This window comes from Oncorhynchus mykiss, chromosome 17, assembly GCF_057628025.1.
Source record: "Oncorhynchus mykiss isolate SJ-2025 chromosome 17, ASM5762802v1, whole genome shotgun sequence".
Classification (NCBI taxonomy): Eukaryota; Metazoa; Chordata; class Actinopteri; order Salmoniformes; family Salmonidae; genus Oncorhynchus; species Oncorhynchus mykiss.
Genome location: NC_143038.1, coordinates 41,027,963 through 41,088,910, shown reverse-complemented (window position 1 = coordinate 41,088,910; position 60,948 = coordinate 41,027,963). Strand labels below are relative to the sequence as shown.

Genomic DNA, 60,948 nt, shown 5'->3' with positions numbered 1-60,948 from the left:
CGTGTTCAGTCTCATTTGTCCCCCATTGATTCGCTAAATTAGGTTGATGAGAGGCCGTCCTATCAGGTGACATATTAATTGGGTCATGCTAGATCCCGTACGAAATCTAAACAATGGCCTCCCAACACTAAACCTTTATCTTCGGGCCTGTTTCTCTCCTCTCTCTCTTCCACCAATTAGCCTCAGAATTAATGTCAGAGTTTCCTGTTACCCTCACCCATCCCAAGAGTCAGGATGCCACCAGGCAGTACCTGACCTTTTAAATGCATTTTGTGTGACCCATGACAGGTATGTTTATAAGTTAGGAGCTGGAAATTCCACAAGTAAAGTGTGGCAGTGGGCTAGGGTAGGGGTAGCCAGAGAAACACAGGGAATGGTCAATCAATCAGCCGTGAATTTCGTAAGCTAAATAAATGATTTATTGTACAAAATAAGACAGAAAACAAATAACAAAAAAAGAAAAAACAATGGAACAATTATTAATATGCACAACCATTAAACTACAATGTTGGGGTGAATTTTATCTATACAACATGATGAACAAATGAAAGCAAAAGAAAGTTGGCAAAAACAGAAGCGGAGAACCTGTCCAAAACATAAAATGTAACATTTGGGTATTTATTTACATAGAGATTTTTTCCTCTCATATTTTTATATATATGAAAACACTTTCTTACACATACCAGTATACAGACACAAAAATGAAAAATGCAACTTTATCCACAGCATTAACCAGAGTTCAGCCATGGTCCTGGGCACAGCCATTTTCTTCTTCTTTTGGCAGTATACATTACCTTCAGCTATTTGCTTCAGTCACTCTTTTCAACTCAGCTGTCAATTACTCAATCTTGACTTGAGACCAAGGTGACCCTGTGGCTTTAGTCTACTTTTTTGGGTTTACTATCCAGGTTACAAGTTTGCACAGATTAACTCATAACAAAACTTAACTGTCAAATTTATAACAGAATGCTGAAGTGAGGTAGACATACTTTGAAATTCATTGATTTGATCTTAATAAATACAGAGACACTTGACCAGTTGAATTGTTTCCAACCGCTGCCCATAACCACATTTTTTTTCTTCCTTTGAAATTGTTTAGCATATATATTCCTGCAGTTACAAAAGTTACAGCACACATATCATCCTCTACTTTGGCTAACGATCCCTGGATACTTTTTCCCATTCTAATATGGGCACTTTCACTCAAAACACACAAAGGCAAAACATGTCTGTGGTTAGACTGTCAACACAAGTCGCTCAAATTCAAAAGGACAAAAGTCTCTCAGAGTTGATGACAGATTGATTGAAGTTGACGGAGGGGCATTTCCAGTTTAAAGCGTTCTATGTTCATCGGTCCAGACACTTGTAACACACGACTTATCACCCCGGGAGGCCGAGGAGGCCTTTTGGCCGCTGGTCAGTCCAGGTTTCTGAGATGAGTGTAAGAGGAGCGTGAGAATATGGACAGGCCTCCGCTTCAGACGAAAAGGAAGTCAGGAAAGTGTGATGGTAACAAAAGAAGTGAAAGGCTCACTAGTCTATCCACATGGTGTATCGCCAGACGCTTGGACCGTTCTTTTTTCAATTGTAAAAGCTCTTAAGGTAAAATACAAACAACACGACTCCTCACGCCATGAACGTCCCATAGTGCAAAATTTATTGTTGGTAAGGTAGTGCCCAGAAAGTATTTTTTGTACCCCTTTTTATTATATACATATATTATTTATATATAATGTTAGAAGGCTCTTCCTTTATCCAACAGCATAGTGCTTTCGTTTTTAACAAAGGGATATCTTCGCTTTGACATCCAGGAGACAAGACAGACTTTCTAATCTACACTCTGTTCAAGCACTTCCAATATTTACTGCATGTTACAGATGCAGTTGAGGTGGGGGGTGGGGGCATTGAGATATTCAATCAAAATATATGTTCTCTCTAAACTAGAAATGGCATTTCAGCTGTATTCTTGTCCGTATCAATGTTCCTTATTTTCTATATGACTCTTCTTCCCTTTACTTACTAGTATGAAGGCCTATGTCAATCAAGCATTTGATTTTCTTTCCAACACAAGGTTGTCTTATTTGCCACAACCATCTTAACATTCCCACCATAGCAACTTGTCAGAATAAACATTAGGTTTGTTTGTGTAAATGGGAATGGTAAATGCACAGTGTGCAGAGTGAAAACGACAGAAGTATATAAGGCTGCGTTTACACAGGTAGCCCAAGTCTGATCTTTTTTTCACTAATCTCTCTTCTGATCAATCAGGTCCACTCTGAAAAAGATCTGGGAGTGGTTAAAAGACCAATTAGTGGGAAAAAGATCAGAATTTGCTTGCCTGTGTAAACACCGCCTAAGTAGGCTATAGTCATGTGGACCAGGTTAGTCAATGTACTTGTGGGGTTCCCTTTCACTGTGAATTTACTCCATACAAAATAATCTGACAATTACAGTAGTGTAAACTGGCACCCTTGCATGATTCCCATATTCTTGATTTTTAATTCTTGATTTAGTTGATATGTAATAGATATCCAAAGATGGGCTATACAAAAATCTAACAAGCCAAATCTTGAATTCTAAAATTGCGTGCCCTAGACCAACCAGAAGGTTTTATGAGTGTAGCTTTGACATGTTTGTCTTAGTTCATCTAAACATTGTGTGCAGGTTGATATTGAGGTCACCTGAGCTGTTATGAGCTTCTGCAGTAAAACAGAATGTGTGTTACAACCCTTTCCTGTTCACTTTTAAAGGTCCATTGCAGGTGTTTTTATCTCAATTTCAAATATTTTCTTGGTATCAATTAAGTACCTTACTGTGATTGTTTTCAATTCAAATATTCAAAATAAACAAAAATAGCTATTTCTCAAGAAGGAATTTGAGTGGTCTGAGTGAGGAGCCTAATTGGAGGAGGCTAATGGGAAGGACATGTAACCTGAAAACTGTTATTGGGCAAGTTCGTTTGGCCTGGCCCGGTGCCCCGGGTGGCTGGAGATTTCACTTAAGGACCAATGGAATGGTCTAAAATGTACAAACTCCACCTACACGGGGCACCGGGCCATGCAAAATGAACTTGCCCATTGTCAGAGAGGAGGGCAAACTCTCTGTTATTGGTTTATTAACTCATACTTTTCAAACAGCTCTTACACTAAAAGGGTATTATCATAGTTTTCACAATATTATTCCACCCTCAGTGTGGTAATAATATAAAACATAGGGAAATCACGTTTTTGACTACACTGCCCCTTTAAAGGTAGTGAAATAACTCATTTATTTTCTTATTTTTCTCAAAATAACTGTGAACGGGTTCAGAGGGCACAGAGTTTGGCTTTGGATCTCAACACTTTAAACCTTTAGAACATTATTTTCATAAAATGTTGGATTAATTTCATAAACTTTTAAGTCTAAAAGTAGACAAATAAGGGAGATTTGTTTTGTAATGACATAAAGATGCTAAAAATGAAGCATTGCACAATAGCACTGGTAATTAGTAGACAAAGTCCCCCTCTATTGGCACTGTCTATAAATGTATTGGTTGTGAAACAAATCCCATTGATAGGAGTATAATATGTGAATAAAGCATTTTTTACACAGATAAAACAGTTTGGCCCCTCACCTCAGAACTGAATTTGCTTGGAAGTAAAGATGTGGGAAAATGATAATATACTGTAACTGCTTAGGAATGTCTCCCTCCATCAGCCTGGATCCACTATCCAGGACATTTCAACAAAGACACCATCTTTTCAAAAAACCTGATAGACATTTTCTTTCAAACTTTTTTTTGAAGAAAACCAACCACAAAACGAACAAACACCTAAAACATAGTTTTGTCTTATTTACCATAAGTTTCTCAAGCTGCTCCACAGACACATCCCCTTTATAATATTCAATATATATTTCTACCACTCAGCCTCAGTCCTATCTTCATTTCATATTTCATTTTTACGTTTGACTAAAATGAATAACTAAGAGAATGGAGGTCCCATGGGATTTTTTTGTGGCGGAGTGAGAAGGGGGATAAAGTCTGGTGCCAGAGGAGCGCTTAGTCAGGGTTTTGGGTGGAAATGATGTGGAGTTAGGCGTGCACGATTATGCATGACTTCTGTTGGATCTAAGAGCAGCCACACCTGTCCACCACCATGCCAGGGATCTTGCCGTGGATGATCTGCTGCTTGTCGTTAAAGTAGAGCATGTTGATGGGCGACATCTTAGTGGGGGTACAGCAGGGCCCTGCTGAGCCTCTGGGGTTGGCGTGTTGTACCAGGTGGGTGTGTGGATACTTCTGCATGAACATGTATTCGCACTGGCCCGAACAGTAGTTGGCCTTGTAGCGCTTGGGAGCGATGATCCAGTCCCAGCCGAAAGCCTCAAAGTCCACCGTTAGCGGGTAGCGGCAGCAGCGGGATTCAGTGGAGTGCTCGTCGCAATCCAGTCCCAGGTTACGTCGGGAACGTTTGGTCGTCTCGAGAACCTTAACCTCCAGGAACGGCTGCTGGAGTCAGGGGAGGGGGAGGGGAAAGGAGCGGGGACAGGAGGAGAAAGGAGGTGATTAAGATAGAACTCAACAGTGAGGCGAGTAATGTTTCTAGGAAAAAACCTGGAGTACTGGGACGATTAACATCACTGGAGAAAAAATAAAACCGATGCACTTCTCTTACTACCTATGGTTTTAACAGGGTTGGAGAGTAACCAATTACATGTAATCAGTTACATGTAATCTGATTACCAAAAAACTGTTACTAATCAGTTACGTTACCAGCAAAAAATATTGTAATCAGATTACAGATACTTTTTGAAAAACTTGGTTACTTATTGGATTACTTTTAAATTCAGAAAGGATGTTTGTGAAAAAAATGCATTTACACCTTTCTGTTTTCTCAATGACATTCAATCAGCATTGAAAATAGGCACAAATTGAAGTTTGTTCCACCAGAGACCATTGTGATGATACATCAAATACATTTGATGGATATTTTTTGCGTTCTTCTAATGCCTCTTAAAGGGGAAAGAAATACAAAAGTAACAGAGTAATCCCAAAAAATCTAATCAAATTGTATTGGTCGCATTCACATACTTTGCAGACGTTATCGCGGGTGTAGTGAAAATCTTATGTTCCTAGCTCCAACAGTGTAGTAATACCTAACAATACACACAAATTCAAAAAATATGAAGAAAGGAATTAAGAAATATATAAATATTAGAACGAGCAATGTCAGAGTCCGGAATATAAATATACTGATGGTGTGGAGACATTATGGACAGTATATGAATAGAAAAGGTGTTTACAGCAGTAGTTATATAGGATGAGCCTGGACTAGAATACAGTATATACTGTACATTATGAAGTGGTTAAAGCAGTATGTAAACATTATTCAAGTGACCAGTGTTCAATGACTATGTACATGGGGCAGCAATCTCTAAGGTGCAGGGTTGAGTACCGGGTGGTAGCTGACTAGTAACAGTCACAGGCAGGGTACAAGTCGGGGCCGGCTAGTTGTGACTATTTAACAGGCTGATGGCCTGGAGATAGAAGCTGTTTTTCAGCCTCTCGGTCCCAGCTTTGATGCACCTGTACTGTCTCCGACCTCTAGATGGTAGCGGGATGAACAGGCCTTGGCTCGGGTGGCTGAGGTCCTTGATGATCTTCTTGGCCTTCCTGTGACCCTGGGTGTGCTGTATATGTCCTGGAGGGCAGGCAGTGTGTCCCCGGTGATGCGCTGGGCAGACCGCACCACCCTCTGGAGAGCCCCGCTGTTGCCAGGCGGTTATACAGCCTAACAGGATGCTCTCAATGGCGCATCTCTAGAAGTTCACTAGGGTCTTAGGGGCTAAGCCAAATGTTTTCAGCCTCCTGATGTTGAAGAGGCACTGTTGCGCTGCCTTCACCACACTATCTGTGTGGATGGACCATTTCAGGTTGTCAGTGATGTGCATGCAGAGGAACTTGAAGCTTTTCACCCTCTCCACTTTGGTTCTGTCGATATGGATGGGGGCGTTCCCCCTCTGCTGTCTCCTGAAGTTCATGATCAGCTCCTTGGTTTTGTTGTCTTTGAGGGATAGGTTATTTTCCTGGCACCACTCCACCAGGGCCCTCACCTCCTACCTGTAGGCTGTCTCGTCATTATTGGTAATCAGGCATACCACTGTTGTGTCATCTGCAGACTTGATGATTGAGTTGGAGATGTGAGTGGCCACGTAGTCATGGGTGAACAGGGAGTACAGGAGGGCGCTGAGCACGCACCCTTGTGGGGCCCCCATGTTGGGGATCAGCGTAGCAGAGATGTTGTTGCTTACCCTCACCTGAGGTCGGCCCGTCCAGAAGTCCAGGACTCAGTTGCACAGTGCGGGGTTCAGACCCAGGGCCCCGAGCTTAGTGTTGATTTTGAAGGGCAATGTGGTGTTGAAGTTTGAGCTGTAGTCGATGAACAGCATTCTGAAATACATATTCCTCTTGTCCAGATGGGATAGGGCAGTGTGCAGTGCGATGGCGATTTTCATCCATGAATCTGTTGGGGCGGTATGCAAATTGTAGTGGGTGGCGGTTAAGGTGAAGGTGATATGATGGGGGCAGGTAGATAAATCCCTGAGCCAACTAGGGGAAAAATCTGTCTATGTGCCCTTGAGCAAAGCACTTAACCCTAATTGCTCCTGTAAGTCGCTCTGGATAAAAGCGTCTGCTAAATGACAAAACATTTTATGTAACTAGCCTCTCAAAGCACTTCATGATGACAGAAGTGAGGGCTATGGGGAGATAGTAATTTAGTTCAGTTACAGTCGTCATTGTAAATAAGAATTTGTTCTTAACTGACTTTCCTAGTTAAATAAAGGCTAAATAAAAAATAAAAACAGTGCCTTCAGAATGTATTCAGACTCGTTGACTTTTACATCATTTTGTTGCATTACAACCTTATTCTAAAATGTATTAAATAGTTTTTGTTCCCTCATCATTCTACACACAACATCCCATAATGACAAAGCAAAAACAGTTTTAGAAATGTATTACAAATAAAAAATGGAAATATCACATTTACATAAGTATTCAGACCATTTACTCAGTAATATGTTGAAGCACATTTGGCAGCAATTACAGCATTGATTCTTCTTGGGTATGACATTACAAGCTTGGCACACCTGTATTTGGGGAGTTTCTCCCATTCTTCTCTGCAGATCTTCTCCAGCTCTGTCAGTGTCACGCCTGCCTCCCCCTCCCTGGCACTCGAAGGTGCCAGGCTCCCCATCATTACACACACCTGCCTTCCCCTCGTCACGAGCATCAGCGATTATTGGACTCACCTGGACTCAATCACCTGTTTATTACCTCCCCTATATTTGTAATTTCCCCATCTCCGGCGTCCCACCTAGGCGTGCCTGACGGGCCGGCCGAGGCACGGGCGCTGGACAAACCGGCTGGGCGTAAACTCCCGACGAACCGGCAGAGGCATGGGAGTCTGGCGAGCCGGCTGAGGCATAGGAGCCTGACGATCCGGCTGGGATGTGAAAGCCTGTCGATCCCGCTGAGGCGTGGGAGCCCGATGATCCGGCGGAGGCGAAGCAGCCTGACAAGCCGGCTGGGCGTAAAAAACACGATCCGGCTGAGGCCCGACGTGGGATGGGCGCCTTCTGAGCAACCGGGGCAAGAACCTCTCAAGCCAGCTAGGGCGTGACAGCCAGAAGAGCTGGCTTAGGCACCCCCGGTTCCATCAATAGCGGCCCCCGGACCCGACGTCACCACCAACCGGAATGCCAGCTCTCCCCGATGCTTCGTATGATGGGTGCTGCATTCTGTAACGACCGACGCTGGAGTCGAGAAGCTCAATTTCGAGTCTCACTGCAAAGGGGCTGAATGCTTATGTAAATAAGGTAGTTCTGTTTTTTATTTGTAATAAATTTGCAAACATTTCTAAAACCCCTTTTTCACTTTGTCATTATGTGGTATTGTGTGAAGATTGCGGAGGATTTTTGTATTAATTTAATCCATTTTAGAATAAGGCTGTAATGTAACAAAATGTGGAAAAAGTCAAGGGGTCTGAATACTTTCCGAAGGCTCTGTACCTTTGATTTTTGGGGTACAGGAACAATGGTGGACATCTTGAACCAAGTGGGGACAACAGACTGGGATAGGGAGAGATTAAATATGTCCGTAAACATTTCACCCAGCTGGTCTGCACATGCTCTGAAGACGCGGGATGTCATCATAAATGTCTTACGTCGGCCACAGAGAACATAATCTGATTACGTTACTGAGTTTGGGTAATCCAAAAGTTAGGTTACTGAGTGTGATTTTGGACATGTAACTAGTAAATGTAACGGATTACATTTAAAAAGTGCCCTACCCAACCCTGGGTTTTAAAGACACATAATACTGAGGGTAGGATGTCAGTTGTATCAGTTGATGCAAAGCTGACCTCTGTTAACATAAATTGAATGGCCAACATTCTATACGCTTAGCTCGATCTATGATCTCTGGAGTCATCCACAGGTTACCATAACCTTGACCCTTGGGCATGCGAGAGCAGCGAATATTTTACTCCAGCATGTTTATTTTACAAAGCCCTCATCTCTCCACAGAATTCCCAATTTAGACTTGAGTAGTTTTTTGTGATGCTTTCCACAGAATAAACAAGCTGAGTCCAGAAGGGTCAACCCACATCAGCTTGCGCTTTAGGGCTTTTGTTGCTATGGGGGAAAGCAAAAAGATATAGGTTCAGAGGGGAGTTTGCCTCTTTCTTTACTTTTTGTGTTTTGTTTTATTTTTGTACACAGGCCTCTGTCTGTCTTCTTCTCCTTAAGAAAAACAGAGCTTGCTGCTGTGCAAGGATTCATTGGCTGAGAGGCCAGAGTCAACCCCTGGGCCATGCTGTGAAGAGCTGAACCAAATTAAATTACTAGTGGGTTACCATTTCGTGATGCTTAATGGGGAAGAAACTTGACTTACTGTATGTAGTAATTTGGGTTTGAGATTGGCCAGCTGGGGCCCAACCAAATCTCGCTTAGGGCACCCAAAAGGCTAGAGCCGGCCCTGCCAATGGCTCTCAAGTGATCTTTCCTTGATTCTTCTTCTTCCTATCTCGCTGCCTATTTCTCAACCTTATTGGAGGAGAAGGTCCAAGGTCCCTCCCTTTAGACTTTCTTTTCCAATGCATTTTGAGAAAGAGGCGTGAAGAGAGGATGCCAGGGATCGAGGAGAGATTCATTTACATTGGGTGTTTCTCATTTGGGCAAAAGACAATCCTCTCCCCCGAGACCCGGAAAGCAATAAGTAGTCGAGGAGTGTCAATTCATTAGTAGGCAAACGGAAGAGTGTCCTCCCCTCCTCGATAACCACCCTTCATCGATGATACTCATGTGTATCCTACCATGGAAGAGTTTTGAAATCTGCCACACCCCCTTGATAAAGGTTTAACATCAGCCCTTGTTTTGTCAGAGGAGAAAAACATGCACGTTTGAAAACAATATGCTGCGTATTGTTTTATCTATAAAACGTCTTGCACAACTGAATTTGTTTTTAACACTTTACACATTTATCTGGGGATCCACCCCGTAAACGTAATTAGTCTAATGACGCGCGAGTGGAGAAGGACCGTCTCAATTCAAGCAAGCACATTGACATTCACGTTCACTCTCCTCGCCGACCCTCCTCGATTAACTGTGACCTTGTTCAAAAGGTGGCTAGAGAGGACGCAGGAGGTGAGCACATCTAATTTAGAAAAGGCCAAAGTGTCATTGTGTCAGTGGGTTAGGCTGCGACAGGTCTGAGGGTCCTTACCAGCCCTTCCTCCCCCGGTCTTAGCGAGGTCACTGCTAGGTCGTTGCCGCTCTCATCGAAGGCGTTGATGTCGATCCCCCAGTTGGTGTGCGGCTGCTTGAACCAGTTCTGCAGCACGTTTTTGAAGTCGATGCTCTGCCAGTGGCCCACGCGGGAGTTGAGCTCGATCTTCAGCGAGCGGATCCGGATGTGGCGGCTGCCCTGCTCCGTGACGGGCTTCAGCCTGAGGATCTGCAGGTAGATGGTGGAGGTCTGCTGTAGCGGCCGTAGGTACACCCACAGCTGAGCCTTCAGAACCTTGGTGAACATGAGCTTGGGGCTGAACTTGAAGAAGCAGCAGTTAGGCTTGCCATCCACCTGCACCAAGGGCTCCGCTGTGGGACAGAGAGGGTTTCCACATGAATACAGGTTTAATATCTGTAAATACAAGTAACTGTGAAAATAAGGGGAACACTTGAGTAAATGAGGGATACAAAGTATATTGAAAGCAGGTGCTTCCACACAGGTTTGGTTCCTGAGTTAATTAAGCAATTTACATTCCACCATGCTTAGTTAAATAAAGGTTAAATAAAAAAATAAATAGGGTCATGTATAAAAATGCTGGCCAGGCCATTATTTTGGCTATCATGGCTACAATCCCATAGGATGGCAATGCCCCCATCCACAGGGCACGAGTGGTCACTGAATGGTTTGATGAGCATGGAAACTATGTAAACCATATACCATGGCCTTCTCTGTCACCAGATCTCAACCCAATTGAACACTTATGGGAGATTATGGAGCATCACCCGAGACAGTGTTTTCCACCACCATCAAAAAAACACCAAATGATGGAATTTCTTGTGGAAGAATGGTGTCACATCCCTCCCATAGAGTTTCAGACACTACGGCATCTATGAAGCCGCTCTGGCTTGTGGTGGCCCAACTCCCTATTAATAAGACACTTTATGTTGGTGTTTCCTTTATTTTGGCAGTTACCTGTACATAGATATGCAGTTGAAGTCAAAAGTTTACATACACTTAGGCTGGAGTCATTAAAACTCATTTTTCAACCACTCCACAAATTTCTTGTTAACAAACTATAGTTTTGGCAAGTTGGTTAGGACATGTACTTTGTGCATGACACAGGTAATTTTTTCAACAATTGTTTACAGACAGATTATTTCACTTTGAATTCACTGTATCACAATTCCAGTGGGTCAGAAGTTTACATACACCAAGTTGACTGTGCCTTTAAACAGCTTGGAAAATTCCAGAAAATGATGTCATGGCTTTAGAAGCTTCTGATAGGCTAATTGACATAATTTGAGTAAATTGGAGGTGCACCTGTGGATGTATTTCAAGGCCTACCTTCAAACTCAGTGCCTCTTTGCTTGACACCATGGGAAAATCAAAAGAAATCAGCCAAGACCTCAGAAAAAAATTTGTAGACCTCCACAAGTCTGGTTCATCCTTGGGAGCAATTTCCAAACGCCTAAAGATACCACGTTCATCTGTACAAATAATAGTATGCAAGTATAAACACCATGGGACCACGCAGCCTTCATACCGCTCAGGAAGGAGACGCATTCTGTCTCCTAGAGATGAACGGACTTTGGTGCGAAAAGTACAAATCAATCCCAGAACAACAGCAAAGGACCTTGTGATGATGCTGGAGGAAACAGGTACAAAAGTATCTATATCCACAGTAAAACAAGTCTTATATCGACATAACCTGAAAGGCTGCTCAGCAAGGAAGAAGCCACTGCTCCAAAACAGCCATAGAAAAAAGCCAGACTACAGTTTGCAACTGTACATGGAGACAAAGATCGTACTTTTTGGAGAAATGTCCTCTGGTCTGATGAAACAAAAATAGAACTGTTTGGCCATAATGACCATTGTTATGTTTAGAGAAAAAAGGAGGAGGCTTACAAGCGGAAGAACACCAGCCCAACCGTGAAGCACGGGGGTGGCAGCATCATGGGGTGGCAGCATCATGTTGTGGAGGTGCTTTGCTGCAGGAGGGACTGGTGTACTTCACAAAATAGATGGCATCATGAGGGGGGAAATTATGTGCATATATTGAAACAACATCTCAAGACATCAGTCAGGAAGTTAAAGCTTGGTCGCAAATGGGTCTTCCAAATGGACAATGACCCCAAGCATACTTCCAAAGTTGTGGAAAAATGGCTTAAGGACAACAAAGTCAAGGTATTGGAGTGGCCATCAGAATGCCCTGACCTCAATCCTATAGAAAATTTGTGGGCAGAACTGAAAAAGCGTGTGTGAGCAAGGAGGCCTACAAACCTGACTCAGTTATACCAGCTCTATCAGGAGGAACGGGCCAAAATTCACCCAACTTATTGTGGGAAGCTTGTGGAAGGCTACCCGAAACATTTGACCCAAGTTAAACAATTTAAAAGCAATGCTATCAAATACTAATTGAGTGTATGTAAACTTCTGACCCACTGGGAATGTAATGAAAGAAATAGAAGTGGAAATAAATCATTCTCTCTACTATTATTCTGACATTTCACATTCTTAAAATAAAGTGGTGATCCTAACTGACCTAAAACAGAGAATTTTTACTCTGATTAAATGTCAGGAATTGTGAAAAACTGAGTTTAAATGTATTTGGCTAAAGGTGTATGTAAACTTCTGACTTCAACTGTACATACAAGTTCACAAACAAGGTGTCAGCATATAAATGAAGATCAATGACACTGGACTGGAGCATGGCTTTACAAATATCAGTTTAGCGTTGTATGTTGTCAATATCTTCTTTCATACTTTAAGATGGTTAAAAAGGTATTGTCTTTGAAAAAAAGACTTCATAATGAAGATTTCAGATATCATGGTGGAGCACTGGAGCTATTATAATATTGCTTTATACTGGTCCAATCCTTTCAGTTCTACACCGTGCCTGGGGGGGGGGGGGGGGGGTTGGGTCGATTTGGAATTGAGCAACTGACTTATGTCACCCAATGCGAGCTTGCCGCTCTCCAAATCCAAGAGCAGCCATTGGTTTTCACCACTAAATAACTGACACAGCATGGAGATCCCGCCTAATGTGGGGATCAGGGGTCAAAACCAATCTCCACACAGCTGCCACCAAAATCACAGGCAGGAGGAGGGATGGGGAGTTAGATGGGTGTCTGAAGAGCCAGGAAAACAGCTAAGCAAGACTAGTCATCAAATGGTTAATAGATCCCTTGAGCAAGCTCATGATCGAACTGTCAGTTAAACCATCAAAATGATTTGCCGTTTTGGATCCACTTCTAGTCTAGATCCAGTTAACTAACATTAGTGGAGATTTGAATGGGCTCTGTAGAGCTAAACCGTATGTTATAGTCATTTGGGGAGAGTACATATTCTCTGTAACACCCAAATTAAAAGTTATGGTTACTGTTGCAGTCTCTGAAGTAAAAAAAAAATAAAAATGCTGTCAAGATTTATTACCAGATAATCTAAATGACACCATACCAGGTAAAGTATTTTAAATAGAAGCACGCTGTTTTTAAAGGAAGCATGCTTATTTTAAAAATGCATGTATTTGGTTGATGCATTTATTACAATGCATTGAGGGCCCCCTTGCTAAATCCAGTACCAACATTTTATGGAAGAAATTATATACATACAATGCACCAAATATTATCAATGAGTTACATTCAACATTGACAGCAACCTAGTTTGGTCTTGAAGCAGACAGCCGAGAGTGTTAATGATCTAGAAACACAGCTGAATAAAGGCTTGTGTTCCCTCTCATTGTTCTCTGCTGAGAAGTGTGTTGCTGCCTCATTTTAACATAAAGTGCAGGGACCTGTCAATCATTTCTAAATCTGAGGTTGCTCAGGCAACCTGCCAAGGCTTCCTGGGTCAAAAGGTCACTTTGGCACCTCGGCCTAGTTAAGAAATGGGGTCAGGGGTCAAAACCGTCAGCCTTTTACATCCTCTGGGTGCTGGGGAGTTGCAGTCCTTATAGCCAAATTGAGTTTGAAGGTCAAGGTCGAACCTATGGCGATGGTAATATGTTTTTCTTCACAACAGTCCTTTCACCTATTCACACAGAGAGACCATTTTATATTTCAAAGGTATACAACTTATTCATCCACAATTCTTGTTGTGTTTTGGGCGGGGTTTAAGCAGCCAATGGTGAATTGTTTACCAGACTTCGACTGACTAGAAGAGAACACAGAACAATATTTTTTTTTTTACACTGAACAAATGTTGTAATTGATTTAGCAGGCATGCATAGAGGAATATGAATTCAATGAGGTAAAGACAGAATTATATCCATTAGAAGAGTTCAGAGGAACATTGAATAAGTGCCAAGCGAGAGACAGACGTGGTCCTTCAGCCTGTATTACAAGGGCCAGTCATTAGTGAGTGTAAATTATACAGTGTCTCACGGTGGACAAACAATATGTCAATGTTCCTTTTGGTGGGTTGCTTGGGTCGCAGCAATTAACGTGTTGTGTTGTTGTTGTGTTTGCTCATCATCACCAAACCGGGAATGAATGATTCTGCAGTTTTCTCCGGGTTTACTTGAGATTACTATTTGTTGTTGTTTTTCTGCTGCATAGTGAATGGTGAAACTTTACCAATACCTTTCCACACTGTACCTTTATCCAAATGAACAACTAACCAACAGCTGAAAGAAAAGACTCCCTTGAAACAACCGGTTTGAGTTGCTTTGGCAATTCACTTTCTTCTATATGTCTTCTGCAATAAGCTGAGACCTAAAGTAGAGTTTTCTACGTAATCTGAGATGCAGGTTTTTCTTGGTCATGCTACATTTAGTGCCATATAATAGTAAGTTATTAAACACACATGCACAACATATGAGCTACATCATGCTAAACAATGAGAGCATTGATTGGTAAAATCAATTTGTGCCTTTATTGAGCTTGAATGGGAAAAAATGTAGGGAAACTCAGTGAAATGTGCATACCTGCAGCCTAATTATGTCATATACCTTGGCAGAACTTTCCACCCATATTAAATGAGGGAGGCTTGTAAAGATCACTCAAAACCAATGAGATTTTAAGCCCCGGCTTGAAATAGCTTGATCCCTTTTGCCAGGAAATATTACTGATGAATAGAGTTAAGTATTTTTCTGCCAGTGGGGTCTAGTAACATTTATGTGTCTTCATTTCCTGTACCCATTTCTTTATAATGGAAAATCCCTCCCCAATCCCCCAGTCTACTTACCTCTTCATCCAAACCTGGTGCACAAGCTCAGGTTTTGCATACAGCACCACCTTACCTGTGCAATGACAACCCCTCTCTCATCAGAGTCCCTGCTGCCTACCTCCTCTCAGAAACATAGCTGCTGGAAGATGTTTGGGAGTAGGGCTGCTGCGATTTGTCGCACTACAGACGGCTGTATCAGTCTGCTAATACAGGACTAGTAAAGGCCCAATGCAATGACAAGCCCTCTACTTTTGTGAATTGATCATTTTATTTTTATATTCAGATTTTTCAGGAGGTGCTGCAGCACCCTCAGCACCCCTATTTCCCGCGGCTATGCTCAGAAACACAATTCAACTGTTGACTGAGATATCAACCTTCACCTACTTCTGGCTTTTCTAACAAAGACAACCAAGAAGGACTCATACATGTGAGCAGTGTTTAAAATCAAATAGTATTTGTCACATGCTTCGTAAACAACAGGTGTAGACTAACAGTGAAATGCTTACAGGCCCTTCCCTTCAATGCAGAGAGAAAAATATAAAAATAAAAATAATAACAAAAGGAATAAATGCACAATGAGTAACACAATGAATAACTGGGATATATACACGAGGTACCAGTACCGAGTCGATGTGCAGGAGTACGAGATAATAAAGGTTCAGTGCCTTCAGAAGGTATTCATACCCCTTGACTTATTCCACATTTTGTTGTGTTGCAGCCTGAATTCAACATTGATTAAATATGTTTTTTTCTCACCCATCTACACACAATACCCCATAATGGCAGAGTGAAAACATGTTTGTAGATTTTTTTAACATTGATTGAAAATGAAATAAAGAAATATCTCATTTCAGAAGTATTCAGAAGTAAGTATTCACACCCGAGTCAATACTTTGTAGGAGCACCTTTGGCAGTGATTACAGCTGTGAGTCTTTCTGGGTAAGTCGAGCTTTCCACACTTGGATTGTCCAACATTTGCACATTGTTCTTTTCAAAATGGGTTGCTGATCATTGCTAGACAACCATTTTCAGGTCATGCCATAGATTTTCAAGTAGATTTAAGTCAAAACTATAACTTGGCCACTCAGGAACATTCACTGTATTCTTGGTAAGCCACTCCAGTGTAGATTTGGTGTTTTAGGTTATTGTCCTGCTGAAAAGTGAATTAATCTCCCAGTGTCTGGTGGAAAGGTTTTCCACTAGGATTTTGCATGTGCTTAGCCTCATGCTGACATTGAGGGAGAGGTTGTTGTCCTGGCACCACGCTGCCAGGACACTGACCTTCTCTCTATAGGTGGTCTCATCGTCGTCGGTGATACCACCATCGTGTCGTCATGAAACTTAATGATGATGTTGGAGTTGTGCACAGCCACGCAGTCGTTGGTGAACAGGGAGTACAGGAGAGGACTAAGCACGCACCCCTGAGGGGCCCCCATGTTGAGGGTCAATGTGGTGGATGTGTTGTTGTCTACCTTCACCACCTGGGGCAGCCCGTCAGAAAGTCCAGGATCCAGTTGCAGAGGGAGTTGTTCAGTCCCAGGGTCCTGAGCTTAGTGATGAGCTTAGAGGGCACTATGGTGTTGAACACTGAGCTGTAGTCAAGGAACAGCATTCTCACATATGTGGATCTGTTGGTGTAGTATGCGAATTGGAGGGGGTCTGGGATGATGGTGTTGATGTGAGCCATGACCAGCCTTTCAAAGCATTTCATGGCTACAGATGTGAGCACTACGGGGCGATAGTCATTTAGACAGGTTACTTTGTCGTCCTAGGGCACAGGGACTGTGGTGGTCTGCTTGAAACATGTAGGTATTACAGAATGAGTCAGGGAGAGGGTGAAAATATCAGTGAAGACACCCGCCAGCTGGTCAGCGCATGCTCTGAGTATGCGTCCTGTTAATCTGTTTGGCCCTCCGGTTAACTTGTTTAAAAGGTCCTACTCAAACATTGGCTACGGAGAATGATATCACACAGTTGCCTGAACTGCTGGTGCTCTCATGCATAGTTCAGTGTTGCTTGCCTCGAAGCGAACATAGAAGACATTTAGCTTGTCTGGTAGGCTTGCGTCACTTGGCAGGTCGCATCTGGGTTTCCCTTTGTAATCCGTGATAGTTTGCAAGCCTTACCACATCCAACAAGTGTGAGGTGTATATTATCCATGTTCTTGTTCAGCCACACTCCGAGAAACAGAGTATATTATAGTTCATCAGGTCTCGTTGATAGGATAGTCCTGAACGGAGCTTGTCCAGTATGTTCTCTAGTGATTGTACTTTTGCCAACAAAACAGAGAGCAATGGCGGTCTACATGCTCGCCAATGTAGTCTAATCATGACGCCACCTCGCTTGCCTCTCTTTTCCCGCCGCTTATTCTTTAGAGTCCCAGTGATCAGGGCCAGGTCCAGGGTAAGCATAACATCCAGAGCTTCCGACAAAATCTTAATCCAAATCGAGGTTAGTAATCGCTATTAAAATGTCCAGAAGCTGTTTTCGGCCATAGGATCAGTGTACAAAATAGCAGATATGGTCAGGAGCCCATAACACGGCAGCTATCCAATGCAGCGCCATCATAGGACACATGCCTGTTTTGTTCTTCTCTCCTGTTTCCACTACGGCAGTGTAGAGTGCTGCTCTGCTTCATTACTGTAGCCGCTTATTTCCCTACGGTGTGATGGGAGCATATGTAGCACATGAATTTTAACTGCCAAGGCACAGCAGGTCTGCAGGTGGGACTACTGAACATCTGGCCCTCTCCCTGGGTACCTGTTTTCCAATGCTAGCTCGGGGCACTCTGTGTGTTAATGTAAGGGGAGACTTATAAAGTATAAGGGTTTATTCACCAATTTCATCTGTCCATTCAAATACCTCCAAGGCCATTTCAAAGCATGCTATGTTTTAATGGTTGGCAGTAATACTACCAGGTGGTGCTGCATGGACGTAGCAAGAGAAGAACGAATGTGATGACCACATTTTTAGGAGATGCAAAATACATTTTACACACAGAGAGAAGAGTGTAGGCTATATTACTCACACCATAGGCTATGTTGCACAACACATCAACACATTGCCGCATGAGCTGACCTCAGAGAGTGGCTTATGTCGTTTCCAAATCTCAAATTAAAATGATGGTGTCCCCAAACCAGACACAAAAAACTAGCCTGACATTAGATTGAAAGGTGGCAAACAGACAATCCCATTGCCTCGTTATGCAGACAGTTCACAATGGAGCCTTCTGCTTGGTCTGATAGGAGGCACACAGAGAATGTAGATTAAGTTGATGGAATATTTGATGGAGACACCACATCCAACCTCTCCAGTCCTATTTGTATGAAGGCAATCTGGGCTGACAGACAGACAGGGTGGTTTGTGTACCCTGCTGTCTGTCAAAAGGCTAATCCTTAGAGGCAACCCCGTATAACTTCACCCAATCAACCCATGCAGACCATTCACTGGTTATAAGGGAAAAGTGCCAATAAGATAGTGTCAGAGACAAGCAAACAATTGTGGTTCACTGAGAATCGATATGTTTATGATACATCTGTTAGTAAACAATATAGTCGTTCCATGTTGCACTAAGACAGCAAGTTCAATTCAGTGTGCTTCCTGTTTCTTGGATTCCTAAAAATGTAATGATCATGGTTTGAACTTGCATTCAAACAACATTGGTGGTTTTGAAGTCCCCACGTGTGTGTGTGTGTGTGTGTGTGTGTGTGTGTGTGTGTGTGTGTGTGTGTGTGTGTGTGTGTGTGTGTGTGTGTGTGTGTGTGTGTGTGTGTGTGTGTGTGTGTGTGTGTGTGCATCCACACGTGCAGTAAAAAGGGAACATCGTGCCAATCAGGCTCAATAGATAGACTGCCAAAAAAAAAGAGCGAAAAAATTCCGAAAACGGTAATCTATTGTGAATGTCCAAAACGATAGTGCATAATGGCATAAATCAAGATGGGGATTGCATTTGCATATATATCTGTATTTTCTTTTCTTAATGGGAAATGCAAATGTGCCATTTTGTGGCGAGTGCACATTTGGGAGCCCTGGCGTTAGATAAATGTGACTCTAGGGTATCCCCGCACACCTCGGCAAATTAATCATTGTGACACGTTCACGACCCTTCTAATAAGACAGAGGCCACAGTGCACCCCCTCAACCATCCCACCCCCACTCCCTCTTTGTCTCTCGGGCTGCCCCAAAGGGGAGGAGAGGAGGGTGGGGGAGGCAGGGGTAGAGGTGGGGAAGGGGGGATGTGAAGTTAGACCCGTCATTCAGACCCCCTCCCCTGGGACAACGGCAGGCACAAGACTCCTATTAGGACTGAGCACAGGAGCCCCCCAGGAGCAACAAAAGACACCTCCTAATACTCCCTGTTCCAACCCAGTGAGCGCACACACATACACACACACATACACAGGGGCCCCAAACAGACTCTCTCCCCAAGACAGGGATAGGGGTCTCTTACAATAATAATAAAACCCTTCCACAGAAAAGAACTGAACCACAGAAATGCATGCAGAACTGTGGGAGAGGGAAATGGAGAAAGGGAGGGAGGGAGAAAGAGAGAGAGCGCAGTGAGCTGAAATAAGCCGGACAGCTGGACAGCAGGAAACGAGAAGGGTTTTGGGTGTGTTGTGCGTGTCCGTGCATGCATGCGTGTGTGTGCGTGCATGTGTGTGTTCTGATGGATTCTGACCGAGAAGGGATATTATGACCGATTCTGGAAAGCAACAGATTCTGCAAAGAATTTAAAGAAAATATTGCCAAATCATATAAACAACACAATGTCCATTCATTTCAACTAAAGTGCCGTCAGAAAGTATTCATAGCTCTTGACTTATTCCACATTTTGTGGCCTGAATTCAAAATGGATTAAATCTATTTTTTTCTCACCCATGTACACACAATACCCCCATATTTTTCCATATTTTTCCAAACCCCTAAATCGTTACATCTTAGAATCACCTTTGGTAGTGATTACAGCTGCTAGTCTTTCTGCATAAGTCTCTAAGAGCTTTGCCCACCTGGATTGTACAGTATTTGCACATTATTCTTAAAAACATTATTCAAGCTCTGTCAAGTTGATTGTTGATCATCGCTAGACAGCCATTTTCAAGGGGGGTGGGGGTTCAACTAAGCTATATGAAATTGTTTTAGGAAGTTCATACAAAGGATCCTTTTGCTATTTGATTTAGCATTTTAAGACCCTTTGAAGTATCAAAAGTATCAAAAAAAGATTGTCCTTCGTGCTTTTAGCCCATACAAACGCATTTAATAACAGATTCACGACATGGAACAACAGATAGTACCTCCAAAGAATCTAAAGAAAGCTTGTCCTGAAGTGTCTGTCATATATCTGAGAGATATAAGAAAGATCAAGAAACACTTGTTAAATATATATATATATGTTTTTTTTAACATTAATTTAACCCCTTTGTTACTTAACAGTTTCCATATACTGTAAACTTTCATCACTTTTTTCAACTGGTACTGGTGGACCTTCAGGCGAATCCTGTGAGGCCTGTGGGCATCCTAGAGTAAACAACTGACATGTACGTGTTCCTGTGAGTCTCACCTCTCCAAACTGTACGTGTTCCTGTGAGTCTCACCTCTCCAAACTGTACGTGTTCCTGTGAGTCTCACCTCTCCAAACTGTACGTGTTCCTGTGAGTCTCACCTCTCCAAAAACTGTGCGTGTTCCTGTGAGTCTCACCTCTCCAAACTGTACGTGTTCCTGTGAGTCTCACCTCTCCAAAAACTGTGCGTGTTCCTGTGAGTCTCACCTCTCCAAACTGTACGTGTTCCTGTGAGTCTCACCTCTCCAAACTGTACGTGTTCCTGTGAGTCTCACCTCTCCAAACTGTACGTGTTCCTGTGAGTCTCACCTCTCCAAACTGTACGTGTTCCTGTGAGTCTCACCTCTCCAAACTGTACGTGTTCCTGTGAGTCTCACCTCTCCAAACTGTACGTGTTCCTGTGAGTCTCACCTCTCCAAACTGTACGTGTTCCTGTGAGTCTCACCTCTCCAAACTGTACGTGTTCCTGTGAGTCTCACCTCTTCAAACTGTACGTGTTCCTGTGAGTCTCACCTCTCCAAACTGTACGTGTTCCTGTGAGTCTCACCTCTCCAAACTGTACGTGTTCCTGTGAGTCTCACCTCTCCAAACTGTACGTGTTCCTGTGAGTCTCACCTCTCCAAACTGTACGTGTTCCTGTGAGTCTCACCTCTCCAAACTGTACGTGTTCCTGTGAGTCTCACCTCTCCAAACTGTACGTGTTCCTGTGAGTCTCACCTCTCCAAACTGTACGTGTTCCTGTGAGTCTCACCTCTCCAAACTGTACGTGTTCCTGTGAGTCTCACCTCTCCAAACTGTACGTGTTCCTGTGAGTCTCACCTCTTCAAACTGTACGTGTTCCTGTGACTCTCACCTCTCCAAACTGTACGTGTTCCTGTGAGTCTCACCTCTCCAAACTGTACGTGTTCCTGTGAGTCTCACCTCTCCAAACTGTACGTGTTCCTGTGAGTCTCACCTCTCCAAACTGTACGTGTTCCTGTGAGTCTCACCTCTCCAAAAACTGTACGTGTTCCTGTGAGTCTCACCTCTCCAAACTGTACGTGCTCCTGTGAGTTTCACCTCTCCAAACTGTTCAGACAGAATTTGGCAGATCAGTTGTACCGTCTTCAGATGAGTCCCAAGACACTTGTGGGGTCATAGAGCTAAACGGAGAACATCGTCGTGTTCGTGACAGTCTCATACAGTCGAAGTCGGAAGTTTACATACACTTAGGTTGTCATTAAAACTCATTTATCACCCACTCCACAAATTTCTTGTTAACAAACTATAGTTTGGCAGGTTGGTTAGGGCATCTACTTTGTGCATGACACAAGTAACTTTTCCAAAAATTGTTTACAGACAGATTATTTCACTTAGAATTCACTGTATCACAATTCCAGTGGGTCAGAAGTTTACATACACTAAGTTGACTGTGCCTTTAAACAGCTTGGAAAATTCCCCAAAATGATGTCATGGCTTTAGAAGCTTCTGATAGGCTAATTGACATTATTTGAGTAAATTGGAGGTGTACCTGTGGATGTATTTCAAGGCCTACCTTCAAACTCAGTGCCTCTTTGCTTGACATCATGGGAAAATTAAAAGAAATCAACTAAGACCTCAGAAACAAATTTGTAGACCTCCACAAGTCTGGTTCATCCTTGGGAGCAATTCCCAAAAGCCTGAAGGTACCACGTTCATCTGTACAAACAATAGTAGGCAAGTATAAACACCATGGGACCACGCAGTCATACCGCTCAGGAAGGAGATGCGTTCTGTCTCCTAGAGATGAACGGACTTTGGTGCGAAAAGTACAAATCAATCCCAGAATAACAGCAAAGGACCTTGTGAAGATGCTGGAGGAAACGGGTACAAAAGTATCTATATCCACAGTAAAACGAGTCCCATATCGACATAACCTGAAAGGCCGCTCAGCAAGGAAGAAGCCACTGCTCCAAAACCGTTATAAAAAAAGCCAGACTACAGTTTGCAACTGCACATGGGGACAAAGATCATACTTTTTGGAGAAATGTCCTCTGGTCTGATGAAACAAAAATAGAACTGTTTGGCCATAATGACCATTGTTATGTTTGGAGGAAAAAGGGGGAGGCTTACAAGCCGAAGAACACCATCCCAACCGTGAATCAGGGGGGTGGCAGCATTATGTTGTGGGGGTGCTTTGCTGCAGGAGGGACTGGTGTACTTCACAAAATAGATGGCATCATGAGGGGGGAAATTATGTGCATATATTGAAACAACATCTCAAGACATCCGTCAGGAAATTAAAGCTTGGTCGCAAATGGGTCTTCCAAATGGACAATGAACCCAAGGATACTTCCAAAGTTGTGGCAAAATAGCTTAAGGACAACAAAGTCAAGGTATTGGAGTGGCCATCACAAAGCCCTAACCTCAATCCTATAGAAAAATTGTGGGCAGAACTGATAAAGCGTGTGCGAGCAAGGAGGCCCACAAACCTGACTCAGTTACACCAGCTCTGTCAGGAGGAATGGGCCAAAATTCACACAACTTATTGTGGGAAGCTTGTGGAAACCTTTGACCCAAGTTAAATAATTTAAAGGCAATGCTACCAAATACTAATTGAGTGTATGTAAACTTCTGACCCACTGGGAATCTGATGAAAGAAATAAAACTGAAATAAATCTTTCTCTCTACTGTTATTGTTACGGTGAGTGAATGAGGACCCAAAAGCGAATTAACTTAAACAGAGCTTCTTTAATTACCAAACATAGGTAGGCTCAGACGGACCGGCAGATTCCGACAGGACAAGACAAGGTTACAGCAAACATGACGACAGTCTGGTTCAGGCATGAAACACAACAAACAAGAATCCGACAAGGACAGGAACAAAAACAGAGAGAGATATAGGGACCTAACCAGAGGGAAAAAGGGAACAGGTGGGAAACGGGGTGACGAGGTGGTTAGGAGGAGACAAGGCACAGCTGGGGGAAAGAGGGGGAGAAAAGGTAACCTAACAACGACCAGCAGAGGGAGACAGGGTGAAGGGAAAGGACAGAGACAATACACAACATGACAGTACATGACAGTTATTCTGACATTTCACATTCTTACAATAAAGTGGTGATCCTAACTGACCTAAGACAGGGATTGTTTTACTATAATTAAATGTCAGGAATTGTGAACAACTGAGTTCAAATGTATTTGGCTAAGGTGTATGTAAACTTCTGATTTCAACTGTATTTCCATGGAGGGGTTAGTAGGTCAAACCGTTCAGACGCCACGGACAATTTGTCATGGACGCTATGTCACCATTCACCGCAGATGTGAAAGTGCAACGTAAGCGGATGCGGTGAATTGAGATGCATCCAATGCAAGAAAACAGACATCTCTGGCTTAAACGAACACATTTGTATGGTGATTTTTTTATTATGCTAATTATATTTCCGCGGGGTTTGGCCTTGTGTTTTAGGTTATTGTCCTGCTGGAAGGTGATTTTGTCTTCCAGTGTTTGTTGGAAAGCAGACTGAACCCGGATTTCCTCTAGGATTTTACCATTGCTTAGCTCTATTCTGTTTCTGTTTATCCTAAAAAACTTCATAGTCCTTGCCGATGACAAGCATACCCATAACATGATGCATCCACCACCACAAATATGAAGAGTGGTACTCAGTGATGTGTTGTGTTTGAATTGCCGCAAACATAAGACATTGTATTCAGGACATAAAGTTTATTTCTTTGCCACATTTTGCAGAATTACTTTAGTTTCTTATTGCAAACAGGATGCATGTTCTGTACAAGCTTCTTTCTTTTCACTCTGTCATTTATGGATTAACTACAATGTTGTTGATCCATCCTCAGTTTTCTCCTATGAGAGCCATTAAACTCTCTAGTTGTTTTAAAGTTACCATTGGCCTCAATTCCCGAGTGGTTTCCTTCCACTCCAGCAACTAGTGATGAGCAATTAGTGCTTTTTGAGGTCAGTTCGGTTTTGGTTTGATTATTAATCACGGTTTTCGATTTTGGTTTTGATTATTTTTTGGACATTAAATGCACAATGCATTATGTGGGTTGAATGATGTGACAACACTGAATAAAGCAATTAATAAAAGTCCCATGATGGTAGTGACTGCCATTTCTGCTTATCACTTACAGTGAGGGAAAAAAGTATTTGATCCCCTGCTGATTTTGTACGTTTTCCCACTGACAAAGAAATGATCAGTCTATAATTTGAATGGTAGGTTTATTTGAACAGTGAAACCAGAAAAACGCATGTCAAAAATGTTATAAATTGATTTGCATTTTAATGAGGGAAATAAGTATTTGACCCCCTTTCAATCAGAAAGATTTCTGCCTCCCAGGTGTCTTTTATACAGGTAACGAGCTGAGAATAGAAGCACACACTTAAAGGGAGTGCTCCTAATCTCAGTTTGTTACCTGTATAAAAGACACCTGTTCACAGAAGCAATCAGTCAATCAGATTCCAAAATCTCCACCATGGCCAAGACCAAAGAGCTCTCCAAGGATGTCAGGGACAAGATTGTAGACCTACACAAGGCTGGAATGGGCTACAAGACCATCGCCAAGCAGCTTGGTGAGAAGGTGACAACAGTTGGTGGGATTATTCACAAATGGAAGAAACACAAATTAACTGTCAATCTCCCTCGGCCTGGGGCTCCATGCAAGATCTCACCTCATGGAGTTGCAATGATCATGAGAACGGTGAGGAATCGGCCCAGAACTACATGGGAGGTTCTTGTCAATGATCTCAAGGCACCTGGGACCATAGTCACCAAGAAAACAATTGGTAACACACTATGCCGTGAAGGACTGAAATCCTGCAGCACCCGCAAGGTCCCCCTGCTCAAGAAAGCACATATACATGCCTGTCTGAAGTTTGCCAATGAACATCTGAATGATTCAGAGGACAACTGGGTGAAAGTGTTGTGGTCAGATGAGACCAAAATGGAGCCCTTTGGCATCAACTAAACTCGCCGTGTTTGGAGGAGGAGGAATGCTGCCTATGACCCCAAGACCACCATCCCCACCGTCAAACATGGAGGTGGAAACATTATGCTTTGGGGGTGTTTTTCTGCTAAGGGGACAGGACAACTTCACCGCATCAAAGGGACAATGGACAGGGCCATGTACCATCAAATCTTGGGTGAGAACCTCCTTCCCTCAGCCCGGGCATTGAAAATGGGTCGTGGATGGGTATTCCAGCATGACAATGACCCAAAACACACAGCCAAGGCAACAAAGGAGTGGCTCAAGAAGAAGCACATTAAGGTCCTGGAGTGGCCTAGCCAGTCTCCAGACCTTAATCCCATAGAAAATCTGTGGAGGGAGCTGAAGGTTCGAGTTGCCAAACGTCAACCTCGAAACCTTAATGACTTGGAGAAGATCTGAAAAAAGGAGTGGGACAAAATCCCTCCTGAGATGTGTGTAAACCTGGTGGCCAACTACAAGAAACGTCTGACCTCTGTGATTGCCATCAAGGGTTTTGCCACCAAGTACTAAGTCATGTTTTGCAGAGGGGTCAAATACTTATTTCCCTCATTAAAATGCTAATCAATTTATAACATTTTTGACATGCGTTTTTCTGGATATTTTTGTTGTTATTCTGTCTCTCACTGTTCAAATAAACCTACCATTAAAATTATAGACTGATAATTTCTTTGCCAGTGGGAAAACGTACAAAATCAGCAGGGGATCAAATACTTTTTTCCCTCACTGTATTAACCATTATTTCTTTACATTATTTTAATAAAATATTTGTTTTATTTTACGACTTTATTTTTTAATTCTAAGTCATTATCTCATCTCTATAGGGCGGAGAGGGCGCAGAGGTCAGAGGGACCCACAAAAGGAAAGATGTTTTTGATAGGCTGTTTTGGCAGGCCGTCATCAAACTTGTTCTTAACTGACTTGCCTAGTTAAATAAAGGTTCATATATTAAAAATAATTATAATAATTTAAATGATGCACTCCCTCCATTCCCCCGTCTTTGGGTGATGATGTGAGTTTGGGCTCTCTGTTTTCCCTCACTGTGCTATTGAGGCAGCCCTGAAGCACATTCAAAGCCCAAGGCTCAAGGCTCAAAGCCCAGGGCTCAAAGCTCAAGGTTCAAAGCCCAAGGATAAAAGTTCAAGGATAAATGTTCAAGGCTCAAAGCCTTGGCCAAGGATTTTCACTGTGGACAAAATCACTGTGACCAGGCCTTGTCAGCCAGAGCGTGTTCCCCATTCTCCTGTCCTTTAGAACTGAGTCCCTGTCCTTTAGAACCGTTTTCTGTCAATACTATTCACTTGACAATGTCCATACAATGTGGAAGTATCTGTTATCCCATTCCGAATCAGTCACAGCTCTTTTTCTTCCACCAGCACTGTACATTCAAATATTCAAACTTGGCTCCGGGCCTAAATAACATTTGGACGTTTGGACAATGTGCTGCTTCCATATAATTAACTTCCGAGGTCGATCTCGGCTCTCGGCATGCTGAAACGGAAATGCATGCAGCCATAGGCGATGGATGAATACAGTAAGGAGCCACTCTCAGGGCCACTTAGAAGGGCTAAAATAAAATGTTCATGCAGATATTCATCAGCTGTGGCAGTGGCGATCCACTCAATCCGCACCATCCGAACCTCTTTCAGGCACCTCAAAATCCTGGTGTGATCCGGCATTGTGTCCATGCTGCATTTCCTCTGATCAGAGATGCCTTAATTTAGGATTAATGGGCTCCGCCATAAACGTCTCCGCAGCACCGCCTCCACAGCCCGACTCACCCATCAGTAATAATCCCCTCAATGATCTCCATTTTATATTTTCTCTCCTCTCCTCCTCTGCCCTCCTCTCCTTTCTTCCGGTCTGTTCATCCTCTACACAGTGCTTAATTACTGGTGGGAAGTAATTATTTCCTTTTTTAGTGAGACGTAACATCTGTTTCAGGTCTTTTTAAGTGTACCTATAAAAGCCCCTCTATGATTTTGTCCCTTAAGGATAGGACTGGGCTGCTTGTTGCTCCCTGTGGACCCCCTCCCCAACACTCCCCCATGCAACCTTCCACCACTCTGCATGCCCACGCACTATGGGCCACATACAGCGCAGCAAGCTGGATGCTACAGTAGCGCCCTGAATCCCCTTAACAGGCACTGAGCAGCATACCAGCTTACTAGTGGGTACACACACACACCACAGGAGGAAGTGATGCAGTTACTGGTCTGATGATGGTCATCGTAATGTCTTAAGTCTCCCAAGTTTTCCACAGTTTTCCACACCGGGACTGGTTGATGTGGTGGGTACATGGGGAGAGCGTGGGAATACGGAACGAAAGGTGGAAGGAGTGAGATTCCTGAAAACGCTGGTGAAGTTTTCGCCCCCTGTATTAATAGGTTTTGGTCCTTGGAAATGTTATTAGCCATAAAATGTACAGTGTGTTCAGTGTGTACAGTGTGTTATTCTATTTCAACAAAAGAACAGTAATGACCCAGGGTCCAAACAAGTCATCACCAAAGTTTATCTTTCCCTTCAGAGGCTCTCTCAGTGGAAGGGAGTGACTGAAAAGGGACAGGAACAGGTGTCACCATTAAACATAGCCTTCCATGGAATGAATAAATATATAAAAACCTCACATAGTCATTGACTTCCCACACACACTGGCCAGTGAGCTGAAGACAGTCCGGCTTCTGCTGGCCTGTCTTTTTAGCGCTCTCCCTCTTAATGTTTATGGTTCCTGCACCTTCAGGAAATGACCCTTTTATAGGGTCAACACTATAAAAGACTTGTGGTTTTTTGGTGGGAGTGGTTGGTGTGTGTGTGTGTGTGTGTGTGTGTGTGTGTGTGTGTGTGTGTGTGTGTGTGTGTGTGTGTGTGTGTGTGTGTGTGTGTGTGTGTGTGTGTGTGTGTGTGTGTGTGTGTGTGTGCGTGCGTGCGAGTGCGTGTGCGTGTGCACGTGTGCGTGCATGCTTGTATGGGAGTGGGGGTAATGCTGTGTAAGCTGGTTCTCCTTTGCTGCCGAAGAAAGAGACCCAATGAGGTTAATTGGCTCCTCATCCAATATATCACATAGCTGTGAACTCTGTGACCCTTTTTGTCAATAGAGAGACTTTTGTCCACTGTGTGTGTGTGTGTGTGTGTGTGTGTGTGTGTGTCCCTATTTTCTTATGTTTCTCAATTGTTAATTGCCAAAAATAAAAAAATAACAGAACTAATATGGTAATCCAAGTGTCAAATCATTGCAATGCTGCAGCTATATTTGCAAAGATTCCCTGTCAATAAGCTCTGATGAAACTGTTGTGTCTTGGTACCAAGGATGACTGATAAAGCAAAATAACTCAATTTAGATGTTTGATGCACAGATGAGAATGGAAAGAATGAAGAGGATACTTCATACACTGACTCCTATGTGCATTTTTATTTCTCATGTGTATTTTATCTGAATTAGTATTGATTCTGTGCTCTCTTAAAAATCTATTCAGGATTCAACTAAAATCCTCTATCTAGGCTATCGATGGGTTGGTTGTTTAGCAACAAAATCTATGCGTGCACAACTATGGGGCAAAACAGACATGGTTGGCTTAGATTGTTGACAACATGTAAACTATATTTTGTGTCCAAATACAAACAAAACAAAAATACATTTGCACAAATACATTGTTACAGTTGTTGGTTAGATAGCTAGCTAATTTGAGCCATATTAGCATAGACATGACATCAAATCAAGTTGTATTAGTCACATTCGCTGAATACAACGGGTGTAGACCTTACAGTGAAATGCTTACTTACGAGCCCCTAACCAACAATGCAGTTTAAAAAAATATGGATAAGAATAATAAATAAAAGTAACAAGTAATTAAAGAGCAGCAGTAAAATAACAATAGTGAGACTATATACAGGGGGGTACTGGTACACAGTCAATGTGCGGGGGCACCGGTTAGTTGAGGTAATATGTACATGTAGGTAGAGTTAGTAAGGTGACTATGCATACAGTAGATGATAACAACAGAGAGTAGCAGCGGTGTAAAAGAGGGGGGGGGGGGCAATGTGAATAGTCTGGGTAGACATTTGATTCGATGTTCAGGAGTCTTATGGCTTGGGGGTAGAAGCTGTTTAGACATGGTATCAATTACAAGATACAACGAGCTGAAACGAGCCACCTATGATTCCCCACACGGCAGCTTCTTCACATTGTTGCTATCTGCCCGTTCAGAATCATAACACACAGCCTTCTGCCTCATCGTTTCTGTGACCTTGCTGGTTGGCTACCTGACCATAGAGTAAATACACCTCCCACCTCAGACCTTTAGGATTAGGCTGGGGGGTATAGCGTGGTTAAGTATGGGACAGGCGGAGTGTCATGCACTCCGGGATTAGGAAAGTGATGAAAGTGAAAGATTCTGGGGGGGGGGGGGGATAGGGCTTTCCTCAGGATAGGGGGCGACTTTTTGGGAGAGGGACAATGGAGGACAGTTAGATACATTGTAAATCTAATATAAAGTGTCTAGCAGCTTGATCATCATGGTATTTTATGTTAGTAATTTTGCAGGCATGAATTATGGTAAGTATACATGGTAAGTATACCTAAAACTTGTATCTCATTATGGTAAGTGGTGAAATAAGTATAGCTGGTTATAATTATAATCTGTAATAGCAGATAATAAGAAATGATGACAAATCTTTACCTGGCTAAAAGATATGTAATATTTATTTAACTAGGCAAGTCAATTAAGAACAAATTCTTATTTACAATGACAGCCTAGAAATAGTGGGTTAACTGCCTTGTTTAGGGGCAGAGCGACACATTTTTAACTTGTCAACTTGGGGATTCAATCTAGCAACCTTTCGGTTACTGACCCAACGCTCTAACCACTAGGCTACCTGCCGCCCCAAATATAATGTATTTGTTGACAGGAAACTCACTCTACATCTACTCTACAGATGAAGTTGTGTGGAAAAAGGACTGGGGTGGGGCAAAATGTACTGTCATTATTAGTTAATAATCATTTTGATCAGAGTGTGAAACTATCCAAACAGATCTGCAAGGAAGGTGGATCCTTTCGAATATGCTAGTGGACGATAAACAGATTTGACTTATTAATCTATATGGTCCATCCAAATAATGATGATCGACACTTCTTAGAAAAATATTTCTAACACTCTATTGAACTCACAAGCAACGATCCTATTATTATGGTGGGAGACTATAACACGGTTTTAAGTACTTAAATGGACCGTAATGGAAATCCCAATACAAACTATCACCTTCAAGAACTTAAGGAGATCACGAATATCTTGGACACATTAGAACTAGTGGAAACAGTGCCTTCAGAAAGTATTCACACCCCTTGACCTTTTCAAAACGGTGTTGTTACAAAGTGGGACTAACATTTATTTAATTGTCTTTTTTTTCTCCAACGATCTATACAAAAAAATGTAACATTTGAAAAAAATAAAAACCACTAACATACCACATGACCAAAAGTATGTGGACACCTGCTCGTCCAACATCTCATTCCAAAATCATGGGCATTAATATGGAGTTGGTCCCCACTTTGCTGCTATGACAGCCTCCACTCTTCTGGGAAGGTTTTCCACTAGATGTTGGAACATTGCTGCGGGGACATTCAGCCATAAGAGCATTAGTGAGGTCAGGCACTTATGTTGGGCAATTAGGCCTGGATTGCAGTCGGCGTTCCAATTCATCTCAAAGCTGTTCAATGGGGTTGAGGTCAGGGCTCTGTGCAGGCCACTCAAGTTCTTTCACACTGATCTCAGCAAACCATTTCTGCATGGACCTTACCTTGTGCATGGGGGCATTGTCATGCTGAAACAGGAAAGGGCCTTCCCCAAACTGTTGCCAAAAAGTTGGAAGCACAGAATCGTCTAGAATGTCATTGTATATTGTAGCATGATAATGTACCTTCACTGGAACTACGGGGCCTAGCCTGAACCATGAAAAACAGCCCCACACCATTATTCCTCCTCCACCAAACTTGACAGTCGGCACTATGCATTCGGGCAGGTAGCGTTCTCCTAGTATCAACCAAAGCCATCTTTGTCCATCGGACTGCCAGATGGTGAAGCGTGATTCATCACTCCAGAGAACTCGTTTCCATTGGTCCAGAGTCCAATGGCGGCGAGCTTTACAACACTTCAGCCTGGCATTGCTCATGGTGATCTTAGGCTTGTGTGTGGCTGCTCAGCCATGGAAAGCCATTTCATGAAGCTCCCGACGAACAGTTATTGTGCTGATGTTGCTTCCAGAAGAAGTTTGGAACTCGGGAAGAGAGTGTGACAACCGTTCTGTGAGCTTGTGTGGCCTATCACTCCTGCTCCTGGACATTTCCACTTCACAATAATAACAGAAATTTGACAAACTGACTTGTTGGAAAGGTGGCATCCTATGATGGTGCCACGTTGAAAGTCACTGAGCTCTTCGATAAGGCCATTCTGTTTGTCTATGGAGATCGCATGGCTGTATTTTTTGATTTTATACACCTGTCAGCAATGGGTGTGGCTGAAATAGCCAAATCCACTAATTTGAAAGGGTGTCCACATACTTTTGTATATATAGTGTATATCTTGATTAGATTTTAGGTTTTCAAACCCCTGAGTCAATCACAAGAGGCTGCTGAGGGGAGGATGGCTCATAATAATGGCAGGAACTGAATAAATGGAATCGCACAAATTGATAACATTCCACCTATTCTGTTCCAGTCATTACCACAAGCCCGTCCTTTCCAATTATGGTGCCACCAACCTCCTGTGGAGTCAATACACATTAGAATAACGTTTGGCAGCGATTACAGCAGTGGATATTTCTGGGTAAGTCTCTAAGAAAATTCTACACCTGGATTGTGCAACATTTGCCCAATATTCTTTAAAAAATTCTTCAAGCTCTGTCAAATTAGTTGTTGATCATTGCTAGAAAACCATTTTCAGGTCTTGCTATATACTGTATTTTCAAGCAGATTTATGTCAACACTGTAACACAGCAACTCAGGAACATTAGCATTCAATGTCTACTTGGTAAGCAACTCCAGTGTAGATTTGGCCTTGTGTTTTAACTAGGCAAGTCAGTTAAGAACAAATTCTTATTTTCAATGACGGCCTAGGAACAGTGGGTTAACTGCCTGTTCAGGGGCCAGAACAACAGATTCCGGTTACTAGTCCAACGCTCTAACCACTAGGCTACCCTGCCGCCCCAGGGTTCCGTGTTTACAAGCATACCCATAACATGATGCAGCCACCACAATGCTTGAACATATGGAGGGTGGTAATGTTTTGTATTGGATTTGCCCCAAACATAACACTTTGTAGTCAGGACAAAAAGTCCATTGCTTTGCCACATTTTTGGCAGTATTACTTTAGAGCCTTGTTGAAGAAAACTGCATGTTTTGGATTATATTTATTCTGTACAGGCTTCCTTCTTTTCACTCTGTCAATTAGGTTAGTATTGTGGAGTAACTGTTCTTGATCCACCTTCAGTTTTCTCCTATCACAGCCATTAAGCTTTGTAACTGTTTTAAAGTCACCATTGCCCTCGTGGTGAAATCCCTGAGCGGTTTCCTTCCTTTCCGGCAACTGAGTTAGGAAGGACGCCTGTATCTTTGTAGTGACTGGGTGTATTGATGCATCATCATCATCATCATCATCATCAAAGTGTAATTAATAACTCCCCCATGCTCAGAGGGATATTCAATGTCTGCTTTTTCTATTTTTACTCATCTACCTATAGAGGCATTTGAAAAACTCCATGGACTTTGTGGTTGAATCTGTGTTTGCAATTCATTACTCGACTGAGGAACCTTACAGATAATTGTATATGTTGGGTACAGAGATGAGGTAGTCATTCAAAAATCAAGTTAAACACTATTATTGCACACAGAGTCCATACAACGTATTATGTGACTCGTTAAGCACATTCTTACTCCTGAACTAATTTAGGCTTGCCATAACAAAGGGGTTGAAGACTTACTGACTCAAGACATATCAGATTTCATTTTTTATTTAATTGTCAAATTTTAAAAATAAAAAAGGTGAGTCCAATGAAGCGCTGATGGGCGTAAGATGGTGACAGGTGTGCTTAATGATGGACAGCCTGGTGCCCTCGAGCACCAGAGAGGAGGAGCGAGAGCAGGCGTGACTGTACCCCCCCCCCCCCCCTTTAGGGGCGCCACCCAGCATCCCACCTGGGCGAGCCTGACGGCCCGGTTGAGGCGTGGGAGTCTGATGATCCATCTGAGGCGTGGAAGCCTGACGAGCTGGCTAAGGCGTGGGAGCCTGACGAGCCAGCTGAGGCGTGACGTGGGATGGGAGCCTGTCAAGCCAACCGAGGCAAGAAAACCTCTCAAGCCAGCTAAGGCATGGAAGCCTGACGAGCCAGCTGAGGAATCCCCAGCTCCTTTGGCAGTGGCACCTGGACCCAACGTCACCAACCAAAACAAAAAAACAAACAAAAAACTCCCTCTATGCTTCCAATATTGGTGTCAGCATTCTGTGAGGACAGACGCTGGGAGACGAGAAGCAAGTACAGGGAGTGAATATGTAAGAAATTAATATTTAAATATAAATAAATATTTTATAAACAGACATGAAACAAAACACAGACAGTGTCTGGACAACGGAAACATAACGACATTAATGCTGACACAGGTATCAAACTGAGGAATAGACAGATATAGAAGAGGTAATCAATAAAGTGATGGAGTCCAGGTGAGTCCAATGAAGCGCTGATGGGCGTAAGATGGTGACAGGTGTGCGTAATGATGGGCGCCCTCGAGCGCAAGAGAGGGGGAGCAGAAGCAGGCGTGACAGAATAGACCATTTATGCAGTATTGGATGCCAAATTTTTTAAAACATTGGACTTCTATAAGAGGTATTGTATTGAATATGTTCTATATGTATTACATTCCCTAAATCCTGTAACCACATTTCAAAGGTAGGTACAGTCTCCAATTTCCAAAATTGCAGAATGAGCCTTTTGGCTAATAGAGTACAAAGAGAGACAGCCTTCCCTTCCTGGTTATTCCCATCAACTGTACCGAACAGAGCAATGAATGGGTCTGGGAAATCTGCCATTTTCAACCTGTATATGGGTACAAGAGACAAAAAAATTGTATAACTGACTTTCTCCTGCACAACATAGGTACAGCATACCCCCTTATTGTATAGGACACTTTCAGAGGCCACTCAATTTCAGAGGCCATTCAATTCAATACTCATCTTTAAAACAAAAGCAGTTTCAGTCAAAAGAGATTAGACAAAGGAACAGTGGTGTAGTAAAAATACTTGAAAGTACTAGTAGTTTAGTTTATTTTGTGGCATTTTCTGTACTTTACTTTGCTATTTATTTTTTTGACAACTTTTAATTTTACTTCACTACATTCCTAAAGAAAATTATGTACTTTTTACTCCATATTTTTTCTCTGGTGCCCAAAAGTACTCGTTACATTTTAAATGCTTAGCAGGACAGGTAAATGGTCTAATTCACACATTTATCAAGAGAACATCCCTGGTCATCCTTACTGCCTCTGATTTGGCAGACTCACTACACACATGCTTTGTTTGTAAATTATGTCTGAGTGTTGGAGCGTGCCCCTAGCTATCCGTAAATTAAGAAAATAAGAAAATGGTGCCGTTTGGTTTGCTTAATATAAGGAATTTGAAATGATTTATACTTGTACGTTTACTTTTGATGCTTAAGTATATTTTAGCAATAACATTTACTTTTGATACTTAAGTATATTTAAAACCAAATACTTTTAGACTTTTACTCAAGTAGGATTTTACTGGGTGACATTCCCTTTTACTTGAGTCATTTTCTATTAAGGTATCTTTACTTATACTCAAGTACGACAATTGGGTACTTTTTCCACCACTGCAAAGGAAATAGAGGAACTAACAGCACAGGTAGATAGCAATAAAACATTTACTATAATGGAATAGAATAAGTTAGAGTGAAAACAAAAACAACTGGAGGAACTTATTCAAGAACAATAAAGTGTAGTTTATTACAAAAATAAAGCGAAGTGGATCATTAAAAAAAATGCAATACATTTCTCTTGAATCTTCAACATAAAAATGCTACCAAAAAATAATTGACAGAAGCTCGTTAAAAATGACAGTTATCCATGATTCACCAAATTATATTTTAAAAAAGGAAACAAAATATTTTAAGCATGTTTTATTGTCAGTCTCCTCCATCTCCCCTAAATGGTGTTAACGGTAAGGATTATTTTCCTAATAATGATCAGGTTAAATTAACAAAATGTAAAGAAATATCTGTGTGAAGGCCAACTTACAGAAAAGGAAATTAAATCCTTTCAGTCTGGAAAAACCCCAGGGTTTGATGGCATACCAGTAGAGGTATATCAAATATGTTTTGATGTGCTCAAAGATCTATTATTTGCAAGTTTTAACTACTCCTTTAAAATGGTAGACTATCAGGTACTCAGCAAGAAGGTCTGATTTCACTATTACTGAAACAGGACTCATGTGGTAAGTATAAAGATTCAGTCAATTCAAACTGGAGGCATCTTACACTTCAAATGGTGTGATGCAAAAATCCTGACTAAATTAAGAGCGCATATAATTAAAAAGGTTTTACCAGATATTGTTCATTCTGATCAGACAGGTTTTTTTTACATGGAAGGAACACTGGAGATAATATACGACAATTACTTGAAACAATATAATAATATATAACATCAAAGAAACCAGAACTGGTCTTCATAGCAGATTTTGAAAAGCCTTTTGATAAAGTATGACTACAATTTATATATAAATGTAAAATGTTGGTGAATCTCTTATACAATGGGTTAAAGTTATCTATAGCAACCCCAGGTGAAAAATAGTCAATAACGGTTACTTCTCAGAAAGTATTGAAGTGTCAAGAGGAGTAAAACAAGGATGTCCACTGTCTCCATATCTATTTGTTATGGCAATCGAAATGCTAGCAATTAAAATCTGATCCAAAAAGAACATCAAGTGTTTCGAAATGCAGAGCTTAAAAACCAAAATTGTCAATGTATACCGATGACTCAAGTTTTCTAGAAGTCTGCAATCTGGATCCCTGCACGGTCTCATTGAAGATCTAGATAACTTATCTAGCCTTTCTGGACTAAAACCCAATTATGATCAGTGTACAATATTACATATTGGATTGTTAAAATACAACCTTTACATTACTCTGTAGTTTACCAATACAACTGGCTGATGGTGAAGTAGACATACAGTACCAGTCAAAAGTTTGGGCCACCTACTCATTCAAGGGTTTTTCTTTATTTTTACTATTTTCTACATTGTAGAATAATAGTGAAGACATCAACACTATGAAATAACACACATGGAATCATGAAGTAACCAAAAAAGTGTTAAACAAATCAAAATATATTTTAGATTTTAGATTCTTCAGAGTTGCCACTCTTTGCCTTGATGAGAGCTTTGCACACTATTGGCATTCACTCAATCAGCTTCACCTGGAATGCTTTTCCAACAGTCTTGAAGGAGTTCCCACATGTGCTGAGCACTTGTGTAAATCAGGTAAATCAGGTCTTCGTGATCGAATTGCTGCAAAGAAAACACTATTAAAGGACACCAGGAAGAAGAAGAGATTTGCTTGGGCCAGGAAACACAAGCAATGCACATTAGACCGGTGGAAATTGGTCCTTTTGTCTGGAGTTCCAATTGGAGATTTTTGGTTCAAACCGCCATGTCTTTGTGAGATGCGGTGTTGGAGAACAGATGATCTCTGCATGTGTATTTCCCACTGTAAAGCATGGGGGAGGAGGTGATTGTCACGCCCTGGCCTTAGTTATCTGTGTTTTCTTTATTATTTTGGTTAGGCCAGGGTGTGACATGGGTGATTTATTGTGTTTCGTCTTGTCTAGGGGTTTATTTGATTTATGGGGTTGTGTTCAGTGTAGTTGTCTAGGTAAGTCTATGGTTGCCTAGAGTGGTTCTCAATCAGAAGCAGGTGTTTATCGTTTTCTCTGATTGGGAAGCATATTTAGGCAGCCATATTCTTTGAGTATTTGGTGGGTGGTTGTCTCCTGTGTCAGTGCCACACGGGACTGTTTTCGGGTTTTCACGTTTCTTGTTTTGTATTCTGTTCATGTATAGTTTCTCTGATTAAAGAACCATGAACTTTAACCACGCTGCATTTTGGTCCTCCGATCCTTCTCGCCTCTCCTCTTCGGAAGAAGAGGAGGAAATCCCTTACAGTGATATGGTGTGGGGTTGCTTTGTGAAACCGTTTGTGGTGTATTTAGAATTCAAGGCACACTTAACCAGCATGGCTACCACAGCATTCTGTAGCAATACGCCATCCCTTCTGGTTCGGGCTTAGTGGGACTATTGTTTGTTTTTCAACAGGGCAATGACCCAACACACCTCCAGACTGTGTAAGGGCTATTTTACCAAGAAGGAGAGTGATGGAGTGCTGCATCAGATGACCTGGCCTCCACAATCACCCAAAGACAACCAAATTGAGATGGCTTGGGATGAGTCGGACTGCATAGGGAAGGAAAAGCAGCCAACAAGTGCTCAGCATAAGTGGGGACTCCTTCAAGAAAGTTGGAAAAGCATTCCAGGTGAGCTGGTTGAGAGAATGCCAAGAGTGTGCAAAGCTGTCATCAAGGCAAATGGTGGCTATTTGAACAATCTCAAATATAAAATATATTTTGATTTGTTTAATTACATGATTCCCTATGTGTTATTTCATAGTTTTGATGTCTTCACTATTATTCTACAATGTAGAAAAATTGTAAAAATAAAGAAAAACCCTAAAATGAGTAGGTGTTCTAAAACGTATGACTGGTAGTGTGATTGGGGGGTAACTAAAAATCTGTAAAAGCAAAAATGTAAAACAAAGTTACTTTTGTAACAAATGATCAACAAACGTTTGACAAACAAACGTTTTCCAAATGTACGCAGTTGTGTGCTGGGAGAGAGAGACAGAGAGAGAGCCTTGATGGGAGAGGAAGGTCTGGTCTCAAAGCCATGGACAGGTGACAAATGAGGGCCTATTGGGGTCAAAACCTCACCCCTCAATTAGCCCAGCATCCACCAGCACACAGACACGCACATACAGCCTGTTTGTGCAGGGCTCAGCTCAAGTATAAAAGCAGACAGCTTTCTGTGTAACTAGCATATACACACACAGTTTCAAATTATTTTATATGTGGTATGTTGTGACACAAATGAACCACATAGGACCAGAGCAGTTCCTATGTGTGGAGCTTCACTCCATGTACATGGGTAGGGCACTGCATCCATATCCTTGCAACACACCGTATGGGGAGGGAATGCTACAGTACGTTACAGTGCCGCACTGTGATATAAATAGCTTTTCCATGAAATGTTATAGTAATTAGCGACCAGGAAGCATGGACCCTCTCAACCCCTACTGCGGCACCCATGTACCTTGAGCGAATACTAAGAAGCAACTCTGGCATACTAAGAAGTGACGCTGGCACCGGTCCAGTTCAGCGTGTACTGTGTGAACCCGCACGGCCCATCAAAGGCAGTGCACACGCCCATGAGAGGGTGAATGGGTTCGAGGTGCGCAGGGAATAGTGTTTGAAGTACTCTCTGGCTCTATCTGAGAGACGGAAAAGGCGCTTTTCATCTTGCGGGATTGCTGAGGTGCCACAGGCGAGAGGAGATTCAGTCCTTCTCTTCTCAACGTGAAACTGTTCCATGAACACCAGAGGAGAGTGATAACGGAGAGAGAGAGTTCAGAGGGAGAGGAGGAAAGGGGAGAACAGAGAGAGGGGTGGAGAGATGAGGAGTAAAGAGAGAAGAGAGGAAGAAAGAGAAGTGAGATATGAGAAATGAGAAAGGATCAAACAGAGTGGGTGGAAGAGGAGAGGAGAAAACAGAGAAGAAAAAAAGAGAGAGAGGGAAAGATGCTAATGCAGCCCCATGGCATCCTGCTAACAGAGCAGAGCTGCACAGTACATGTTTCTTGCACCAGTGTCAGTGAGTGCACTCCCATTCATTCAAAACAAAGCAGCAGCTCCCACGCCTGACATTTTAATAGAGATATCTTATGGACCTATCAATAACCAAGGCCCACAACTGTCTAATAAACAAGCCATTAAAGAAACAGAAACATGGGGTTTCCATCCCTCCCATTCAAAGCCCATTCCCCTGCAAAACAAAAGCCTCGCTTCTAAATGGAAGAGTCACTCTTCTTCCAGTTCCATCATATCATATCTGTGCTGCTGATTCAGATGCTGCTTGAGGCCAAACACTTCCCCTCTAATGGACAGGAGAAGCTGTGTCATGTCATGTCCGGCCCGAGGAAGAGTGTTGAGACAGGTTTAACACATCCATGGGGCAACAGAGTACAACACTGGACGGGGCATACTGGAATGGAGGCACCACATCCATATAACCCTCAAACACAAGATACACTGTTACGCAGACTCTGTCATCAGAAGAGGGGCAAACACGTTTGCAGTATGTCCCACTAACAACACGCAGAGGGAGAGGGCGAGAATGAAGGGAGGAGAGGGAGAGAGATGGAGACTGCTATGTTGTCAACTGGTGGAGAAAGCTGGACACACTAAGGCCGGAGGATAGCCGACATTGACCATTCTACGGCCACTTCTTTGACCTCAAAAACCTGGACGATGAGAATCACATCAAATAATCACATCAAAGTCATATAAGGTTAGATTGATAAGTACTTGTATCATACAACTTTGTGATGCTCCACATGAGTCCCATTCTATGTTAACGGATTCAAAATGTACTAAAGCTCGACAATTGCTCCTGTTTTCACCACCTCTCCATTCTCTAACAGACCATAGGCAATACTTGTTCAAAAAACGATTCATAGGAATCATTTTCCACAATGGTGAGCGAGCTGTAAGCCTGCAACAGCAGTCAAGATCTCATGCCTGGCAAGAACAATGATGCATCCCTCAGAGGACCAAAGGCTGGACTTGCTTTGAGGGTTGTCAATAGCAACTGACACTGTGATTTTCATTACCATGGGCCACAGTTGTTTTGGTAGCAGATATTCAAGAATAGGTAATTCATCAGAAAGTAGGCCTATGTGCAGAACGAGGATCATTCATGAAAGTTCAGCTACAAAGAAGTTTGATGAGTAAAATGGACTATTAATTAACGGAAGGGACAATCTATTAGCCCTAATGGATATGGACAATTGAAAGTCATTTCTTGACGTTTTGACAACTCCTTATTTGAAGAACAAACAAATAAACATCATATGAACGGCACAGGCACTTATTTATCTCTGACAATAATAAGCAACTGTAAAAATCATCTCACATTCGTTTGGCGCATGTGTGGTATGTATTCATTTGTGGATGTCCATCATCCATTTCCTATGATATGCAGGACCGGCTGGAGTCACAAAGCGAGATTTGGTTGGGGGGGGCGCCAAGCAGGCAATCTTGATGACAGAGAGAGAAATTTAGTTTTTAAAGTTCATTTCTATACATTTTGCCATCGGACAGAGAGAACATTTAGCAATGTTAAAATACATTTCATGCAATTCTACAAAATTTGCCATGGGGCTGGGAGACATTTTTGCAGTTTTAAGCAAGTTTTTTGCAGTTCTACATGTTTTGCCATGGGGCGCAGAGAGCCATAAGCGACCTCTTATGTTGCTTATGCCTGGAGATACCCTGATGATATGTTACCAATTACAATTAGTATGATACAGTTCCTTAAAATTGATTTTACTGTCTAAATTGTCTACGATATACACAAAATACTCTACAAAGTGGAAGACAAATTCTAACATTTGTAAAAAAAAAATCATGAAAAATAAAGGAATATGTCAAATCAAACTTTATTTGACACATGCGCTGAACATCTGTAGACCTTACTGTGAAATGCTTTACAAGCAAGAAAATATTTACCAAATAAACTAAAGTAAAAAATAAAATAACACAATAAAATAACAATAACGAGGCTGGGGTGCTGGGGTGTGTCAATGTAAATAATCCGGTGGCCATGTCTTGATTAAATAAGTATTCAACCCCCTTATTCAATATATGTTAGAATCACCTTTGGCAGCGATTACAGCTGTGAGTCTTCCTGGGTAAGTGGCTCGAACTGAATTAATGGAATCACATCAATTGATACCATTTCACTTATTCTGATCCAGCCATTACCACGATCCCATCCTTCCCAATTATGGTGCCACCAACCTCCTGTGGAGTCAATACACATTAGAATCACATTTGGCAGCGATTACAGCTGTGAATATTTCTGGGTAAGTCTCTAAGAGCTTTCCACACCTGAATTGTGCAACATTTGCCCATTATTCTTTTTTTTTTATTCTTCAAGCTCTGCTAATTTGATTGTTGATCATTGCTTGACAACCATTTTCAGGTCTTGCCATACATTTTCAAGCAGATTTATGTCAAAACTGTAACTCAGCCACTCAGGAACATTCACTGTCTTCTTGGTAAGCAACTCCATTGTAGATTTGGCCTTGTGTTTTAGGTTGTTGTCCTGTTGAAAAGTGAATTAATCTCCCAGTGTCTGGTGAAAAGCAGACTGAACCAGGTTTTCCTCTAGGATTTCCCTGTGCTTAGCTTCATTCCGTTTCTTTCTTATCCTGGGGTCCTTAACCTTTTCACTTGCGAGTTCCAAATATCTCTAACGGTCGCCCCAGCATGAGTGGTTTTATGCACGTGATGTCAGAATGCACTCACTGTTCCAAAATGTGATTGTTACGTAACAGGACAGTTAACACGCGCTGCCTGCTAATTATCTATAGGCTATGTTTCAACTTGTCAATTTCAAATTATTTTCTAACAAATTGTATTTTCCAACAACAGTTTGAATTTAAGTGTGTTCCGCCTCCTCATAAATTCACATAGAAGTAGCCCATTTCAGTGTTGGGGACTATTTATGTTTGAGGCTTTATTGAGCCGGACAAACTTTCCTCTTCGAGGAGAGCCCTTCCCCATTTTTTCTGCACTTCAAGTATGCAGACATTTGCACAGTCTTGCTGGCATATTTTCCGGCTAGCGCTCTCATTGCCTCCATTGTTGTTTTCCTTACAAATAATAACTTAGGACATGTGTGCCTTATATTCTGTATATCATGTTGTCGTTTCTACTGAAGCATACAGTACGTATGTATGAATGTATGGAGCATAATGTATTCACAGTTGTATTCACGCTTTCAAGTATTGGTGACAAATATTGCATTCCGATTATTGCATAGATTGTAATGGACACCTATGATGTGTGTAAAATACTTGTTTGGTATTTTGTTGTACTGCTTATAATGAGTTAATGCTAAGCTATTTTACAGCTATGTGTGGCGCCATGTTTGTTGATATTATGCAATGCATTCTGGGTGTCACGTAAATGTCGGTCAGACCAAAGAAGTTATAATGAGGTGATGTAATGGTTCACTTGTCTTTCGAGTAAACTTCCGGAAGTGAATGAATGGAAGTAGACAACACACCCCCTTCAACATGCAAACAGACCAAATTCATCTTGTCTCCTCTTAATATCTTTGGTTGACACAAAAAAACAAACATGGTGGCGAGCACAAACTACCCATCGTCGGATTACTTTTGATTTCTATAAAGTGTTTTACTCAATTATTTTGATCAATGTTAAGTTCACCCGTGATGTGATGAATTATAAATAGTAATTGCTATTAGCTCATTCATATTGGGGTTTCTGTCAGCAGAGAGTTCTCATATGACCGGTTGTGTTACATCAATCTTTCCTCAGTTAGCGCTAGGACTAATGTAGCCTACATTTTCCAGTTTGGATGTATGCTGTCGCTACTTCTGTGAAGGTCTGAATATTGCATCCCAAATAAACTGGTCACACTCAGGACATAACTTTGTAAGGACTGTAAGGTCATTTCACTGTAAGGTTGTATTCGGCGCATGTGGAAAAATACAATTTTATTGGATTTGTTTGTGCAACATGTTTCTGTGAAAAAAACAGTGTGACTAGCTCAAGTGCTGACTGTTGTGTAAAGCGAAACTGGGCATTCTAAATAAGCGCTCTAATCACACCGGTTTGAGATCCCACCTGTTTGTTGGTACATGTGTAAAGGTTAACGATTAAAAGCATACCCATAACATGATGCAGCCACCACTATGCTTGAAAATATGGAGAGTGGTACTCAGTTATGTGTTTTATTGGATTTTCCCCAAACATAACTCTTTGTATTCAGAAAAACATATTTATTGCTTTGCCACAATTTTTGCCGTTTTACTTTAGTGCCTTGTTGCAAACAGGATACATGTTTTGAAATATGTGTATTCTGTACAGGCTTCCTTCTTTTCACTCTGTCAATTAGGTAACTACAATGTTGTTGATTCAGCCCCAGTTTTCTCCTATCACAGTTTTCTCCTATCATCAACCCAATCTTCGGGCTACCCAAGAGGAAACGTCGGGGTTACAGAGGAAAGAGAGGGGGGATCCTGGTGAGATTAAGGCGAAAGGAAAACCGGCCACCTCTTCCCTCCATTCTACTGCGAATGTACAGTCACTTGATAATAAGATGGATGACCTCAATTGCGGATTTGCTACCAACGGGACTCTCGGAATTGCAATATTCTTTGCTTTTCAGAAACATGGCTCTGTGACAAGATACACCCCATGGCTATGCAACTTGATGGATTCTCCATTCACAGGGCGGACAGGACAGTGGAGTCGGGGAAATCGAGGGGGGGGTGGGGTTTACCTCTTCATCAACTCCAACTGGTGTGCTAATTCCAGCGTGGTGGAAGTGTTGACCCACTGTTCACCCATCTTGAAATACCTTATTGCCAAATGTCGACCCATCTGGCCTCCCGAGCAGCGCACTACAGCCTGGGGTTTGATCACAGGCTGTGTCATTGCTGGCCGTGAACGGGAGTCACATAAGGAGGCGCAAAATTGGCCCAGCGTCATCTGGGTTAGTGGAGGGTTTATCCGGGGGGCTTTACTTGGCTCATCGCGCTCTAGCGACTCCTTGTGGTGGGCCGGGTGCCTGCAGGTTGACTTCTGAACAGTATTTCCTCCGACACATTGGTACAGCTGGCTTCCGAGTTAAGCAGGCAAGTGTTAGGGAGCACGGTTTGGCGGGTCATGTTTCGGAGGACGCATGACTCGACCTTCGCCTCTCACAAGCCCGTTGGGGAGTTGCAGCGATGATACAAGATTGTAATTAGATCGCAATTGGATGTCACAAAATTGGGGAGAAATACAAAATACAAAAAAATAATAATAATTAAAGGCTGACCCTTCTACCTCTGAAGGGAGTTTACAGCTGTTATCGGTGACTGGCGTATACATTCCACCTCAGGACAAGAAAAATAACAAGCTGGTGCATAATGAACTAGGCTATAAAAAAGCAGGAAACCCTACACCCAGAGGCTGCCTTTCTGGTTGCCTGCTATTTTAATTTGGCTTCACTAAGACATGTGATGCCCAACTTCCATCAACATGTCTCCAACACCACTAGGGCCAATAAAGTCCTAGACCACTACAATTCTATCCACAAGCAAACATACAAGGCCCTCACTCGTCTGCCATTCGGCAAATCAGATGATGACTCCGTACTCTTGCTTCCTGTTTACAAGCAGATGCTGAAACAGGAAGTACCCACGATTAGTTCCGTTGAGAAATGGTCACCAGAATCAGAGGGTATGCTTCAGTACTGCTTTGCTAGCGCTGATCGGAATATGTTTTGAGACTACACCGATAACCACCTCCGTCACCGGCTTCACGTTGTACCCGCAGTGAGGGTTCACTTTTCCAATCAAATACCCTGGATTTACACTGAGGTTGGTGCTAAACTAAAGAGCGGGGCTACTGCACACAGAGCTATCATAAATAACTCTGATGCTACGGCCGAAGACAGGAATAAGTTCAAGAAGGCCCGCTATGACCTCCCCAGTGTCATTAAACAAAGAAAAGGACAATATAGGAATAATGTGGAATCATATTACACAGGCTCTAACACCTGCCTCATGTGGCAGGGGCTCCAGTCTATTACAGATGACAAAGAAAGACCCAACTGTGATCTATCTGCCCAACAATGCCTCTCTACCAGACGAATTCAAAGCATTTTATGCACGCTTGGACAGCAACAACATTGAGCCGGGTGTGAGGGCCGTCACCGACCCAGAGGACTGGGTGATCTTGCTCTCCGAGGCTGACGTACGAAGGGTCTTTAATCAGGTCAACACCTGCAAGGCCGATATTCCAGGACGCGCTCTCAGAGTATGCGCAGAACAGCTGGCAGGCATATTCACAGTCCTTGTCAACCTCTCCTTGTCCCAGTCTGTATTCCCCACGTTTTAAGACGACCACAATCATGCCTGTTCCTAAGAAATCTAAGGCTTCATGCCACAATGATTACTGCCCTGTAACACTCACTTCTGTAATCATGAAGTGCTTTGAGAGGCTGGTTATGGCACACATTAACTCCACCATCCCAGCCACCCTGGACCCACTCCAATTTGCATACCGCCCCAACAAATCCATAGATGACTCAATCTCAATTGCTCTCCACACTGCCCTCTCCCACCTAAATAAGAGGAATACCTATGTGAGAATGTTGTACATTGACTACAGCTCAGCGTTCAACACCATTATCCCCTCCAAGCTTGTCACCAAGCTTAGGACTCTGGGTCTGAACACCTCCCTCTGCAACTGGATCCTGGACTTGAGGGGCCAACCCCAGGTAGTGAGCGTGGGCAACATCACCTCCACCACGCTGGCCCTTAACACAGGGATGTGTGCTTAGTCCCCTCCTGTACTCCCTGTTCAACCAATGACTCCAACACCATTATCAAGTTCACTGACGACACAACGGTGGTAGGCCTGATTACCGGAAACAAAGAGTCACCCTACAAGGAGCAACAACCTCTCACTCAACGTCAGCAAGACCAAGGAGCTGATCGTGGACTACAGGAAATGGGGGGGGGGGGGCAGGGGGTGAGCACGCCCCCATCCACATCGATGGGGAGGCAGTGGAGCAGGTAGACAGCTTCAAGTTCCTCAATGTCCTAATCACTAAAGTCTTAAAATGGTCCAAACACACACACACACAACAGTGCCTCTTCCCCCTCAGGAGGTTGAAACAGTTTGGCATGGGCCCTGAAATCCTGAAAAGGTTCTACAGCTGTACCATTGAGAGCATATTAACTAGCTGTATCACTGCTTGGTATGGTAATAGCACCACCTCGATCGCTACAGAGGGTTGTGCGGACAGCCCAGTACATCACTGGGGCTGAGCTCCCTGCCATTCAGGACCCCTATATTTTCTCTGCTGCCGCACAGCAAGAGATACCTGTGCAAGTCTGACACCAACAGGCTCTTGAACAGCTTCTATCCCCAAGCAATACGACTGATAAACAGCTAACAAAATAGCTACATGGAGCGAGTTTTCCTTGTATCTTTATCAACCTTTTATTTCAGTATTTCAGTCTCTATGCACACTCACAGGGCCCAATACACACACAAACACTCACTCACATCATTTTCTCACTCACACATAATATGCACATACATTTATACTGACTCTACACACCCGCACACCCACTCACATGTAACCTGCTGCTACTTTGTTTATCTTATATCCTGTTGCCTAGTCACCTTATCCCTATACATATCTACCTCCATCACTCCAATATCCCTGCATGTAAATATGGTATTGGAACTGACTTTTTAAAATATTTTCCTGTATATAGTATGCTTACTTATTTACTTTATTGTGTATTCCATATTTCTTAAACTTATTTCTTGTGTGCTTTTTTCTAGTAATACATTGTTATTGATTATTGCATTGTTGGGATTTGAGTGTGCAAGAAGGGCATTTCACTGTACTTTTTTGAATTTGAAACATTCTATTGCGCACAGAGTGAGTCCATGCAACTTACGCAACAAGTCACATATTTAGGCTTGCCATAACAAAAGGGTTGAATACTTATCGACTCAAGAAATTTCAGCTTTACATTTTGTATTCATTTGTAAAAATCACAAAAAACATAATTCCACTTTGACACTATTGGATATTGTGTGTAGGCCAGTGACTAAAAATTTCAATTTAATCCATTTTAATTTCACACAACAAAATGTGAAAGAAGTCAAGGGGTCCGAATGCTTTCTGCAGGCACTGTATGCTATGAATTGCAATTCATACAATATGTTATGAATTTGGTAAATGTATGATATGTTACGAATTCCAATTTGTTGTGGCTGACGTTAGCTAAGCTAGGGGTTCGGGTTAAGGTTAAGGTTAGGGTTCGCTTTTGTGCTAAGCAGTTACAAAGTAGCTAAAAAGTAATAAGTAGTTGCTAATAAGCTAAAGTTGTCCATGATGAGATTTGAACACATTCACATTACTGTTTTATGTAACCATACCAAACCTAACCTATCATACTAATTTGGACATCTCGGATTTACATTTACTATGTTACGTCTAGTCTATGAGACCAGGCTGGTATGACAATCGAAGAAGAAGTTAAGGGAACACAAACCTATCTTTGTTCCCTCTTGGGAAAAAAACGGATTATTTGCATAGCTTTTCGTTTCCTTGTGCGGAATACATTATGTGTGTAAATGTTGTTGAACCACGGCGATTCGCCGCGAAAAGGTCACACACTCCCCTCGACCCCAACTGTTTCTCTGGCTTTGTGTCCTCACAGGGAAAAAACGAGCTGTGCCTATAAACTTCGCATTTAAAAGACAAGTGCGGTCGAGGGGGACTGCTGCATGGGGGAAACAATAGCAGCTTTTTTGGACACACTTTTTCTGACTACGATGAACAGCAGGGAATCCGGTAAAGCCCTCTTATAAAGAACCACAGAGCACAGCTGCTGGGCTCTATAATTTTAGGGAATGTTGGTGTTTTTTTCTCAGTAATAATACGCAAAACCTTCCTGTCCACATTTGAACATGTTATTTTATACTTGTTTATAGGCCATATTAGGCCTAAACTGTCCCTCTGCTATTTAAAGCATATCATATTGTAGGCTATATTTTGGCCATACAACTGCAAGATATGCAAAATAATGGATAATGTGCAAAGGTTCGGCGCAATATATCTGCCTGCCAAATGCTACATTATCCTTACTGATTTATGCACTCCAAACAGACATTGGCATAGCATTCAAAAGTCTGTCATGCGGCTAATGAAAGTCAAATCACAAAACATGACAGAACAACCGGAAATTGCAAATGATCAGTGACCTAATTTGCCAAAAACCGAAACAACGGTTTCAAAACGGCTATGTATAGGAACATGATACAGAGTTATTTAAAAGTATGTTACATGAAGTCTGGCCCTGAAATGATTCGAAACTAAGAAAATATGCTATAATTTGGGGTAGACTATAGACTTCCCCGGGCACAACCCCATAAATGACCTAGGCTAAATCCGCGCACGAGCTGTCAGTACTGGCACTCTAGCCTATAGCACAGCTGTAGGCTAGAAGTCCATCATCCAACAAATCCCTCCTCTTCATGTAGGCCTACATAGAAAGACTGAACAAAATAGTTACATTTATGCGTCATATGAATAATAATATGAATAATATTAGCCTAATAATAATCATAATACTATTGGCTTGACCAACTCAAAGTGAATTACTCTGGTGACCTGTCATAGAGTGATGAGGCTCTTTATTGATTTTCAAGTTCACACTTAATCTATACAGATATTTTTGACAGCAGTAGCAAACAGCTGACCCTGCATCATCGGGGCGGCAGGTAGCCTGGTGGTTAGAGCGTTTGGCCAGTAACTGAAAGGTTGCTAGATCGAATCCCCGATCTGACAAGGTAAAACGCTGTCGTTCTGCCCCTAAGGCGTCATTATACATAAGATTTTGCACTTAACTGACTTGCCTAGTTAAATGAAATAATTTGTCTTATTTAAACGGTTATGTATTTTACTTGATTAAATAGATGATCACAAAATCATTCGAAGAAGGCCTATTGAAATTCAAATGCCCAGGATATCCTCTGTCCAAGCATGCCAATAATAATCACAATCACCACACATTTGTCAACGACTTGCTGCTCACTCCTAGCATTGGTTTACAAAGTAATTAATCATTTTCAGCAGCTATGGGACAAAGTTGCATTACTCACGCTCGGAGGCCATAGTGATGACGGACTCCGTAGTGGCGTGATATTCGTCCTCCTCCATAAACTCATCCTGAAAGGACGCGTCTCCCTGGAAATCGTGATGGTCCAGAAGCTGCTGGAGTGGGGGTGCCTTGGGGAGCAGCTGGTTCACTACCTCCCTACTAATGTTAGGAGCCTGCTTGAGCCGCAGCTTGCTAAGGATCTGAGACTTGATGGTCTCCAGCCTCAGGACTTTACTTTGCTCTCGCCAAACGCATGCGGAACATCCATGAGCGCCCGCTTCTTCATCGAGGAGCGAAAGCCCGTCGTCCGTGGGAGTCTCGCTCGTTGGTGGCAAAAAAAGATTAGGCTCGTCACTCCCAGACAGTCCCAGACAAATATAAACCATCAAACACAGCAAAAAGTTATACCTCGGCATGATGATGACTTGTCAGGCTATATAACTTTCTGCTCGCGGTATCCCTTTCTCTACCCTGTGAAATGTTGCTTGTCACAACCTGTTTCCTTACCTTGCAAAGGTACCAATGATATGCAACTACTCCAATAGAGTCGCCTCTTAAAACGATTTTATTGTAGGACAGCAATAAACCTAGGAAGGTGCGTCCTAGTGGGTATTCTCTGTACTTAAGCCTATCTATCGATTTGACGCATAACCCGTTTTCATGCTATAGTTGTTTTGGTTGCCTTATCTGATAACAATTAAGTCCATAGGTGCGAATGTTAAGATGTGTCATTGAAAAGTGTGCAAGTACCTCCTAAAAGGGCTCGTTATATATCTCCGCTCCTCCGTGTCGTAATCCGTCTCCATTGGCTAAGATTCCAACAAAAGGCTTTTAGGTCTGTCACCAAGTCAAGAAAAAGAGGGAGCTAGAGGGAGGGAGCAAGGGAGAATGGATTGGAGAGTAGTTTGTCCAGTTTGCATTTTATTACTGTATTGAGATAAGGTTTCAAGTCATTACATGTCATTAGTGGTATGATTTTTTTTCTTTATGTTAAGAAACTAGTGTTGGTAAGCAGTGAATAGAAATTTCAACCACGACTTATCCTCCCCCTTCTCTTCTCTCACGTGTAATATGTCCCTGTTATATATATTGAACAAAAATTATAAACACATGTTTCATTAACTGAAATAAAATATTCCAGAAATGTTTCTTATGCACAAAATTCTTATTTCTCGGAAATGTGGTGCCGATTTGTTTTTACATACCTGTTAGTGAGCATTTCTCCTTTGCCAAGATAATCCATCCACCTGACAGGTGTGGCATATCAACAAGTCGATTAAACTGCATGATTATTGCAGAGGTGCACCTTGTGTTGGGGACAATAAAAGGCCACTCTAAAATGTGCAGTTTTGTCACACAACACAATGCCACATATGTCTCAAGTTTTGAGGGAACGTGCAATTGGCATGCTGACTGCAGGAATGTCCACCAGAGCTGTTGCAAGAGAATTGAATATTAATTTCTGTACATAAGCCACCTCCAACTTTGTTTTAGAGAATTTGGCAGTATGTCCAACCGGCCTCACAACCGCAGACCATGTGTAACCACGCCAGCCCAGGACCTCCACATGCGGTTTCTTCACCTGCCCAATCTCCTGAGACCAGCCATCCGGTAAGCTGATGAAACTGAGGAGTATTTCTGTCTGTAATAAAAGCCCTTTTGTGGGAAAAAAGTTATTCTGATTGGCTGGACCTGGCTCCCCAATGGGTGGGCCTGGCTCCCAAGTGGGTGGGCCTATGCCCTCCCAGGCCCACACATGGCTGCGCCCCTGCCCAGTCATGTGAAATCCATAGATTAGGGCATTTATTTCAATTGACTGATTTCCTTGTATGAACTGTAACTCAGTTAAATTGTTGAAATTGTTGCATGTTGCGTTTATATTTTTGTTCAGTAATATTATTTGTAAAATGAGTCAAATGTATGCATAAAATGATACATTGAACCTGGCCTGCCCCCATAGAATTGTGAAACTTTCAAACTTGACTCATAAGTGACAGGTTGTGGTAAATGGCAGTGGGATAGCATCTTTGTAATTTAAGAAGTATTATGTTGACAATAGTGACAATCATTTTGTGTTAGACTACCTCAAGACTTTGAATGCAATGATTTTACATTGAGATGTGCAAATGCAGCAAACATTCTAATATAGACTGTCAAACATCTAGACCCTGATGATAAAAACATGAATTCCATAAAAGAGTGGGATCTGCCAACAAAAGAAAACAATGGAGCAAATGCATCCCATGACATTTTCAATTGCACCTAACACGTGATTTAAATATATCTATATATCCATAGCACTCAAGGATTTACATTCCATGAGGGCACCACAACTTTTTCTAAACATGATTTGAAGCTTTAAATAATCTGTTAACAAAGTATTCTATTACATAAAGTCATAAGGGAGTTAGTTATATGCTCTTAGTTTTGGGCAAAACAGCCTGGGCAAAATCTCTTGTGAAATTATCAATGTTGGTCAGGCAATTTGTGATCTATCACTGACTTTAAAAAAAAAAACAATTATGAAGATTTGCTCTCATACCTTACCATATTTGTTCAATATGACAGTCTATGATTGTTTCAACCATTATATGCATGGTCAGTGCATTAGTAACAACTGTTAGATTTCAATACAGTAGCTCAATTTGAGTGACAAATGCCTGTTGGTAATGTTTTGTCTTTCTAAACAATATTCCAAACTAGCAATGAAGCCATTAACCAATAAACTAACCACATCGATCAATTAGTCAACCAATCGACCAATCAATCCATATACTCTAGCCATCATTATTTGAAATTAATCCCTTTTATTATTTCTAAAGTCCTCATCTCCTCAATGAACATTAAAGTTATATTGTTACTCAATCCTGGAATACACAATTGATTATTAATACTTTATTGAGGCCTCTACGTATGTAAAGCCAACTACAATGCACTTGTATATGAAGTGCATTACCTCTGTCTGCCATAAATACTTCCAGCTATTACATGCTAAATATTCTGAATCAATGTGATTACTTATTTTGAGATTATCTCTGACTAATTACTAATGGTAAGTATTGTTCCAATTATGGTATTGACTGTCCATCAGTTGAGTAGCCTACCATGTAGTGTACTGCAGAACTAGCTTACTACTGTCATCTACTGGCTGAATATACAGTTACAATTTCAGTTAAACAAGGTAGATTCAGAAGTTAGTAATATTCCATGTGCAAATGTATCCTTGGTAGAGCACATCTACCAGTAGAAGTCTACACAATAGCTACTTGGTATGTAATGGTGCCTAGTGGAGCTTGCTTTAATGAATCCTAAAGATATCAACAAGTAATTGATAGGTTAATACTGTGTAATAACCATTTTACCATGTACCTTCTTAGTAAATACATGGTAATTTCTTTATCTTGCGGCCCATTTTTTTCTCAAAACGGTATTTGGTAATGTCAAAATGTGTTTATTGGTTTGCATGTGAAAGTAGTAAAAGAGTCTGCGGGCCACTGTAGTATGTACTTTATATCACACTTTGAAACCACAGACCCTTTCCTTGTTTCTAGATGCCAATTCAGGCATGTGCCAATTGAATCTAGGGTAATCCCATTTTAGAGCAACTGAAATTAGGAAACGGTCGATGGCTATATTTGATGAAAGTTTTATTATAAAGTATGGATTTCAGCAAACAAAGACAGGCCCGACTTTACACAGGACAAACACTGGTACACGGTAAGGGTTTAAGATTTTACAATTTGACAAGAATCGAATGACAGCGAATCGGAGCTCCAGTCCGCGCATATTTTTCGCCGCTCAATTCCCTTGTGCTTGTACGTGGAGAGTTAAGTAACTTGGCCACAAGAGGTATGGATGGACCATAACAGTTTAACAGATGCACTCTCCCTGCAACCACAGTAGGCCTAAACCCTGTTTTGTCTGTTCCCCCTTAATCACTAGGCTACGCTAGTGTCAATGAGAGATGCAACAGCTACAATGTGTTTAGCCTTTGCCGAACATGTCCATAGCAGAGCATAGGCAATAAACGAATTACGACTGAATCTTATTTTAGTGCTTTCGAAAGGTGTCGGGACTGTGAGCACATTCATAGAAAATATGAAGCTGTAGGCTTTACTGAGAGTAGGCAGAACTGATGGGATATAGGATGGAATTACCTATGTCTGTGTGTGTTCCTTTAGTTGTCTTGTGACCCTATGAAGTCTTAGGCTATTTGTTTTACACCCTAGCCTCAGCTTTTCTACGCCATCGATCACCAAACATTTATGTCGATATGCCAACGATAAAGGCATAAAGGCTCCGTGTTGCGCTGTTGGCGGTAGGTACACTTGAAGAATCCCTGCGCACTGGGTAGGCAAAGTGTTCCCATTTTGAACCATATCATTTGTCTGGAGAACAAAAACTACACCTACCTGATGGACCGGGAGATCTGTGGCTAAATTGAGTGTGCCATCTTGCACTACCACGGCCCAGCAAAGTTTAATACTAGCCTACTTGAGATTTCATAATGAAAAAAAAACCATGACCAGAGAGAGGCTGTCAAATAATACAGCAAAGAGCTGCTTTTCTTATGAGTGACTTCATGTCTAAGATTTATTCAGCACTGTCAACACTTTTTATTCAACACTATTACAAAACATAAAACGCGCTTCTCTCTAATTCCACTGGCGCTGTAACGGCAATGAATGAGTAGCCAAGTGTATCAATAGTATTAGCAGCTCGTCGTGTCTATTTTAATTTCGAGGAGTATTTCACTTTTTCTGGTCATAGGAACAACATTAATTTGTGCCCGAGGTAGATGCTGTGCGAGTTTCGCCATCAGGTGGAGACTGTGTCCCCTCTCTCTGGTCAGAGCAATGACCGTGAGGCGGACCCTCTGCTATTCTTCCTCCCTCTGCTGAGACTAATGCGGTGTTCAAACAACTTGGAAATCGGAAATATCCGACTACTGATTTCAGTGCGTTCAAGACAACTGCGAACTCTGAAAAAAACGAGATCCTACTGGGAATAATAGTTTTGAACTATACTCGGGAACTCGGGCATCTTTCCAGAGCCCCGACTTTCCGACCTGAAGTTCACTGACGTCTTGACCCCCTCCCAGTTGTCTCGAAAGCACCATGACCATCAGTCCAGTAAAAAAGAAAAAAAAGTTAATTATTTATATCTATGCTCAGCTGTGCCTCACAATTGTTACACCAACTGGTCTATTTTGTTATCAAAGCTTGAGTATTGACATAGGAACACCTATGTGAGACTGCTTTTCATTGACTACAGCTCAGTGTTCAACACCATAGTGCCCACAAAGCTCATTACTAAACACCTCCCTCTGCAACTGGATCCTGGACTTCCTGTCGGGCTGCCCCCAGGTGGTAAGGGTAGGCAACAACACGTCTGCCACACTGATCCTCAACACTGGGGCCCGTCAGGAGTGTGTACTTAGTCCCCTCCTGTACTCTCTGTTCACCCACGACTGCGTGGCCAAACACGACTCCCAACACCATCATTAAGTTTGCTGACGACACAACAGTGGTAGGCCTGATCACCGACAACGATGAGACAGCCTATAGGGAGGAGGTCAGAGACCTGGCAGTGTGGTGCCAAGACAACAACCTCTCCCTCAATGTGAGCAAGACAAAGGAGCTTATAGTGGACTACAGGAAAAGACGGGCCGAACAGGCCCCCATTAACATTGACGGGGCTGTAGTGGAGCGGGTCGAGAGTTTCAAGTTCCTTGGTGTCCACATCACAATACCACATATGTCTCAAGTTTTGAGGGGCCGTGCAATTGGCATGCTGACTGCAGGAATGTCAACCAGAGCTGTTGCAAGATAATTTAATGTTCATTTCTCTACATAAGAGAAACTTTGTTTTAGAGAATTTGGCAGTATGTCCAACCGGCCTCACAACCGCAGACCATGTGTAACCATGCCAGCCTAGGACCTCCACATGCGGCTTCTTCACCTGTCCAATCTCCTGAGACCAGCCATCCGGTAAACTGATGAAACTGAGGAGTATTTCTGTCTGTAATAAAGCCCTTTTGTGGGAAAAAAAGTTATTCTGATTGGCTGGGCCTGGCTCCCCAATGGGTGGGCCTATCTCCCAAGTGGGTGGGCCTATGCCCTCCCAGGCCCACACATGGCTGTGCCCCTGCCCAGTCATGTGAAATCCATAGATTAGAGCCTAATGAATTTATTTCAATTGACTGATTTCCTATTATGTTGAAAATAGTGACACTCATTTTGTGTTATCATGGTCCAAACACACCAAGACAGTTGTTAAGAGGGTACCCCCTGTATATAGCTTCATTATTGTTATTTGATTGTGTTAGTTTTTATTGTTTTTTTATTTTGTTAATATTTTATTAACTCTTTCTTGAATTGCACTGCTGGTTAATGGCTTGTCAGTAAGCATTTCACGGTAAGGTCTACACTTGTTGTATTCGGCGCATGTGACAAATAAAGTTTGATTTTATAATATGGTCTGAGGAGAAGAATATTTGCAAGTCAGGCATATAGCCAATATGCTGTGATAATGTATTAGGCCTACTGCACAAACCTCATTCCTACAGAACTGTTTTGATTAGGTTACTGTTACATGTTCATGTTTGAGCGGTAGACATCGGCTTGCTTTTTGACTGCGAAAGTTATCTTGACTCAGAAAACGTTCAACCCTAAAGGCAACACAGAGACAAACAGGTTCCGCCCACGTTACAGTTTTGTTAACCTTCCCCCACAATCAGGGAGCCAGTTCATTCTGTCGCGATATCTTCATCCACACCACACAAAACATTACTCGGGTGTGTTGACTGCCCTCATTTAATCTAGTTTTTTTAAGAACAGTATTCATATTTTTTTGCGTATCGTAGGCTACTAGAAAAATGCATTCCGGGGCATTGGAAAGAGCTGGGTCACCGAGGAAAAGGACGCTTTCTCGGGGAGTGAGCGAGGATGAGTCACTTCGCAACATTATCAAGGAGGTGAGCGTCGAGAAATCACGTCGTCTTTGTTTAATACGACATTTACATGAGGCATATAGTCTATTTTCTCAATGATCTCTTTTTATTGAGTAATTTGAGATTGTAGCATATCCTACTAACATTTACATTTAGCCAATTGAAGCTTAGCCTTGGCAACATTACTAGTGGTTACAGTCGAGAAGATTCATCCTCTTACAGTAAGCCACTGTCTGTTTATATTTCTAGGCGTTTGTTTACTTTGTGGTTTTTAACCCTACTGTGTACCCTACTGCTCATTTTCATTTCGACTCTCATCCCAGTGTTACTGTAGCATGTGGTGTTAAATTGAATACGGTTACGTGCACACATAATGTGATCATTATGGATTGTCCGATACATATAATAGTTCACTTAAAACGTTTATAAACGATAAATATGGTTTGCAAGAAGAATAATTTTCCTCATAATCCTGTTTAGTCTACATGGACTCATCTGAAATCAGGCTACCTTATGGCACATTGATAAATGCAGACTAGGTCGGTGTACCGGGGCTCGAAATGCGGTAGTCCGGCCCTGATTGTAACCAAACTATGTACATCTGAATAGCCTTATGTTTAGCTTGCTACTTAAACGCCAGAGAAAAATGGTTTATTCTCCTAATCTCTGTCTAGTGTCTACCCCATTAGGGCACAAGTAAAAAACAAGTATGGCTGCTTTCTTACAGCGTGCATAGAATAGGGACGACACATTGCATGACTAATGTAGTTAGAATTTAGTCGTCAGTAGTTCATCATACGTTTCTTTAATTATTTTCTTATTGGTAGACCTACCAGAACTGGACCTAGAGGTTTGCCTAAAATCCATGTTTCTATCCATATGCTGTATGAATATAAATTGTGTTGGCATGTAGCCTAGGCTATTAAACAGTAGCAATAGCCCACTCATTTGATAGAGCATCATTCATGAATCCATCTTTAAAACAATCCTCCCGCATCATTATCTAGCCTTAACCCTAAATATATGTAACTATGTGATAACATGTAGGCTAATTTTCAATAGCAGGACACTCATTCGATTGAGCATCACTGGAGACCTCATACCTATCTGTAAAATAAGCATCCGGCATCATATAGCCTGCTCTTCACTTTGTTTAAAAGGCTTGGGGATGGTATAGATTTTATTGATGGGCCTGCTAAATCATCTTAACATATACCAGCTGACTATTGGATGTAAACAGTTATTCCCACACGCTTTTGTAAACATATGCAATCCCGAAATCAGCTGTAACTGTCAATATTGAAACGATTTGAGTGAACCCTGATAAAGAAACAAATGTATGGTGAAATTGCGTCCAGACTCGGTAGACTCCTCTTCACCACTCTATAATATAGATTCACGCTCCTCAAATATGATTAATTCGTTTGTCTCTAGCTCCTGATATCAGTGCATAAAGTCTCCTAAATTAGCCTAGTGCGCCCAGCTGCGTACTAGGGCGGAGCTCGTTTTCCCTGGCTAAACAAGCTGGCTAGCTGAACTATGCTAGTTTGTCCTTATTTCCAAACTTCATAAATACTGCAGCCTCAACGTCTAAACAACTTTGCTAGTTATACAATCATGTTACTAAGAAACGTGAAAATTCTCATTTTATTTTGTTGAATAGTCATGATTGGTTCGAGATATTTGGCATATGACGACGGTGGCGAAGGATATCTGCTAGTTAAAGCGGATCAAAGTTCAGTTTTGAGCTCAATTAGTGTAAATTACCGGACGTTTCTGACTGGTCTTGGAACTGTGACAACAGGCATCCTCTCCCCGCTTGGCTCGACTGGATATCTAGTGATTTTGCCAACACAGCCAGATATGTACACAGTCTTGTACCCTTAACCTTTTTAAACTGACTACCGTATTTGGTGATTAATTCAGACATTGTTAGTATAGTGAGCAATGCAGGAATGTCACAATTTAACTGTCACGAGAAAATAGCAACTCTACAGCGCGCCAATGGCTACAATGATTGACTATTTTACTTCCTGGCACGAAGGGTCGTCGGAGCTTCTCCTCGCCACTCTATTATGGCTCTGCCTGAGATGTATTTTTGTTCCTTTGTCAGACGGAGAGTTCGACCAGGCGTCTGACGCACAGTGACAGCAGAGGGGGGACCCTCAAGAGGAGAAGTGGGAGTCAGGTATAATAAGTGTAATGGATGAAGGGCAATTCCATGCTAACAGAATGATGCAGAGACTCAAGTTTTCACATTTAGATGTATGCCAAACAAAAACCATTGATTGCAAAGTTAAACAAACCGTACAAATCTATACAAAAGGACTACACTGAACATAAATATAAACTCAACATGTCAAGTGTTGCATTCATGAGCTGAAATAAAAGATCCCAGAAATATTCCATGTGCACAAAACGCTTATTTCTCAGAAATTGTGTGCACAAATTTGATTACATCCCTGTTAGTGAGCATTTCTCCTTTGCAAAGATAATCCATCCACCAGACAGGTGTGGCATATCAAGAAGCTGATTTAACAGCATGATCATTACACAGGTGCACCTTGTGCTGGGAACAATAGAAGGCCGCTCTAAAATGTGCAGTTTTGTCACACAACACAATGCCACAGATGTCTCAAGTTGAGGGAGCGTGCAATTGGCATACTGACTGAAGGAATGCCCATCAAAGTTGTTGATCAACTAGATAATTGAATGTTCATAAGCCCCCTCCAACGTTGTTTTAGACATTTTGTCAGTACGTCCAACCAGCCTCACAACCGCAGACCACGTGTATAGCGTTGTGTGGGTGAGTGGTTTTCTGATGTCAATGTTGAACAGAGTGCCCCATGGTGAAGTTGTGGTTATGGTATGGGCAAGCATAAGCTACCGACAACAAACACAATTGTATTTTATCGATTGTAATACCGTGACGAGATCCTGAGGTCCATTGTCATGCCATTCATCCCCCATCATCCCCTCATGTTTCAGCATGATCATGCACAGCTCCATTTCACTGTATACCTGTTGTATTCGGAGCACGTGACAAATCAACTTTGATTTGATGTCGCAAGGATCTGTACATGTCCCAGTTCTTCCATGGCCTGCATACTCACCAGACATGCTACCCATTGAGCATGTTTGGGATGCTCTGGATCGACGTGTACAACAGCGTGGACCAGTTCCCACAAATATCCGTCAACTTCGCACAGACCTTGAAGAGGAGTGGGACAACATTCCACAGGCCACAATCAACAGCCTGATGAACTCTATGCGAAGGAGATGTGTTGCGCTACATGAGGCAAATAGTGGTCACACCAGATACTGAGGGGTTTTCTGATCCATGCCCCTACCTTTTAAGCTATCTGTGACCAAATGATGCATATCTGCATTCTCAGTCATGTGAAATCCATTACATTAGGGTCTAATTTTTTTTTTTTTCAATTGACTGATTTGGCATGGGTTCTCAGATCCTCAAACAGTTCTACAGCTGCACCATAAAGAGCATCCTAACTGGTTGCATCACTGCCTGGTATGGCAACTGCTCGGCCTCAGATCGCACAGAGGGTAGTGCGTACGGCCCAGTACATCAATGGGGCCAAGCTTCCTGCCATCCAGGACCTCTATACCAGGCAGTGTCAGAGGAAGGCCCTAAAAATTGTCAAAGACTCCAGCCACCCTAGTCATAGACTGTTCTCTCTGCTACTGCATGGCAAGTGGTACCGGAGCCAAGTCTAGGTCCAAGAAGCTTCTTAACATTTTCTTCCCCCAAGCCATAAGACTAATCTCAACTACTTCTCAACGTCCATGGACCGGTGTCGGTCGGTGCTCATTGGGTGAGTTCGCTGGTTACAGTAAATGGAAAGAGAGGGGCCTCATGGGTAGGTGTCAGTGAGAGGTGACATTAACAGGAGAGTAGTGGTGCCTGGAGAATTTAATTAACATTTTTTAAATGTAACCTTTTATTTAACTAGGCAAGTCAGTTAAGAACAAATTCTTATTTACAATAACGGCCTACCCCGGCCAAACCTGGACGATGCTGGGCCAATTGTGTGCCGTCCTATGGGACTCCCAATCACGGCCGGATGTGAAACAGCCTGGAACCGAACCAGTGAATGTAGTGACGTCTCTTGCGCCGAGATACAGTGCCTTAGAACACTGGGTAGCTTTCATTTGACACTACATTTGATGTGCTCCTATGAACTTCACATGTTGGTGCTCATGGATCCTTTTACATGGAAATGGCCTAAAGTTACTGGCATAATTAGGTTTGCGGCCCAAATGCCACCCTATTCCCCATAGGGCTCTGGTCAAAAGTAGTGCACTATATAGGGAATAGGGTGCCATTTCGGACACTGGCCTACTATGGTCTGTCATTTAAACATGATTACTTCTGATTCTATCACTGTTATTAAATGTACAGAGTATACTCAAACTTCTCATATTACTT

The 60,948-nt window shown here is 42.2% G+C and overlaps 2 protein-coding genes across 8 annotated transcripts in view; one reads left to right on the top strand and one right to left on the bottom strand.

Moving 5' to 3' along the window:
* Positions 1-396: 396 nt before the first annotated feature.
* LOC110494206 (growth/differentiation factor 11) lies at positions 397-50,396 on the bottom strand. Of its 2 annotated transcripts, none has more exons than XM_021569042.3 (3): positions 49,551-50,396; positions 9,764-10,137; positions 397-4,486 (listed from the first exon to the last, which is right to left on the bottom strand). In XM_021569042.3, exons 1-3 carry the CDS (start codon positions 49,963-49,965, stop codon positions 4,109-4,111), a joined length of 1,167 nt encoding a protein of 388 aa, XP_021424717.1. In that variant the 5' UTR covers positions 49,966-50,396; the 3' UTR covers positions 397-4,108. The 2 variants fall into 2 exon arrangements, with proteins under 2 accessions (XP_021424717.1, XP_021424716.1); XM_021569041.3 differs by having other exon boundaries at positions 397-4,489; positions 49,551-50,371.
* Positions 50,397-56,221: 5,825 nt separating this feature from the next.
* The window catches only part of si:ch1073-456m8.1 (uncharacterized), a 13,739-nt gene continuing 9,012 nt past the window's right edge, over positions 56,222-60,948 (top strand). Inside the window, exons 1-2 of one of the 6 annotated variants that reach the window (XM_021569024.3) lie at positions 56,222-56,525; positions 58,615-58,689. In XM_021569024.3, the coding sequence (XP_021424699.2) occupies positions 56,427-56,525; positions 58,615-58,689 (174 nt within the window). In that variant the 5' untranslated portion in view covers positions 56,222-56,426. Of the gene's footprint in view, positions 56,723-58,614; positions 58,690-60,948 lie in introns of all 6 variants that reach the window. The other 5 variants (XM_021569025.3, XM_090205593.1, XM_090205594.1 and 2 more) reach the window with 5 other exon arrangements.

Bases quoted from the DNA above. Each gene is read 5' to 3' on its own strand.
- LOC110494206 (XM_021569041.3), bottom strand. From the start codon at position 49,965: ATGCCGAGGTATAACTTTTTGCTGTGTTTGATGGTTTATATTTGTCTG. The intron at 10,138-49,550 runs GTGAGTAATGCA...TCTGTCCCACAG, and splicing joins CATCACTATGGCCTCCGAGC to CGGAGCCCTTGGTGCAGGTG. The intron at 4,490-9,763 runs GTAAGGACCCTC...CCCTGACTCCAG, and splicing joins GACCGGGGGAGGAAGGGCTG to CAGCCGTTCCTGGAGGTTAA.